Below are 71,733 nucleotides of genomic sequence, written 5' to 3'. Positions count from 1 at the left end.
TCTAATGGAAAAAGCATGATCTTAATGGGTTCAGATCACTCCCACTCTTATCCAGTGTGTTTGTGTACAGGATTCCAACTCGATGCGTCTGAGCCAACTCAGTGTTTGAATTTTAACATAATTACATGTTAACATCAAAAAGACCCTCATGGTCAACAAACTTCACCCGCAGAGAACAGACTTCTTCTATATGCTGTTAGTAGATGTAAGCTTCCACACGTAAAGTCATGATTTTTGGAAAAATAACTGCAATACAAATGCTTTAAAAAAGCACCGACACATCAAGCAAGGTTGAAAGATCCAGTTCGGTGAGTTGATGATTACAAACGCCTAACTGTCATTCACACTGCACATGCTCGAACTTCATTCCTTTGTACATTTTGACTTATAAAAATAATTTAACTGGGAAATTAGCTATACACAGACCCAAACTAACCACTACGATGGACTAGCTGTTTGCCTCCACCCTGAATTGGATAAGAGAAGGAAACGGATGAATGGATGGAGACCAAAACTGACAGCTGGGATGGGGTCCAGCATATTTAAACTGAAACCTCATGGTACTCAATTAAAAGAACTTCATCCTCAGAGACTTGCACAGGCAGGTAATCAAACACAGGTTAATCTAAATGGATTTCTACTTAACTAACTTCTTCTCTATTTAAAATCCTGTCTTATCTCATGCGGTACATCACATCTACCAAAAACCGTCTATTTGTAGAGGTTTTATATATATAGTGCTTCAGCTGGTGGGTGGTAAGAAATCAAGTGCTGACAGCTGTGTAGTCAACCAAGACTTAGTGCTTTTCTAGGAATCTGAGCCTTTTATTAGATTGGTGGAAAAAAACAACCACATTTCCCGTTAAGATGTCCTCATATTTCTTTGTCAACACCAGCCTGTCCGGTGCAAATGTGAGAGCGGACGTCCGGTGGGTCGGTCAGGCTATGGTCATCCAGGAGCTCGGTTACTTGCGGGAAGGCTTCTGTAATGCTCTTCTTATGCAATAGGAGTGCATGAAATAGTTTAGTATGAGAAAGTGTAAAAGCTGCAGCTGTGCAAACAAGAATTCAAGCAGCCTGCAGCAGGTGGGGTGTGAGTCTTTTTCACTACCTGAATTTCTTTGCACTGCTGACTCTGTCATTCTGCAGACTTTAGCTGCAGATTTAATCTTACATGGGATCAAGAAGACTTCCTCCTGCCATGATATGAGAACAGGCTGATGGTTGTCTGAATGGTAAATCTCCAGGTGCTCTATGCTTTCATGTGAAGCTGATGGACTTTGCATTTCTTTCCACTTGGATGTGATTATTGAAATAAGAACGAAGAAAGGGAAAATCTTCAGCGTCTCTTTATTAAACAGGATCCGTGCAGGTGCAAGAAAAAAGTCAAGAACAACCAGCCGAGGCTTTTGCCAAGTGCTTGTTGCCAGAATAACTGTGGCCACCACAGTGCAAATTTCTCCTTTAATCATTTCCATGCATCTTGCAGGGATTGAGAAAATTGCTGTCATGAGTGGTACGCAGACACACGCTGTTCGCCGCAACGTTAAAGTAAACACAAGTGAAGCTCGGCCTCTTTTTGTTTACCTTGCTTTCCCAGTCGCCAAACAAATGCGCCAAATTGGTCTAAATCAAAACATTGTGAAAGTGCAAATGGTTTTTGAATGCAGCCGTCTTGTCTAACTTAAGAAGTAATCCTATTTGACACATGGGACAGTGAGTAATGTATAGCATCTCCGTGTCCTCTAATTCCCCAAGCCACACAATCATTTCTTTTCCCCTCTTTCTCTTTCTGCCTCTCATTTGTGCAGCCTAGCATTTCCACCAGCCATGCTCATTAATTAGCTTTCCCTTATGGGAAACAGATGAGTTTAAATAAATTAGAATCATGCCTTGAATTGTTTTAATGCCTCGACTCAAGCTCCCAAGCTGCAGTTTTAAAGCATGCTCTCGCCAGTTCAACCCAAAGGCCAAAACTCCCAGGGATTTGAAAATGGTAGGAGAGCTGAGGGAAAAGTTACAGAACCACACATGCTTAAAGGTCCTGAGTTATTGTTCTCCACCACCACCTCCACCACCAGATTTTTCTTTTTCCCAGGCGTAGAAATGTGTTTTGAAAGCCAGACGGGCTGATTCATCAGACACCGGAGCCTATATTTACAATAATCAGCGCCTTTATCTCAGGCACTCCCTCATAACCGTTTCTGCTTTCAAGATTAAGCTCGGGGCAGTTTGCCATATCTTACCTTACAGCAGCTCTCACCGTGGAGTCAAGCCATTCAAACATTTTGTGTTTTCTTTTCTTAATTTCTCTACTTTGGGGATAAATTAAACTTTCCATCCTGATAAAACTTCTAGCTGTGGCTGTAGCAGGTGACCCTGAACTATCTCTCAGTTGCGCTGCAATAGGCTCCAACTGCTCCGGGACTTGTGATGCACTGAGAGCTCTCCACTCACCTCTTTTCACTCCAAATGTGTTTATATACCACTGCAGCATGTCATTACATTTTTGTCTTCTCTCTCCATTAGTGTGGGTTTTATCCAGTCTCCCTGTGTGCACTCTTTTTTCTCTTACTCTTCACCCTCAACCAGTCGTGGCACATGGCTGGCCTTCCCTGAGCCTGGTTCTTTGGAGGTTTCTGCCTGTTAAAAAATATTTTTTCTTTCCCACTGCTTTAAACTGCTTGCTCACAGAGTGTTGCTTGATTGGTGGGGTTACCTCCAGAAAACGGTAGGGTCTTTCCCTTACAATAAAGCGCCTTGAAGCTACTGTTGTTGTGATGTGATGCTGTGTAAATAAATCAGAATTTTCCTGATTAGCATCAGAGAGCACAGTGACTGAAATCGCCAAGGCTTTCCTGCTTTAACCAACTACCAGACCTTCGGTCCCCATGCGGCTAAATCCTTTCTATCAGTTACATCTATAGGATTTGTCATGCATGGCTGACTGAACTGTGGTCCTAACCTGAAGCAAAACAACTGCAGCTTTAATCCTGCCAAAACAAGTCTCTCCCAAAGTCACACTGCGTGTCCGTTCATTTCCTTAGAGTCTGATTACACAGGAGTGATGTGGCGCACCCTGTGATTTTTTTTCCCTTCCTGACAAATCCAAAGGCACAGGCATAAACTCTGTGTGACATCTGATTAGGACAACTTCCCAATCACCTCTAAAGAATTCATCTACTTACACGTTCCCTTCATAGCTGGCTGAATGGAAGCAGGCGCAAGTGAACCTCCAAACCACTGCTGTGTGTTTTGAACTCACCTCATTAAATCCATGCACTCACTCCTCTTTTACCCACCTTACTTTGGAAACAGGTGACAAATCTATTACCCCATTACTTCTATATTACCCCACTGGTTTTTATTTGTAACTCACTTAATTTCTTAATTTCTTTCCCTTTGGCTGCTCACAGCGTAACTAATAGCCGGTGTTTTGCTTCTTTACACTGTCGCTTACTCTCCATTTGGATTTTTGCAGGGAGAAAAATGTCTTTCTATTTCACCAGAGAGGAGCTTGGTCGACTGAGTTTTTCCTCTGCAAGTCATTACAAGTTTTCTTCATCTAATGAGACAGATAATTTCTTGGATCACACTGAAATGTGGATAACTCTGTCTTATTGGCCACTTTGGCTTCATACGTTTGGCGTTTTTTCAGTACCACAAACTATGGGTATTAGCTTTAACTGCATAAGCCATTGACATTTGACTTGGTTTATAAAGCGCCACAGAAGTTCCTTTGCTTCTCTGTTCTGCGTGAATCGGCAGGATCTCAACAAAAAGATCCTCCACATGCTTCTCATTGAGGTAAATAAACAAAAAAGTGTATATTTAAGCCAATCCTGTTATATGTTAATGAATGTGACATTTAAAGCACGAAATCAATTTTTTAAAGCAAACCGAAAATTTAAGGATGTACTAACCAGTTTTTTATATTATTATATTCATTAGTTCTGTTCATACTAATAAGCCCACGGGGATTTTGTGACCCAGCACTGCATTTTTCAGCTACTGCACCCTTTCACAGTTCTTTTTTATTTTGCATTTCATTTTTTAACCATTGTCAATAGCTGGATTGTGATAAAGTGGCGCACACATCATGCCCAGCAGAAAACAAAAAATACAAAACCACGAGCTGCGCAGAGTTAATAAATAGCTGTTGAACAAAATGAAGGTTTTTATTGTAAAAGCAGAGTGAAAGTTGATCAGGTGGCCAGAAATATGAGTGTCACTGAATGCAAATCTTGTACTAGGTCTGCTGAAATTAACAAAATACATAATATATGCCAACACAAACCATATGACAGTGCTTTTTGCTAGCTTCTTACATGTCCCCAGGAGGTAAAACCAAAATAATCTCTGTATGATATGATGAAAGTAAATGTACTGCATGGTGGAAACTGTGAAGGCTAAACAGAACCCGAAAGAACCCGAATAGACAGAAATGTTTTTCTGATGAAAATATTTACTCTGATTTCTAATTTTTTCTAGTTAATAATTGGAGCTTTATTATTATGGCTTAGCTATTAACTATTAGTATTAATAATATGTATGTACAAAACAAACAATATAACTATATACAATACTGTCCAAAAGTTTTTCTTTAAATTTTGCTTTCAGTGAGCCAGACCTTGGTGAAAAGAGGTCTTGGGCAATAGTTCTTGAGGCTTTCTGAAGGGCTTTGTTTAGATTAGCAGCTCTTCACTCTCTTTCAGTCCAGCCCTTGTGGCTGACCATTTTTTTGTTTGTTTGTTTATTTATGTGTCTGTGTCTGCATCTGGACATGCAAATACCCACATAGTGTATTTATTAAAATACATGTCAAATAATAAGATAATAATAATAAGATAGGAGAGAACATAAAACATATACAGTGCGTACACATTGTATCAGTGAATCAGAATGCATGTGCAACTGCTAGTTATTCAGAGACTGCTTTATGTTGTAATATATTTGTTATTATATTATTTTAGCCAAATATTGTTAACTATTGGGCTAAAATTGTGTAAGTCAGAAATTGTAGATATTCAACCTACAGTGTTGGATTTGTTACTCAAAAATTAATGCATTACACAATACTTGCTACTTTTCTTAAATGAAATGCATTGCCTTACATAATTACTCTTTACAGAAGATATTTTGTTACACTACTTATTACTTTTGCATTACTTTGTAACATGACCTGTAATGCACTATTGCAATGGAGATTCTACTTTAGTAACATGAATAAGTAGAAAGGCGACAAGCCTAACTGCCTTTGTTGCCTGTTAAAGTTCAGGCTCTGGCTGCTGTGTTGGGGTCTGCATACACTTAATCTGGGTTCTTGGCTAACTCTGTGTTAGCATGCTGTCTGTGTGGATGGCTGCAAAAAGTTGATGTTATTTTAGCAGCATAATGCAGATGTTTCTGTCCTGGACACAGTTTGCACTTGACCATCTTTTTCTTTTGTGTAATAAAAATAAAAGTCGTGTCCAAATCTCCACTTCTCAAAGGTTGTACACCACTCCACTATTTTCCTCCTCCCTGCACACAAATTGAAATCAGCTGGTTGCAGAACAAGTGCATCAGAAGAAAGGCATGTTACCACTCATGTTACAGATAGCTTGTGACATAATTGTAAATGTAATGTAATTACTGAATTTAGTACAATAAACCATTATATTACTCTGTAAATGAAAAATGTAATGTGATTACAGTAATGCTTTGCTTTGAAATGTCTTACATCAACACTGTCAGCCTGTGAAACAACAGTCTTGCCTTATGACTAGCTGTGTACCCCCCAAAAAAGAAGAAACAAAATTCGGAGTACAATACAACTGAAATATGTATAATCAAATGTTTATTTATTCAAATAATCAGTCATTAAGAAAAATGTAATTGGTATAAACTGAATGTAGTGTACCAACGAAATTTTATTTGATTAACTGTAAGATTTTAAGGGTAATTAAATGAGTTAATTAGTCAATATATTGGGTAGTTTTTTTTTTCATTGCATATGAATCAGTTCAGGCTATATTAAATATATGTTTGACTTTAGAAAAGAGAATTGAAGGAATTCTACTACACTCTTTGTGTAGGTGGAAGCTGGTATCTCCTTACAGGTTTCTCCTTCACTGTATTGCGTATTTCTTTCTTCCCTTTGTGTGGACAGAGCACATTCCTGTTGCCTTTTACTCCCTGCTGATAAGGAGGTGAAGAACTTTAACGGCTTAACTTGGCATTTCACAAAGGAGGAACAGGCACTTTCATTTGTTAGCTTTCCACTAAAGTAGCAAAGGAAGTGCTTTTTCATTCTTATTGTCCACTGACTATTTTGCACATAATGTAAAGTGATGCAAAGTCATGTTCTAAAAGTCATTAAGAACCTGGAAATTCATTTTTTTAAATCAGGAGTGCAGCAATCGGAAAAATGCATGCAACAAATTCCCAGCTCATTAAGATATTTTTAAATTAGTAAAGGAAATGTGTTATTGGAGAAACATGATGAGGTGCACAATTGGAGGAGCAATCCCTCCTGCATGATTCCACCTCCTCCTCGACCACCTAAACATCTCACAGCCTGTTAGCAGCCCTGCACCCCACACTAAACAAATATACAACCCAGTCAGGCCCTGTTTTGTTTCCTCTACCTCCCCTGCAATGTCCACCAGCCAATGCACCAATGCCCTTGACTTTGTACTCGGTGTCTACAATGCTAATTCTCTGAGCTTAGAACAATAAACACTGCAGTGATGGACCCAGCCCAGAAGAGGCCACACTTCCTGTCTGCCCAGGGCTACTCTCCAGGAGAAAGACCAGAGGACTGACAGGAAGGGGTCAGGGAGACAGAAAGAGGAGGGAGATGAGGCATGAAAATGTGGAGCAAGATTGTGTTCATGTGAGAGAAAACAAAAAAGGAGGTTTAGAGTGTAGCCGTGTAGAAGAATGTGATGCATGGCTTTGCTAGTGATCACTTTCTTAAATGTAATGTGATTACACACATTAACCAAATCTGCTTGAAGCTACGATAAACAAATTGTTCTTTTCATCTTTTTTGGAACCACTAATCTTCCTGAAACAATAACACTTTGTCAGAAACAGAATGCAGGTCGATTCCAGCATTTATTATTATAATTCAAACAATGGCAGCAGACTTGGCTGTTGCTGCATTTGTGTCTGTCAAAGGAAAGAATGATATAACATTTAGAAAACTATGTATATTCTAATTTTCTAGAAGATCCTTTTTTTTGTTTTTCTGGCTGTGCAAATCCAAAGAGAGCTCAAGCATGTGGGGTGCATGCTGATTGGTTCTCTCCATTTTCTCTGTGTCTTTGAGACATCTGGCTGCAAGCATCTTTAGGATTCCATCAATACCACAGCAAGGGGGAAAACCCCACAGCTGAAAAAAGCAGGCTCAGCAGTCTGAATCGTGGCCAGCTCAAATAGACTCCAACAACCTTTCAGTCATCTCGCAGAGCTCTCTGTGAGCTGCAGATCTTTGCCAAGAGTCAGAAAGCCAGGTGAATGTGGAGTGAGGTGCAAAGAGGGAGCTCTTTTCTGACCAAATATAAACCATGGGAGATCACTGATGTGCAGGAGAGGTAAGGTCTGTGCGTGATTGTCTTTGAATGACAGCGTACATCCTGCTGTTGTGCTTTTTCCTAGGCAATTAGCTGTAATCAGCCCCTCTGAGCTCCCTGGGTGTTCTACAATACTTTCACACGCTGGCACCGGATATCTCTCATCACCACATCCCACACACGCACTCACATCGAGTCCTACCTAGAAGCTAAAGTAATAAGATGAACCTTCGACCCTCTGTAAAAGTAGAGAATGTACAAGAACATGGTTATTTGTGCACGCGTTTGTGTGTGCGTGTGCAGTGGTTGTTTGTAGCCAGGTCTCTGTGGGCCTCTCAAGCCCGTGGCTCTCGCTCTGTTCAAACTTCACCATGTGTTGCACACATGTTCCCATTAGGCCTGTAAAGCAGTCTTTGTGTCTCTGAGCAGCATCCTTGACAGCAGTTAACTGTATTTCCCCCTTTGTGACAAACACTGACCTTGTCCACCTCTCCATCTGACTGAAAGCACCTTAACAACCCCCTCCCCGCATTGGTGCAAAATGGGTGCATATACTCCAGTGGGAACCTAAAATTCACTCTGTGGGAGAATTTCCCCAGCAATGAAAACTTCGGACACAGGCATTAAGACATTAAAACACAAAGAACAGAGGTTATCCCTCTACCTTTCCTGCCTCTACTGTGACTGATCCTTGTTACCAAGGGGGATTATGGGATAGTCCAGCGAGTTCACTATGCCATTTCCTATCCACACAGTGTGTGGGCCGGGTTGGCCTGCGGAGACACCGCCAGGCAGGCAGACGCGACTGCTGCTTTGGGCAACAGCTGTCGAACAAAATGGAGATGAAAAATTCCACCTCCCCATTCCCATAAACAGGACTAAGATGTGATTTACATATTGTGAGACAAGAAAAAAATTATACACCTTACTGAAGGGCAAGTGTGTTTCAGATACATGTGTGCATGCTTGCACAATACTTAACTACAATTAGCATGCCTAAAGAACCCACAAAGGGTGCATCTGGGAGCTTGAAATGCCCACATTACAGATGATTATATTCTTCAGCATTCAACCGCAAGTTTTTATTGACAATAATTGGAAAATGTTCCCCATCCACAGGAAGGTCAAAGCTCAGATTTGGAGCTGAGAGAGATTTATTGCTTTCTCGAGGACACTTCAGCGGCACGGGTGCCTACTGACACAAAACTCACCCTGTAATGTAGTGACAGCTGCTACAATGTTGCATTAAAGTGCAACTGACTGTATTGGTTACTGTTGGTCAGCGGTTGTCCTCCAACACCCTCTTAAACTTGAGCTGCTTGTCTCCCGTCTGCAGCCTCTCTTCAAATAGCAGTCCAGCTGACTCATCCTAAACCCCTCTCACACATGCTTACGCACAGATAGTGAATCCCACAGATAGAAATATATCCACATACAAGTGCTACACACACACACACACACACACACACACGCACACACACACACACACACACACACACACAGACTCTACTTACCCCTGGTGAAAGTAGAGCTCAGCACATTTTTGCGGGGCATGTTGACACCCTGGCAGGATCTATGAGGAGGTTCTGGCATCACCAGCATTTTGTTATTCCAACGTTTTTGCTCTTGTGAATACTAACTTCTCCATCTCAGAGCCACAGACAAAATAAGAAATCAGCCAAGTATTTCAGTCGCACCACATGACATTAGTGGATTTTGGAACTGCTAGTGAAAGGACGTATATTATTACTTTTCCGGCTCAGTCAAGTTTATTACCCAATGTATTCTTTATATTTATGCCTAAAGTCTCGCTGTGGTACAGATCTCTGCAGTGCAGACTGTGTATGGCAAATTTCCAGCGAGGACTGACTGAAATACCCTGTAAGTCACAAAGACAAGCAAATTCACTCTCACAGTGCATTCACACATGCTAAATGCAGTTAAAGGTAAATGGCCTGTATTTATATAGCGCCTTACTAGTCCCTAAGGACCCCAAAGCGCTTTACATATCCAGTCATCCACCCATTCACGCACACATTCACACACTGGTGATGGCAGCTACATTGTAGCCACAGCCACCCTGGGGCGCACTGACAGAGGCGAGGCTGCCGGACACTGGCGCCACCGGGCCCTCTGACCACCACCAGTAGGCAACGGGTGAAGTGTCTTGCCCAAGGACACAACGACTGAGACTGTCCAAGCCGGGGCTCGAACCGGCAACCTTCTGATTACAAGGCGAACTCCCAACTCTTGAGCCACGATCGCCCCCCAAAGGTAATCGAGTATCAACTTATAGCTCATGTAGCCAAGATAGTGTGGACAGCAAGCATTATTCTTTTGACAGCTATGCAGAATATAGCAGATAAGCAACCTTGGACATTTATCTGCTCATACATGTGCCAAAATATGATAATATACAGATGTTTTCACTCAGATGTTAACATCTGAATGTTAGCATCCAGGCTACTGGAAGCTTGTTGAAAAACCAAAAATCAAAACACATAATTATTTTTCCATTTTAATAATATTGTTGCACCAAGAAAGTGATTAGCTATTAGTTGAAAACTTGACATGACATAGGACCTGAGAGATGCACCCAGACCTTCAGCTGATCCGTCTACTGTTCACTGGGGCCTCATCAGAAATGGTCTCAGTGGAAGGTTATCTGTCAAGAAGCTGTTCTTAATGAAGGAAAACAGGAAGAAAACGCTGAGGTACGCCAAATTACACAAGAACTGTACTGAAAGTCAGTGCCAACAGTGAAGCGATGAACCCAAATTAGACATTTTTTTGTTCAGACTGTCAAAATGTGCAGAGGAAGTCAAGAGAGGGGTGCAAAATTGAGTGTCTACAGCCTTCTTGCGGTGAAGGCTCTCACAGAAACCGTCTGGAAAGTTTCATTTTTCAACATGACAATGATCTCAATGCAGTAAAGAATACCTGGATAGAAAATCCCACAGTGGAACACAGTCAATCATGGATGGGCCTCAACATCACTGAAGCAGTGTGGGATCATCTTGACAGGGAAAAAATCAAAAGAAAATATCCAAAGATGAGCCTTGAAAGTCCTTAAAGAAGCCTGGAGAAGTATTCCTAAAGACTACTTAGCTCGTAAATTTCAGGCTGTGTTGAAGAATAAAGGTGTTCATAGCAAATATTAACCTCTTTTCGCTTTATACACTGTATTTTATATGTTTGCATGTTTCCATAAATAATAATAATGGATTGCATTTATATAGCACTTTTCGAGACCCTCAAAGCGCTTTACAATTCCACTATTCATTCACATCACCAGTAGGCGGTAGGTGAAGTGTCTTGCCCAAGGACACAACGACCAAGACAGACAGAGCTGGGAATCGAACCGGCAACCTTCCGGTTACAAGATGAGCTTTCCCATCCCCCTGAAGCACAGTCACCCGTAAATCTATTTCCCATTTTCTTAACAAAATACAAAGAAATGATGGGTTGCTCAAAACATACTTATACCTACAGTATACTCTGAGTATTGTTTTTTACCACTTTCTTGATTACTGACAATATGAATGAATAAATAAATGGTAAATTTTCAATTTAAGAGTCTCTGCCATGATATTTATCTTTTGAATATTGAAATTCAGTCCAACATTGTAAACAAACTTCCTTACAGCGAGTATCCCCCCCACTGTGTTTCACTATATTCCCATCCCACGATGGACCTGACTAATTAGTGGCAGCATGTTTCGACCAAGGTCTATAAATAGTCTTTCCTGTGCCTCGGGCCTCCTTTTAGTCAGGCTCCGATGGTCGTGTCAGAATGTCTTTACCAATATGGGGCACAGAACGGCTAATGTCAAACACGTGTGGAGAGGGAAAGGCTTTACAGAGAGAGGGAAAAAAATGCTTCATCTTTTAAGTGATAATTACTTGAGTCCTATTCTGCTTTTCTTGGCATTACCCTTTGATCTCACGCAAGTCAGCTTGCAAGACAAGCATAAAATTACAAGAGAGTGTAATGATGTTAAAAACCCTATACTTTACTGTTATGTGTCTAATTAGGATCTCTCTCTCCTTCCCTTCTTGCTGCTTTTTTTAAAACGTACTCTCAATCTCCTCTCCTCTCTTCTTTGATGTTTTTCTTGACACTCTAGGTTTATCTCCTACTTGCTTGCTTTGTGTTTGTGTGTGCAGCACGCATGCCTCTCGACACATTCGCTGCTGACTATGGCCTGACTGAGATGCCAGTGGAACAGGGTGCGTCTCCCAGAGCCAACTGCACATACTTCTGAAGTCAAGATTTGCAAGAGTCTTTCAGACAGCCCCCTCACTTGTAAACAGAACTAGGGTCTGTAGGAAGGAACTGAACTCCACTTAGAGCTATTAACAGCATTCAGTAGAATACAGTGTGTATCCGCCGCATGAATATCTGAACTGTTAGACTGCAGGTTGGACGTGTGTCTTCATTACAAGTAGTATCACAAAAGCTAAACATCCCTGTGCAAAATAAATTATACGTCTATATATATCAGCCTCTCCATGAAGTTTATACTGTGTCTTTATTGAGTTCATGTGGAAATATACTGAATTCAAATCAGAGGGCTTTGGAGGTATTCGTCGGAGCAGTGCTAGGGCTCTCTGGCACCTCCTCCCCCGTCCTCCCTACCTCTTCTCATCTCCTGACCACTTCCTCATGGCTTTGAAGCCGGGCGGCCTTCTCTCCTGCTGCCAGACAGGACACCCCACATCCTGTGAGAGACAGGAAGGAGCTCTGCTCATACTGCAGCCCCAGACACAAAATCTGTGCTCCAGAAACCTTCAGAAAAACCTTTGCTACTGTGTTACTTCTCACACTGTTCTTGTCAGACTGAAGCAAATACACAGAAATGTAGATTAAACAAATTAAAATCAGTCCTCAAAGATGCATCTCAAATCTGCAAGGATCTCAACAGCTGTTACTAATTTCCCTGAGCTTCTTTTGGATAGGCTCACCCGTGTTTCAGTGAAGACAATCCAGAACCTCCATCTGCTGGAGAGCTAGTGGTGGTGGTTTTGGTCGCTGCACTGACGAGCCGCATGCAGATCAAGAATTTGGGTGCCAGTGCAGAGTTTTCTTTAGCTCATACAAATGCGCAGTCAGGATCTGTGAAGCTGGGATCAAGAGTCCGTGCACATCAAAATGTGCTAATGTCCAGTGGCAGCGCTCCATCTCAGCCACTGGACACGTTCTCAGAACTTGCCTCATGAAATGCAACATCTGCTGTTGTTTTGAGCTGAAGTTTTAGTTGAAGGGGACTATTTTTAAAATGCAAACGTATTTGAATTTTGCTAATAAAATCATATCATGCACCCTCACATTCTGCGAACACCCAGAACTGATGGGAAACTTTACCTGCTTTATTACATGCCTGCAGTTTAAGGTCAAAGTGAGTCAACCTAAAGACCTACAGCCCCACCAAACTTTGTGTGAGCCCAGCTGTCATTTGTGTTTCAGACAGGCATGGCAGCTTGAGAGAATATTGCTTTTTCAAGTAATGAAAACAGGCGCACACCCAAAATCCTTGGTCTAATTCCAGAAAAGAGAAGAGATGATCTTGAATAAAAAGCTCCTGAGCTATAACAGAACTGACTGTTCCTTGTAGTGGCAGCCTAACCTCTGCCAGGAGCAACCGGCTTTGCTGCCCTGTCAGCTTCCAGGTGTGGGAACCCCCTCTCTGCCAGAGAGCCATCGAATGCATGACTGTAATTCAGAGCATTAAGATGCAGTAGAGTTCTTGTAGAGGGAACTGGCAGGGGGACAGATTCACACACTGCTCCCAGCATGAAAGAGCCAAGGAGAAGATGGCTTTGAGGTGGGCTGATGCTTCAGTGAAGACAGCCTGATGGGCTGGACTTCCTAACAGATTCCACTTCACTCAGACAGCAATACAGTCGGCCAACTAATTAGATGATCTATTTGCATACGTATATTTTATTGCGTTTTTACTTGTCACTTTGCCATGTCTGCCAGTATCACCCATGTCAGACTTGTTGGTTCTTCCAGAAATGACACTGTGTGACTGGATTTGTGGTGTAAGTCTCATAAAGCCTACCCATGAACCCTAAAATTGTCTCACTGAGACACAGCGAGACATGGATAAAGTTCCAGAAAATGGAAAAAAGGATGGCAAATATATTTTAACAAAAGCAAACAATACTTTCAAGGTCTGTGAATTGAGGGAAATGTAAAACTAGACCTGGGCGTACCTTTGTTAGAAACTCACCATGTATTTATGTAGCGCCAGAGGCTGAGTGTGTTTGCCAGCAGTGACAGGAGACACCTAGTGGCCTGTTTGGATTTAATACAAAGCCCATATTAACCATAGAAACACATCACAGCTGAAAACACATCTTCGTCATCTGAGAGTCAAATAAAGTTCTCTTCTCTTCTCTTCTCTTCTCTTCTCTTCTCTTCTCTTCTCTTCTCTTCTCTTCTCTTCTCTTCTCTTCTCTTCTCTTCTCTTCTCTTCTCTTCTCTTCTCTTCTCTTCTCTTCTCTTCAACGTTTTTAGATGTCTTAATATCCGTTAACCCCAACAGCAAAGAGACTTTGCAGGGGAGCATTGAAGAATAACAGCCAGAGTATGGGACACACAGGGGTACATTTGCCCGATGAGTCTCCAGCATTTAATGTGCTTTAATTGGCTCAGGAGTTAATGTTACCCAACCCCAGAGTTCAAGTTTTATAATAACATTACTGCCAGACTATGCACCCCACTCACCTCGCAGATCCCATCATGCTGATGGCTGCCATGCTGATTATATTTGTCAAACCTTGCTCTAGCTGGGTTTTTTTAATCTGTAAAATGGTTTGTAAAGGTGATGGTGGGTCATCAGCAGAGCTGCAGGTGTTAATTATAACAACGGTAGTTCTGTAGGACACTTACAGTGCAGATTTATAGCTTCTGTGCATGTGTGCAAATTTATACATGTGCACACCAGCAGAACAGTAACTTCAGAAATCTTGAAGTAATTATAAATTTAGGAGCTCGAGCAGAATTTAGGGCCATTAAAACTAAGTACGACTTCTTCCCAGTGACAGAGGGCTGTTTGTTGCTGGGCCTCAACGTCTCTCCACTCAGGACAGAGGCAGTAGTGCCAGTGTGCCAAATGCTGGAAGTGGGTCAGTGCACAGTCACACAGTGGCTGCAACGCATACATCATGCGTGCACCTGTACAAACATACAGCGAGAGGGAAAGCAGAGGAGAGTCCACATTCAATTCAAGACACATTTTAAGGACATTTTTAAGCACAAGGCTACACGTTTAGCTACACAAAATGATGAACTTATAAAATAGTATACCAAATATGACAGCTGTATGAGTAAAGCCTCTATATTTGTAATTTTGCACTGGTGAACTTGGTAAAGTCTGCAGTAACCGCCCTGTTTGTCAGACAGAAGAAGGATCCTGCCTGCATCAAAGCCAAGACCGCAGTGGTAGTATATTTTATTGCCTTATTTGCATTTATGTTCTCAGCTATAGCTCTTTATAGTTCAGAGACTATAGCTGTATGTGATGGGGCCCATGTCTCTTTGTCTCTTTGTCTTCATATATATATATATATATATATATATACATATAGATAGATAGATAGATAGATAGATAGATAGATAGATAGATAGATAGATAGATAGATAGATAGATAGATAGATAGATAGATAGATAGATAGATAGGGAGCAGGATGCTATTTTATGTCTGGTTAGAATAAAAGACTCAAAGCAGGAGTCTTCATCAACTGGTTAAAAAAGCATGCAGTCATTTCACTTTTATCAAAAGAAAACAAAGAAAAAACAGGATAATTATGATGATGAAAGACGTCTTTCTAAAGAGCAACAAGATATAACTTGCTTTGAAGAAAATATTTGTGTTGCTTCTTTGTGAGACTATGCTTAAGCACAGCAGTTGCCTCGAGCTAAACAGTAACATCCACACGCTTCCTGACTGAACAATTATAATTTACTTTTATAATATTTGCTATTAGCTAACAATGATGAATCCTAGAGGAATTTTACTTAATTGTTCATTTTAAAGGCACCATAAAACACTATGGGAATGCCTCAGCACACATATGGATTACTGGCAAATTGTATATAAATGATAAAAAAAATAAAGGTAATAATTTGTAGCACAATGTTCTTGTTTACTTGCCTGTGCTAGTAAACAAGCTTGTATACTTTGCTCAGTCCTCAAGCCATTGTTAAAAGGAAATGGATGTGCCCATGAAATCAACCTTCACTGCAGATTTCAGTGGAACTGGAGTCAAGCAGAATTTACCCTGCTTTCTGAGACAATATCCAACTGTGGCCACATGATAGCAGCAATTAAAATGACGCAATGAAAGATGCTAATGGCACAAAATACTGTTGAGATGGAAAGAGAGGTTTCACTCTGGGATTAATTGAGTTTTAGATTTCTATTTTCAGATTTCACTGGGCAAGCAGTATTTGCTGTGCTTGCCCCGATGGAAGACAACTGTTTAGAGCACATAAAAACTGTTTTTCTCTCCATACCTAATCCCCCATTCATGACAGCTATACCAAGGTTAATATTTTTAATATAATTTACCTGTTAAAATATTATATACGCTTAAGTTAAGTGTGTAGCTGCTTTACTGGTAAGTAAATGCTGACACAGCTGTTGCAGTCTGTCCCTGTCTGCTTAGTTTCACCTTTACAGGACTGACCATGTTTGTTTTGTTGACTTTTGGTTCTTTTGATTTGATTCATTTGAAAAAAAAAACCAGCACTTTGTCATGTCTCTGTGTAGGCAGGCAGGAAGAGAGGACCCAAAATGCAGGACTCACGGAAGCGGAAGAAACTCAAAATACACAGCTTTATTGCTGGGATGAAGCAGAACAGGAAAAACACTAACTAAACTGGGAGTACAGAATAACTAGACAGGTTGGCAGGCTGGCAACCAGAACACACAGAGGAAGTGCGAGTACAACACAACACTGACACGAAGAAACACTGGGCTTAAATACACTGAGGAAGTCATCAAGGAATTAGAGACAGAAGGGGAACACAGCTGGGAGGAATAAGACCTAATGAGACAGGGGGAACAAAGCTAGAAACACTGACATAAGACAGGAACATGAACCTTCAGAGTAAAACAGGAAACAAGACACACTTAACTAGGACACGGACTCAACAGAGTGAGACAGACAAGACGCTGAACTAAACCGGCAATAATAACCAAATACAACCCGAACCTTAATCATAATGCAGAAACATACCAGAATAACCGAAACACAGATTCATAATAAAAATCAACAAAGCACCAGAGAAGCATAAAGAACAATCCATCATTCAAAAATAAACCAAAACATAAGGAATTCAAAATGCTGGGTCGATCCGACCCAGGTCCGTGACACACTTGGTCTATGGTCTATGGATTCACCTTTAAACCACCGATAATGTAAAAGAACTCCACTTGAGGCTTCAAAACAGGAGTGTCCCTATGCATCGTTTTTGTCTTGAAATCTATGTCCATCTTTTTTATACAGTCTGTGGTATTAATGTCATTAGTTCAGCATGTGTTTTATTTAAAAGAAATACAAAAAGAACTGTGGAAATTAAATTCCTGAACAGATGATTGTACTTGAGGCAGTTATAGAGTCATATTCTGGAAACTGTGAATGTCCATCCAAAAAAATTGTACCAGTCTGTTTTTTAGATGTGAAGTTGTGCCACTGGATAAATCAAACATTTTGGCTTGCTTGTGGTGCAAGACTAATGCTTGTTTATTAAATGTCACAAGTAAGTATAGATGATAGACACTCCAGGACAGTGCCTGATGAATTCCAGACCGCTGAGGGAACTATAACAAATGGTTCAGACCAGTGGGTGTCACAGACAAGTCTGCTGGTCTGGAAAGTATCATACCAGGGGAATGGTCATATTCATACCTGGGGTCAATCAGCAGAAACCCTGGTGTTACAAGAGTAGATGTAAACAGCTGATGTGTGGCATGTACAAGTTTTAAGTTCAGAAAATCTCAGTTTGGGCCTCATTTTTCTTTTGGCAAAAGAATTATGGCTTTTTTTTTATTTATTTTTTTTTACCCGTATTTAAAACGTGGGAGGAAACTAAGTCACTCACTGGTAAGTGTAGCATTGTATGCCAGCATCTTGACTGGCACTAGTTTGTTAGGATTTTAAAACCTTTACCTTAGTAAAAGTAAATGTTTTTACATGTTTACTCACACTGTCTGATTCTTTGTGATCTCAGATATGAAAAGGTGGGTTCCCCACTATTTCTCCCCCATGTCTGTCTTTTTCTTACCGCATGGGCTGTCCTCTATGACCGCAAGTAAACACCCTCTTCAAAGTTTTGCTCTTTTAATGCACAGTATGAATAAATTGCTCCAAGCCCATAAACTTTAACAGCTGTTTTGTTGCTCATTGCAGTTTCCTGCGTTGCTCATGCCCCGAGTGGAAAAACTCCCTGACAGCTTGCCTGTTATGAATCTGCTTGTTCTCATAAAACATTTCTTTAATTCTGTGGGATTTTTTTAAGTGCTTGGGCCTGTGGGCCGGTCTCAACATCTCTTCTCACTGAGAGAAAGTTGTAAAAAAAAGCTCCCGTAAAGAGGTTAATTAAAAGTCTTAAAACTGCTGGTTAATTAGGGAGCTTTAATTTAAAAATACAGGTCATTATGTTGCATCAACAAAGGATAAATGAGATGCAACTATAAATATTGTAAATAAATCAAATGTAACTTATTTTTCTTGCTAATGCTGGAGAGATCAAATTTTTCCTGCACATACAAAACATTATAGGTATGATTTTCTTTGCACTGTCTGTTTTGTACTCGCCTTTAAAGGCTTACAGCTCTTTATTAGTAGTTCACTGATTACACAGAAAACATCTCAGTCGGGGCTAGTTCACCTGACCAAACAGCTCCTGATTAAAGAAGCTTGTTCTGGATGGTAGCTTTCTCTTCCACGACTTAAGGGTGAAAGGTAAATATCCAAGTGCACCTGAAACACTCCAGAGCAGACACCCTTCGGTACAATTTGCCAATAAATAGACCTATTTATAGGTCTAAATACACTCTGCCAGCTGCGAACACAAATCATACAATCAACCTCAAATGCAAAGTTTATATATCTCAATATATTATCCCTTTGGAACATTTTTATGTTGTTTATCACAAGTGATGAAACTACTGTGCAGTGTTGAAATATTGTAGTTGGCAGCCACAGCCCTTCAATTTCAGCGCTGTAATGAGCGAGTTTACCTGCCGTAATAGGCAGCTTTGTATCTGCACAGCTACAGCAGATGTGTCCTCTCCGTCTCTGCTGGTTTAGGGGAGACAGAGTTACTGTGGGAAAGGGAGAAGCTTGTTTGAAGCAGGCAAATCTGCTGGGTCTTTTAAATAACATCCAGTAACACATCCAGAGAGAAAACTGAAACTTTAAGTAGATTATTGAATGTATTATGGATAATAGATCATCTGAATTTTTCAGATATTACAGCTGTTACTCATAAAGAAAAACATCTGGAATGAAAAGCTCATAATTCTTTTTATTTAGTTAAATCATGACTTTCAGTGACCGTAAACTTCAATCAAATGGATGAGTCAGACGTGATCAAATGTTGTAATGTACATATTCCACTGAATGGGGAATGGGAACGTTCCCAAATCTGTGGATTCAATGAAGTCTTTTTTAAAAGATTTAACATTCCCATTATGGAGCAACATGGGCTACACGGTGGTGCAGTGGTTAGCGCTGTTGCCTCACATTAAGAAGTACCAAGGTTTGAATCCACCAACCATGTACAGTGTGCGTGCTTTTTGCTTGCGTGGGATCTCTCAGGTGATCCCAAAAGTCCAAAGACATGCACGGGGTTATGGTAATTGGTAATTCTAAGTTGGCTATGACTGAGAATGATTGTCTGTCTCTCTGTGTTAGCCCTGCAGTAGACTGGCAATCTGTCCAGGGTGTAACCTGCGAAAGCTGTGAAAGTCTCTGGCGACTCTGAAAAGGAAAAGTGGAAGAAAGTGGATTGGGTGGTACGGCTATGTATGTTGTGTGCACACACATAATGTGACAGAGTAGCGGGCAGATGTCACCAGCATGTTGTCCTGTTTAAAAACACAGCAAACAGACTTAAGCAGAGGCAACTTGCCATGAACAGAATTACCTGATTTGCCCTGTTTGCATATTAAAACTTGTTCCCACTGCTGCAAGCATAGCTGTGGCTATTTATGTACTGCACCTGTAAGCCATCACTTATCATTCACGTCATTAGATGCCACAATAATGTGCACGTCCATGTATATATCAAAAGATGTGAAACTTTTCAATTAAACTTGAAGAACATTTGCTTTTAATGAAGTTTAACTGATTTATTAAAAATGTGCTAATTATCACTGGCTATATATAACTGAGACTGAGAAACCAAAAGCAGTACATGCTCATATCAAAGCAAAATTTAATGCAATAAAGTGCACCCTGATTTATTACCTTTTCGACACGGGAACATCACATTGCATTATGTTTGAAGCTTTTCCTCCATTTCTTGAGTTATTAGGATTGTGCCCTATCAAATACATGACTACTTGCCTGAAAAGGCGGGACTGCATGAAAATAAGATATTTTGATCAGAACAAATCATCTGAGATCAAATACATACACCTGGAAGGATAACTGAGATTTCAGTTGTGTTGTATGGAAATTGGAGGAGAAAGCGCTCCAGCAGCTCAGCTAGACTCTCTAACTGTCAGGTTATGACTTGTGAGTTGCACATGTGTGAATGACTCCAGCCTCTGCTTTGTGCCAAGCTAAATGCATCTGTGGCTTCAGTTTATGGCTTAATGCACAGATACAAGAGTGGTATAGATCTGCTAAATTTCAGTGGCAGAGTGTATGTGTTTTCTTTCCACAATGTGAAAATATTCCTTTACCTGTAATTACCTCTACAGGCTGTAAATACAGCTACCACCAAGTCTAACTTGAGTGGCATGGTAAAGCTCCGTGAGGCTAGCCCCTATATTGTGGTTGTGTAGTTTACACCTCCCCAGTCACATCGCTGCCAGACTGCGTGATTTCTGTTTATTTATGTATGAAAAATGCAGAAATATATGTGGGCTGAATTAGAGAGGTCTTGCAGACCCACTATGAGCCCACTGGCTGGAGAACCAACTGGGCCTCAGAAACCTCCATTACACCACAGTTTTATTTTTAGCAAGTATTCTTCAACTCAACAAAGAAGACATTCAGGTTAATCCAAAAGCAAATATTTCTCCGAGAGCTATAGAAATAAACCATGTCACATACTGACATCCGTGCTACTGTACAGTCTTGCACTGGTGTGTGTGTTTCATCAGTTTAAAAGAAAAAAAGAACCTCTTCACGCGGGCTTTTGGTCCTTAGATTTAGAAAAGATAAGTGCGGCCTCTTTATAAAGAGTCCTCTGAAATAAAAACAAGGATCCTGCTCATTGAGTTTGAGCTTCAATAACATCAGAGCATTCCTCAGTGGCATCAGAAAATATTTGGAGACTATGGGAGAAGGAGAGAAACCCTAGACATAAACATGTGGGGCAGGGAGGGCTAACCGGCACAGGAGGACAACCTGCCAACAGGAGTTGTGGCTTTCAGGAATGTGCACAAACACTCCGCCTCGCTTTGGTTTTCAGTATCATCCAATTCTTCCCGTTTTCTCAATGCATTTGTCTCACCTGCAGCTTGCAGACATTCGACAGAAGAAACTAATATTTCTGAGTTGAAAAATGTTGCATGCAAATATTTAGTGCTAAGATGTTTGCATGAAAAGGTCAGCATTTGGAGAAATACATGCTTCGGGTTTCTTTTTAAGACTTAAAGTAACCAGCTGTTGGACAGTTTAGTTTGTCCTAGTATAGCTTAGTCTGGATCAGTCAGAAGCACCTTTCAAGTTCACAAATTTTCAATAGACACAGAAACAAAAAAGAAAGTAATTTAAGTGAAATGATACTTTTGTTTGTGCCCGTCAGTTAATCTCTGAGCTGAAAAACGCTCTTACACTCGACTCTCTTTATTCAGTCTTTAAAGTATTTTAAATTAACCAAATTTGAATAAACTTGGAACAGTCTAAAAACAAAAAGACAACAAATTTCCCCTGAGGTCAGACCATGCTATGCTCAGAGACACAGCAAAAAACCCAATAGCCACATCTCAGACGCTACAGGCCCCAGGTAGCATGTTAAAGTTCAGGACAAATACAACTAGAAAAAGACTGAACAAGTGTGGCTCGTTCAGAAGTGCTGCCCAGAGAAAGTCTCTTCTCTCCGAAAGGAACGTGGCAGCACAGCTTAGATTTGAAAAATTGCATCTGAACAAATATCAAGACTTCTGGAACTGTGTTCGGACAGATGAGAGCAAAGTGGAGATGTTTAGAGAAAATCAAACACGGAATATCAGCACAAACATCTCAAACCCGCTGTCAAGCATGGTGGTGGAGAGGGGTTGATTTGGGCTTGTTTTGCAGCCACAGGATATTGACACCAGATCACTTTTATTTATATAGCACCAAATCACAGCAACAGCTGCCTCAAGGCTCTTTATATTGTAAGGTAAGGGTGCTACAATAATACAGACAAAACAGAGAAAACCCCACCAATCATTTGACCCCCTATGATTAAGTGCTTTGGTGAGAGTGGGCAGGAAAAACCTATTTGTACTCTCTTCCTACAGAATTTGGACCAACAACAGAAACTCAAGTTAACTCTTTATAGTTTCACCATACTCTTAAGACTCATATTGATAATAATTTATTGTTAATAAATATATTATTAAAAACAGTAAATGTTTAAAATTTGTTCTCCAAACCTCTAACCTTGCACTGTTGGTAATTGCCTCTCCTGGGGCAGGAGCTGGGTTGGCAGCATGTTGTTGCTCCTGCCTTGTTCACTTCACCTTGACGGCCTACCAGCTGCTCAGCCGGCACTGAGTTGACAGCGCAACCTTCAGTTTTGTTTACACAAACCCCCACTTCCAATTTCTCCCTGCATCACGTTTGTGCAGTTTATTTCATGCGTGTCACCCATGTCAGTGTAATTTCCTTCAGCACACGCCACACCAGTAGACCTCTGGTCACAGATGGTCACAGTTCCACACCTCTGTGGAGTGATTTGTACGGTTTAGTCCACAGTTGCTTCACACCACATAACAGATCCTGTTGTGCTTGCACCATGTGCTAAGTCAACCTTACTGAAGTTTTTCTTTCCAATACAGATCTGCAGCAATGTCACCCTGGCATATTCATGTTTTGGTATTTAGAGAGGCAAGTCAGAACACTGAGCCATCTGATGGTGCTGTTATCGAAGCCAGGAGACACTGCCAAGCATTTGATTCATTAAGAGTGCTCTTCCTCCAAGAAAAACAAAACATAACAGTTAACGGAGTGATTTATGTTAAGGTGCGTTTATCAGGAATATTGCTCCAGGAAAAATCGAATGGAATTCTAAAATTATTGTCCGTGTATAGCAGTTGCTTGCGTCATCAGATTTAAAATCACAGCCAATTTTTTAAAGACTTATTTAAATGCTTTCAAACGGGTTAAAGGCGTTTATTTGTTAAGCCAAAGAGATGCTCTATTCATTTGTTTGTCTGAGCGTTCCTGACATGTTGTCACTTATGGTAATGAGTCTGCGTGAGTGGCACATAAAGACTCTTTTCATTGCACTCTCTGGGGCACTGGAGCAGGGCAGTCACAGAGTTTGAAGGCAGAGCTGTGCCCCTGCCTGAATGAAAATACAGAATGGAAAGAATTTCCTGAAATGAAACTCAATCACTTTTGCCACTAAACAGCAGACTATGCACTGGGGGAATCATCTGCAAAGTCTTGGATTGGAGGGGCTTATTAAAAGCAATTCTGTAGAATAGTGGAGGCACAATCAGAATTATACAGGGCAGCTCTGTTCAGTAGATAGTTTACTTACATGCAATGCAAAATTAAATTTTTCCCCCCAGTTTATATTGACTTAGACCTTGAAATTTTTCATTGTTGAGTTCAAGTGCACTGATAGCCACGGATGACAGCGACGTTCGTAAAGACGGTGGTGGCAGTGGAGGCTGTAATCCGTGGCTTTCCTGTGCTTACTAGTCTCACAGAGGCCAGCTGTTGTTGAGTTTCCATCCAAGCAGCTGGGCTAGGGTGTTCTGTGGTCTCCTTCAGCCCTCTTTGAAAGAGGATAGTCAAGTTTAGTCCCTCTGTGAATCCCTGAGAATACACCCACTGCAGCCTCACTGAGGAGAGATGTCCTTGTTGCAAGTATGTAAAAACAGGCCTGCAGAAAGGGACTCTGGGAGACTCGTGGGGATGTTGGCAGCAGGTGAATGCAGGACCAGTATGAAGGGAAATATCTGGCAAGTGGACTGGAACATCTTGACCCAACGTGGGAACTCAGGATGTCGTCAATATTGGTGAAATGTGTCTGACTCAAATGGTGGGAAGAAATAAAAGACGCTGGTTCAAAAGCAAATATTCTTAGTTCAGAAGGGTTACTCAGACGTGGTGAAGCAGCTGTCCTGTTGGGAGAGGCACAGGGATAGGCAAAGCTTTTCATTTACCCCCACAGAGGAAGTGGACAACTTTAGGAAGGGCCTTGACAGTGCGTTGATTGGGCCTTTTCGTCAATCCGACTGATCTAGCGTTCCTTGATCTGAGAAGGCCTGGGTAAATGGTTTCCTCGTATTTTGCCTGGCCACACAGATGGTGGAAAATAGCTCTGTAGTGGGTTTTGCTTGGCTAAGCAGCTCTGTTTTATTTGGAGTCCTGCACTAAAGGATGAGTAGCCCAGCTTGACTGGAGAGAGCCCAAGGCCTTTTGAGATCACACAGGCACTAAAATCCATATGTGAGATGTATAAACAGCAGACAGTGTTTATTTACAGCATTTGATCTTTCAGCATGTGTCTCATGCTTAGCGCCACACTCTGGAAAGAGGAGTTGACATATCTAGGCTTTGTAATGTAAAGAAACACATGCAGAAACCATAAGCTGGGGCAAGGTTTAAAGACATCACTGCCATTTTAGTCATTTTACTTCCCCAGAATATAATTGATCACTCTCTTCTTATTTTACTGTAAATTTTGAGGTTATAGGATGTAAGCACGTCAAGCAGCCAGGTTCTGGCCAACATCAGGGTCCGTGGAGATTAAAGGAATGTTTGACAATTTGGCAAATGTGCTCATTTGCTCACTATCACACATGAATGTCAGGTTAATAATGTTACAACTAGCAGCTGCTTTGCCTCACTTGGTACAATGCAAGGAGAGGTAGTCAGACTAACCTGTTAAACTAACTAACCTTTTTTTTTATGGAGGTCTTTACTGGATTAGACAAGCAACATTTGTAAATAATTAACATTAGAGGTGTGGTTAGGTGGATTTTGTTTGAATAGAGCTAGACTAACTGTCTTTTTGCATTTCAAACCTTTATGCTACGAGTCCACAGCATCTAGCAATTGCATGAACTGTGCACTGCCTCAAGCAAGGCACCTGTTCCTTATTTGGTTAAAGTTGAGCGCTAGGCTATTTTATGCAGTGGTTACCAGAGTAACATGTCTGTGAAGGTTCTCAGTCATCCAGGTCATCGTAAGGAGCTTGGACTTCCTTAAGTTGCTTGAAGACGTTTCACCTCTCATCCAAGAAGCTTCTTCAGTTTTAAGGGTCAAATGGTGGAGAGTCCCAGATCTAAACCCAGTGGGAGTTTCCCCCCAAAGAGGGACAAAGGACCCCCTGATGATCCTCTACCTAATCACATGAGCCAAGGTGAGAAAACGGGTGTGGGTCACAATCAGGCAGGGTTTCGAGTGAGCTCATTGTGAAACCCGGCCCCACCCTATCATGTGATTTCCTGAGGTCAGATGGCCCAGGATGTGAGTGGGTGTTTAGGCGTCTGGGAAGGGATCTCAAAACTGGATTATAGATGGCAGACAGTTGGTGTCGTAAACCACCGCCTCTGTTCAAAGATGGTCGCTCACAGTGGACATAAATGGCTTCTTTCACTCCTCTTTCAAACCAGGTGGAGTCCAGACGCTTTTCTTTCCAAGCTCCTTAGATTACCAGAGTGACATAAAATTTAGAAAACGTTTAAAATTGTTTAGTGTTGATCTAAAAGGAAAACAAATTCAGCAACTGGATGTCCTAATTATTGCCTTAGATGTTTTTAGAAAAACTTTTGGGCACTGTTGTGGTTGAAGCTGGTGTATCACAGCAAGAAGGTCCTGGGTTTTATAATCCAGTCTGGGGCCTTCCTGTGTAGAGTATGTATGTTCTACCTCTATCTTTGTGAGTTTCCTCCAACAGGCTCAAAACATGCGAATGGTTGTGTCGCTGTGTTAACCCTGTGACAGACTGGTGACCTGTCCCGGGTGTAGCCCTCCACCCCTCCCAAGACCCTAAACTGGATAAGTGGAAGAAGATGAATGGACATTTCCTAGATTGTATTTTTGTAATGTATAACAAAGGTTGCAAATCAGCCATTATGTTGGTGCTGCTAAGTTTTCGCCATTGTCTATTCTGAAGCGCTTTAACAGCTGACTTATCAAGTGTCCAGGGAACTGAGAAAATACAAACAGGGCATTGGAAAGGTAATGATAGATAACACCAGGAAAAATATGGCACTAAGTTTAAAGAAAAATGGAACAAAAATACAGACAAAAGTTGAACATAATTCCCTTCAAAAAGAACCAGAAGAGAATAAAGAAACAGAAACTCAAACCAAGACTCAGGGAGCATGAGAGTGATTTTACTGATATAATTAAAGCTCCTGATATGTATGGCACATGTAGGTGTGTTTTGTTTCATGAAAACTGTTGGAAAAGTGGAGGATGACAAAGACAGAGTCGGTCAACAAAATTACAAAACTATTGCCTGAGCTTGGCTTAAGTTGTCCTCTCTCAGTGCCATTTCTTTCTCTTAATTTTGAATTGAATTAACAGTTAAAGTAGCAGACCTTGTAGGTGCTAAAATATGTCACTAGAAGAAGGAGTGGATATTCATTGGTGAGACAGTGGGCCAGTGAAATACATTTTATCCATTTTTATGGATTTAACGCTTTGTTCTGGTCGGCATATTTCACATTAATTATGCTTTCGTTTTGCAGTCATTCCTTTTATGTCAGCTGTCTGAGGAAAGTTGTTTTCAAAACCACGTATACGCACCTGAATTTGGGTGCGAAGAAAAGGAACAAAGTCTTTTCTTCCCCAGCTGATCTTAGTGGACCTCTAGAAATTTTAGCAAGGGAGCAAATAAGTGCACTTTCCAACATGTGAAATCACTCTTTGAGGTGTTGGGGATGTGTTTAGTTGAGTCCTGGTAAAGATTTGGATGTTTGCATATAAACGTCCAGTGAGAGCTCCTTTGGCGTACCCCAGCAGTGGTTTGAGGATGGATAGAAGTGGGCACATGAAATGAAGAAGTCAGCACAATTCTCATCCTTATTGTGACTAAAGACCAGGATAAAAAGTTTCTATTGAAAACAGGAAAAACCTACAGCCAGTCTCCTATGTCTGTGGAAAAACAGAATCTCTGAGCTCTATCTTGGAGCAGTGATTATGGTGGTACAGTGAATGGCTGAGGTGGTCGAAATAGGAGCTTGGGGGATTTTTTTTTTACATGCTCTGAATACAGGAAACACATGTGTGCTTCTGCTTCTCTTTTGGTTGTTGACTCAAACTGCGATAATCTGAGCAGTGTGTACCCACCACAAACAAAGGGTTTGCACATAACCTCACCACAAAAGTTAGCCTATAGACTGCTTATATTTTTTTCTAAATAGCTACTTCTTATGTGACAAAGCAAATAAATTCTATGTTTGATAAAACTTTATTTAAGTACTCTAATTTTTGTTGTTGTTGTTTTTATTTTATAACACAGTGCAGCATTCTGAAGCTTTCATTGTAGCTAATGGATATTCAGGCCATGATTTCCATTTCTAGATTCCAATCACCGAGGTGTAACATATAGGATCCATACATTTATATGGTCGATATGAATGTTTGTCGAGAGAGTTATTATCAGTAAGAAAAGATGGAAAACTTGTGAAGATGCAGTGAATATCCAAAATGTATGTCCTTCTTCATATTTTCCAAAGTAAATGGTAAATGGTTTTTATAAAACTTTTCTACTCTACGTGTGCACTCAAAACACTTCACACAACATGCGTAATTCACCCATTCATACAAGCACAAAGCTGTCCAGTGGGCTCAAATGGAGTCTTTGTTGGATCAGTTTTGACTTCTGGGCCTGATGTTTGACACCCCTGAATAAAATGAAGGCTAAAAAAGAACTACATTATCGTTAGATGATTTCTAATGGTAATGCAGTCCCTTCATGCGTCATCTGTTTGTTAATCTGCACTCGGCCAAAGTCTACCCGAATATGAATGCTTTACGAACAAACTATGAATATAAACCAGAAAGTTTCTGGGGCCTAAATTTTATCTGCAAAACCACAGACTCTTCAGAAGCTACCGATTCTGTGATTTCACAGAAAATCACTGCATAACTGTGAACTGCAGATAAAAAAGAAGTTTATTCTAACTTTGGAATACAGTACATTGTTACATACAAATGAATGTATTTAAATACATTTCAGTGCTTCATACAACTGATTCTGCTGTTTATTATTACAAAATATGACCATAAAGTGGCTTTATAAACAATAAACTTCCTTAACTTTAAATACTCCTATATTGTGTATTAATTTAACTGTTAAAAAAACATCAAAACTCCCGGGGGACATTTTCCATAACTGCATCCCTCTGATTTGCCCTCGCAATCTCATTAGTTCATTTTAGTCACATCTGTATCTTATCACACTGTCTCGTACTAGAGTGTGTGTGTGTGTGTGTGTGTGTGTGTGTGTGTGTGTGTGTGTGTGTGTGTGTGTGTGTGTGTGAGTGGGAGGAGTAAACCATGCATGGCCCATGTTTTTCCTGCTGAAGTTGGCACTGTGAGTTACAGCCACTTCAAAGTCTGGTGTAAGGGTCTATTAACCATTGGTAATTGAAGTATCACTTTAAATGGCACTGAGTATGCTGCTCTCTCTGGACTATAAAAGGAAAAAAAAAGTTGCATAGAAAACATAGTTTTATGAAGTCCAGCCTCATTACTAGAATGAAGGCGGTGACATTTTGGCAGTGGCTGTGTAATGATTCTATAGCAGGGCTTTCCATGAGGGTCCTATGTAACATGCTGGCTGTAATTTCCTCTCTGTGTTCACCTGTGTTTTGTCAGCTAGTAAATTTGTCATGAACAAATTGGACGGTTAAACTTGTCAGAGAAGCTGATTGCTGTTGAAATAACCTTTACTTTAAGTGCTCATTTCACATATTCTGCCACTTTATTTTCAAATGGCCTCATATAAAGTCCAGATGCTACCAGCGCTTTCACACTGTACATTCTGTATGAGCAGGAAAACCTCTGGGTCCATTTACTATGACCGAGTGATAAAAAAAAACAAAATACAGTGCAAATATCTTTAAATGACTGAATAGATGAGTAAAACACAGTGATCTGCCCCATAAAAAGGCCTGCACCACTGCTTTTGTAAGGCTACATATATCTGTATGCAGACTAGTTTTTGACTATAAGCGTGGTTGCGTTTTACGTTCAGATGCTGTTATCTCAAGCGTTAAATGTAGCATTATAAAAGTGCAGTTGGCACATTTGGAAGCATTTACATAAATCACACTTTCATGACTGTCTTCTTTTAAGCAGGCAAAAAAAAAAAAGAAAGAAAAAGAAAAAAAAGGGTCCTGGAAAATCAAATTAGGTTTTCAGAGGTTTGCGTTTTGCTTTGCCAACCTCAATATAATAACTGTAAAACTATTACAAACTGAGAAGTGTTGGTGTTGGCAGCTTGTCAGAGCAGGGGCAGTAAAACAGTGCCATTTGAGACAGGTTGACATTTCATTTGTATTTCTCTGATGAGAAGCGGCGCTATCTGTTAATAATCCAGAGGCATTACCAACAACACACGTGTAAGAATGAGGAATGGTATCATTTCTTTGTCCGCTGTATAAAAAATAACATAAGTGTGATTGGTGCTAAGAAGTTCATTGCTTTTCCATCAGTATGCCATTTTGGGCCTGGGTACCTTCCAGTACTGTCTGTGCACCATGACTTGGAAATATTACTGTGTTCGAAAGAATGCATTTCCTAGGTTTTGTCATTAAAAAACAAAACAAAACAGATGATCAATAAAAAAGAACCCGGCATTAAATTGCAGCTGATGATTGTTAAAGGAAAAGCCACTGTGGACGCCTCAGGTGGGAGAGATGCCTTGGTCAGTGGATCCCCCGCAGGCAAAGGCCAAAAAGAAAAACAGCAGTTATAATTGCAGGAGTCCCGAGTCAATCCTGCATGTTTTATTTGGTTAGTTTCTCTCAACGAGCTTCTTTAACTACCAGTTATAATGTATGGAGGCCTCAGGCAATGTGCAAGTAAAACAAATCACACAGAAGGTATAGGGGTCTCTGTTGGGGAATTATTTTTCACATTACTTTTGCTGTTGCGAGGATAACTTTGCTTCTTTTAAATTGGTTACTTTCTGTGGGAAGCTGGGAAGCGTGCCAAACTCACTAAAAATAAAGAAATGAGAAGAATTTAATCCCTATCGCAAACACGCCAAAGCCAGGGAGAGATTAAAGGCCGCTTCCGAAAAAATAACATTCCTGGAGGCTGGACAATAATTTCAGTTATACCACGCGATATTTTGTTTTTGTACATGCGAGACTCATTCTCAGGTCGGGAATGAAAATTGTTGCTTTTGTTTTGTATCATTTCATTCAGTAGCTGTGTCACTGAGGAATTTCTCCAGCCAGAAATAATTTAAAGTGATATTTGGGGTCACTAATGAAAAGGCTACTGTTTCCCCACTACACCCTGGGCAAAGTTAAGTCAAACTTGCTGATATCACGTGGGATTAGACAAGGTTCATTTATTCCTCTGGAAAATTATATTTTAACGAATGAAACAAAATACATTAAATTTCATTTTATTTCATTTATTTCACACTTGGTACAACAGTTTCCACAGTTAGTTCTTTCAGACAAACCAACCACACTTTCTATCGATATAGCACTGTAAATAAACATACATAGCATACCATTGAAATGCAGTTAGGTTGATGGAAATTCTGCCAGTTCTGCCAATATAATATAGACTTGCTGACCACTTTATTAGGTACGCCTTACCAGTACTGGGCTGGATTTTTAGCTTCAGCACTGCTTCCATAGATTCAACAAGTTGCTGCCTGTATTCTCCGTTTCCTGTTCTTAGCTGACAGGAGTAGCACCAGGTGTGATCTTCTGCTGCTGATGATTCACGGTTCAACAGATTGTGCATTCAGAGATGCTCTTCTGCAAACGAGTGTTTTTTTTGTGTTACTGCAGTTTGAAGCAGTCCGACCATTCTGGAAACAAGGCATTTTCACCTGGAGACTTGCTACTTACTGAATATTTTCTGTTTTTAGTACCATTCTCTGCAAACCCTAGAGACAATTGAGTGGGAAAATCCCAGTAGTTCAGCACTTTCTGAAACACTCAGCCTTCTGGCACCAGCAACCATACCACAATCAAAGTCACTTAAATGATTTTTCTTCCACATTCTATTCGCTTTTGCATATTTAGAGTTGCTGACATGTGATTGGCTGATTAGACATTTGCATTAACAAGCAGCCAAACAACTGTACCTAATAAAGTGGCTAGTGAGAGTAGAAACATCAGTCAAAGTGGGTGTCATGAACTGGCTCAAAGTTCAGACAATAGAAGGGGTTTGGTGGAATCTGCACAGTGGGTTAGACCTTTCAAAGAAAGAAAATAAACCCAAATCATGCCTGCCTGCTGGGGAGACGAGAGAATGTTAGCTACCAAGCCTTTTGAAATAATTAGCCAACTGGCAATAGATATGCTTTCTCTAAAGAGCCGCCTCACACCCTGCATGCCTTTTAGAGAAAAACAGAAAGGAAAGACAAGACCAGACAGACTGGGCAGTGTTATCATGCAAGTGATGATTTAATACATTCATCATTTCAGAAGCAAAGAAACACAGGCGAGGCTACGTCTGTGTGGTATTCACTAACGAAGCAGCACCAAAGTTTGGACACGGCAGCAGATGCTGTTATTTACAGTCCACCTGATAGAGTTCTTTGTTTCCTTAGTGAGTGAATATTAACCTCCCCACCAATCTCATTGCCTACATAGTGACCTAAATATGTATTCAATTAAGAAATAGGGGTGCGATCCTGGCTCAAGAGTTGGGTGTTCGTCTTGTAATCGGAAGGTTGCCGGTTCGAGCCCCGGCTCAGACAGTCTCGGTCGTTGTGTCCTTGGGCAAGACACTTCACCTACTGCCTACTGGTGATGGCCAGAGGGGCCGATGGCGTGATATGGTAGCCTTGCCTCTGTCAGTCTGCCCCAGGGCAGCTGTGGCTACGACTGTAGCTTGCCTTCACCAGTGTATGAATGTGAGAGTGAATGAATAGTGGTATTGTAAAGCGCTTTGAGGGGTCCCGAAAAGCACTGTATGCAATCCATTATTATTATTATAAAAAATAGCTCATGAAAATCCCACACTGCAGCAGCTTGTAGGGTTGTTGTCTTGCTGAACCTGCATTCATCTCTCCCTCAACCCTGACTAGACTCCCAGTTCCTGCTGTTGAAAAACATCATGGCATGATGCTGCCACCAACATGCTTCACTGTATGGATTGCATTGGCCAGATGATAGTGCTGCCTCCAAATTTCCTCCAAATATGATTGGCACTCAGGCCAAAGAGTTCAATCTTTGTTTAATCAGACCGGAGAAATTTGGTGACCATGGTCTGAGAGTGTTTTGGGTGTCTTCTGGCAAACTCCTGGCAGGCTGTCATGTGCCTTTAACTGAGGAGGAGCTTCAGTCTGGCTACTTGACCACACAGACCTGATTGGTGGAGTGCTGCAGAACTAGATGTCCTTCTGGAAGATTTTCCTCTTTCCACAGATGCTGGAATAATGTCAAAATGACCACTGGGTTCTTGTTCACCTCCCTGACTAAGGTCCTTCTACCCTGATCACTCAGATTGGCCGGGCAGCCAAGCTCTAGGAAGAGTCCTAGTGGTTCCAAACTTCTTCCACTTACAGATAATGGAGGCTACTGTGCTGACTGGGGCCTTTTCTGTATCATTCCCCAAATATGTGCCTTGATATACTCAGATGTCTGTAGACAACTGCTTGGACTTCATGGCTTGTTTTGCCCTCTGACATGCGCTGTCAACTATGGGACCATAGATAGATAGGTGTGTGCCTTTCCAAATCATGTCTAATTAACTGAATTTACCACAATCAAGTTTTACAAACATCTGAGAGATGATCAGAAACTGGAATGCACATGATCTCAATTTTGAGGATAAAAAGAGATTATTATTTAACTGTTATTTAATACATTTTATAGAATTATCAATACTTTTTTATGTTTGTTTCATTGTATTCATTGACAAAATTTCTGACAGACAAAGCTACATGAAGCACTGACTTTGACTTTGATAATCATTATATCAGATCTGATATTGATGGCTCTCTCCTAATTTGAGCAGATATTTGTTAATTTACCTTTATTCTGTTTTTATTTGTTAATGTGATGAACTGGGTAGTGGTCATTTTGTCTCTACCTCGTCTCCTTTCTGTCATGTCCGCCTGGAGGTTGCGAGGCCAGTTGTGTGTCCGAACAAAATCCACCATGGCGTCAGCAAATGTAACACTGGAAAATCAGTTGCAGAGTGCACAGAAAAACCTGCTCTTCCTCCAGCAGGACCACGCCAACACGCTGAAGGGGCTGCATGCAGAGATCCGCAGATTACAGCAGCAGTGCACAGGTGAGAAGGGCCACAAGTAGGACTTCACGCTGCTGCGGAAGACCAACACATTTAATCTCAACTGGCTCTCTCCTAATTTGAACAGATATTTGTTAATTTACCTTTATTCTGTTTTTATTTGTTAATGTGATGAACTGGTTAGTGATCATTTTAATTGTTGATTAGAGAATGTGACTCTGTTAGTGCAGCGAAAACGAGAAAGAGAGAGTGGAATGTCAAAACATGTGATAAGTGGAAGGAAAAAAACTGTTGCTGTTGTTTTACCGCCTACACAGTAATTGAGGGGCAATACTGCCCCCTGCTGCCCCTCAGCTGAACTGTCCAACAGCTTTCGTTCATTTTTATTTTTTCACGCAGTCCAGGCGCTTTGACATAACAAAACATCAAACCTAGCGCCTGAATAAACTATCATAAGCATCAAGAAGTTATGACACGTCACACTTGACATAACAACTACTTACTTCGACTCTATCACTAGATAGCATGTACGCCTCACCCCTTAACAAGTGACAGTTTCTGTTGCTATGGTGATGACGCTCTCCCCGTAAACGGTGGCACGTCCGTAAGAGCTGCTACTTCCACATTTAATGACGTTTAAAGGTTAGTAGACTCTATTCTACTTTTACGTGAGCTGCTTAGTTTCAGCTTACGTAAATTTAAGCTGTGATTCTAACCTTTAACTTTAATGTAATTGGTCAAAAGTCACTGGTCTGGAACATTTTAGGGTTGTATCGCTTAACGTTCGGGTTTCCCATGATGCACCGCTTTATTTTGTCTAGTAGCTCGGGGAGATGATAGGAAACTGACACAGCCACCCCTCTCTTTAACCCAGCGGAGGCGAACCCCTGACAGCAGCATCCCTGACATGCCCCACAAGGCGGACTGCGCTTAGCCGGTGTGGCTAGTCGGTTTATCCACATTTCCCGATATTTTAGAAGATATTCGACGGCCGCGTATTTTTAGCTGTAAGGTAAGCTCTCCGCCATATAACGTTAAGGTACTGTTGTAGCCTTGTTAGCAGTTAAGCTAGGCTAGCATCAATGAAAGCCTCATAGCTTACGTAGTTACCCCGTTTTATTCGAAGGAGGCTATCGGCACATTAAAATATATGTTTCGTTATATGAAGCTGAAGCTAATTTTTGTGTGCTTCAGTTTTATTTGGGATTAATCTAAACACACTCAATAAAACTACATTTTAACTTTTAAATTGTTTTGTCTATTCCACGTCAGAAAAAGCCTTAATGTCGTTAATAATGGCATGGCACCTGCTAATGTGTGCGCATTGCTGCAGGACTTTCATCGAAAGTACGGATAAGCCCTGTTGGATGTATTCAGTGTATCCCGAATTTACCTGACCACCTCCACAAAGCTAAATAAAACCCCATCTTCATGCTAGGATTAGTCGGTTGCTTTGTGCGTGCAGCAGGCTGTTTTTGGGTGATTGTAAAGTGTGGTTTGGTGTGACCCAGCAGAGAAAAAAAATGTACTGTTTGCTGGACACTGGTCAGCTCCTCCCTGGACCACAGTCGCACATAGCATTGGTTTGCAAGGACAGCCTTTGTAATGACCCCTTGAAACGCAGCAATGGCATCCAACAGCACGCGGAGTCAAAAAGACCACAGAAAGTGGGGTGTTTTGAAGCCTTTCACTTCCACCGCTCGCCAGGCCTGATTTACGACTTTCTCTTATTCGTCGGTACAGATAAAGAAGGTCAAGTCGAGAATTAAGTCTCTGGATGAAGATGAACGTTAAAACAATGATCCTCTGCCAGCTACCGCTAGGACCAGCGGAGGCTTCATTTAGGGGTGCTGTCCGCAATGCAGGTGCTGAAATTGAAAAAGTGTGGTGGAGCGCAGTCTAATAACACGTAGCGTTATCTGTCCTGTTGCAGTTGCAGGCGTTGTTTGTAGTTAGACCACTTAAGCTTTAGCTGCCTCTGTTTTCCTTTTAATGCTTTTGTTGATGACATAAACATGACTCTCTGTGAGGACGTGATTATTGTGGAGAGTAACCTAGACTGCATCTTTCCATAAAATACAAGCAACAGATTTAGAGAAGATTCTGGAAGGGAAGCTTCTGTTTACAGTGTGGAATCCAAGGTTGAAGGATGCACGTTTGCGTGCAGTTTCAGCGTCATTACAGGGCGTGACAGCGAAGGAGTTGTGGCTGAGGATAGTAGCTATTTTCTAATGTTTCTTTCGTTCTGCTGCTGCAGTTCATTGATTATTTATATTCTCTGTGTGGGGAAATACTGGTTGCTACATTAGGAAAAGAGAGTCAAGTAAACACGCTCAAATGGCAAGGATTTACATCTTAGAGGAACTGTCTTTCTTTAACTCACTGAGCATCCATACACTTTTTGAATCACCTCCATGCTATGGCATAAGCCATATTACTAAAGTTGGCTGAGGTCACGTCTTTGCAAGCGGAAAGCTATCAAAGCTATTCTAGGAAGGAGATGGGATGAGAGATATGCTTGCAGCGCAGGGTTTACCGGAAGGACCACACATTACTCATCAATAATAGATTATCTCCTCAGCCTTTGTGACACACCCCCAGCTGTATGTGCCAGGCTGTGTTTTGGTTATCACATGTTTTCATGGCAAAAACACACAGGCGCGTGAGAGCTAAAACTAGGGAGCATGTTAGGTCAGGTGCATGGGATGTATTATTCATATAAATTAGATTATGTAAGAGTGGGAAGCTCAGAGATGTTTTATTGAAACACACTTATGATTGCAGTCAGAGGCTGCCTCTGTATACAGGAGGGGATTTTAGCGGAGATCAGTGTTCTCTGAAGCCTCAGCACAGTTTAACAGAGGGTGGAGATATTGAGACTCGCCTCTGGAGACAAGGATGTTCAGTGAAGAGAGTGTGGAAGAAGGTGGGGCAAGCCACACCCAGTGTCACTCACTGTGACATCTGTTAATGTGTTCAGCTTTGATTTAGTGTTATGACTGATGGTGTTATGGACACTTAATGAGAGGATTGTGTTATAGAGACATATGTTATGCTGTTTCACTGTTGGGGTCTGTTAGATATTCTGAATTTGAAAGACTCTCTCACAGAGGAAAAATATTTCCACTGCGTCGCCTTATCAAATTACAAGATAATATGTAAATTGGATTAGTACGTATTAGATTAGTGTTACCTTTCAGATGCCTTTTTTAAGGCCAGCAGGGCCCACTCTGGATTATAAATCTATAGCCTAATTTCAGTGATTGGTCGTTAAGTACAGCAAGCCATTACTGTTGCCTGGCCTTTCTCTGCTATAGTCTCATTCTAGCATTGACCCAGGCAATAATGATATCCGACACAGCTACCGTGCATAACAAACAACAAACAGAGTTGACATTTTTGCCTTTGGATGATCAGTTTAAATGTAAAATGCCCTTCTTTGTAAATGGGGTTAATGGTATCATCCCGTATGTAGATTGGCTGGTTTGCTTAGAAAGCAAAGTTAGACCGTATCCTAAATCTCACGTTTACAGCCAAATGGTTGAGAATTGATGTGATCACTTTTTTATGGTCCTCTTCTCTGTCTCTCTCTTTTTTTACTCTCTCTGTCTCTACCTCGTCTCCTTTCTGTCATGTCCGCCTGGAGGTTGCGAGGCCAGTTGTGTGTCCGAACAAAATCCACCATGGCGTCAGCAAATGTAACACTGGAAAATCAGTTGCAGAGTGCACAGAAAAACCTGCTCTTCCTCCAGCAGGACCACGCCAACACGCTGAAGGGGCTGCATGCAGAGATCCGCAGATTACAGCAGCAGTGCACAGGTGAGAAGGGCCACAAGTAGGGCTTCACGCTGCTGCGGAAGACCAACACATTTAATCTCAACTGTGGTAGGGAATGCTCATGAATTTAAAACAGAGTCTTTTGCTGAACCTAAGCTTATACCTGGAACTAAAGGTCAGCAAGATGATGCGTTTCCAGTGCTAAATATGTCTGAAAAAATATGGCGACTTACTGGCAGTAATAGATACACGCAGCAGACATAAATATGGTCGCCCAGGAAAAGGAGAAAACAGCATGATCTGCCCCTGACTTCCTGTATCCAGGGCTAACCTGTTTACTAAAGCTGATGATGAGCTCTCACTAATCTTATTAAATGAACACTGCCATATGGAAAGCACAGACATGTTTTCCCCAAACTTGCTTTGCTGTTAATTAGTATGTGAGGAGCATGCTGTTAGATAGCTGCCCTGTTCTAGCCTCATGTAGCGCAGGCATTGTGAATAACCCTCTTCTTTTTCTTTCATAGACCTGACGTATGAGCTCACTATCAGAAGCTCCGATCCCTCAGGTAAGCATCATTTGTAGTACACAAGCACCAGTTATACCACTGGCATTCAGCGTTGTTGTCATGAGTTAGAGATGCCATTAATTTGTTGTGGAAAGGTGATTACTGCTAATGCTTTACACGCTGTTTTGCCCAGTGTGAGCCCTTTGGTCTAGCCCTTTTCTTTTTAGACCAGTCAGTCTTATTAGTTCAATCTTCTGACATGACACTGGTATTCTGACAAGAGAAGCTAAAAAAAACTGTTTCAAATTATACTCACTTCCCCCAGGTAAAAAGCTTTTTTATTTTTTTATTCTTTGTCTTTTGGGTTTTATAATGATATATTACATTTTCTGTAACTCCTTCAAACTGTGCAGCACAAAACCCCCACAGCAGTAAAGGCTGTAAATCAGTGTTTTTTCCTTTGAAATAGAGGTCTGTGTCAGTGGACAGGCCTGGGAGCACAGCACTCTCCCTGTTCCCACCCAAGAAGTATTGCAGTGTGGGCCTCCCTGCTGTTTATTGCAGCTCCCATTGCTCATTGCCACCTGCCCCTCCCCCATAAAACCAGGGCCATGACATGGAGTGACATCACTGGTCTGAATCACATGCTGCTCCACAGCACAACCTCAAAGGCACCTGATAGGCAGAATACAATTTAATTTATGTACAAACTATCGATGGCCACACTGATGTGTGCAAGTGAGTATGTCACCAGGAGCACATTACGTTGTTGGTGTCCTTAAAGGCCCAGCCTCAATCAGTATTGTCAAGGCCTCCAGTCAGAGGCACTATCATGTTAGTGGGGGACATCTCAGAGATTGGAGTGCAGGAAATGAGATTATGTGTCACAGCACTAATGCACACACTTCTAAATGCTCCCTTTAGCAGGGCCCAGCTGTTCTAGCTGTAGCAAACATGTACCAGCCCCCCCTTCAGAAAGTGAAAAAAATTCAATTCAATTTCAATTCAATTTTATTTATATAGCGCCAAATCACAACAAAAGTCGCCTCAAGGCGCTTCATAGATACAGAGAAAAGCCCAACAATCATATGACCCCCTATGAGCAAGCACTTTGGCGACAGTGGGAAGGAAAAACTCCCTTTTAACAGGAAGAAACCTCCGGCAGAACCAGGCTCAGGGAGGGGCAGCCATCTGCTGCGACCGGTTGGGGTGAGAGAAGGAAGACAGGATAAAAGACATGCTGTGGAAGAGAGACAGAGATTAATAACAGATATGATTCAATACAGAGAGGTCTATTAACACATAGTGAGTGAGAAAGGTGACTGGAAAGGAAAAACTCAATGCATCATGGGAATCCCCCGGCAGCCTACATCTATTGCAGCATAACTAAGGGAGGATTCAGGGTCACCTGGTCCAGCCCTAACTATATGCTTTAGCAAAAAGGAAAGTTTTAAGCCTAATCTTAAAAGTAGAGATAGTGTCTGTCTCCTGAATCCAAACTGGAAGCTGGTTCCACAGAAGAGGGGCCTGAAAACTGAAGGCTCTGCCTCCCATTCTACTTTTAAATACTCTAGGAACAACAAGTAGGCCTGCAGAGCGGGAGCAAAGTGCTCTAATAGGGTGATATGGTACTACAAGGTCATTAAGATAAGATGGGGCCTGATTATTTAAGACCTTGTATGTGAGGAGCAGGATTTTGAATTCAATTCTGGATTTAACAGGAAGCCAATGAAGGGAAGCCAAAACAGGAGAAATATGCTCTCTCTTTCTAGTCCCTGTCAGTACTCTTGCTGCAGCATTTTGGATTAACTGAAGGCTTTTCAGTGAGTTTTTTGGACATCCTGATAATAATGAATTGCAGTAGTCCAGCCTGGAAGTAATAAATGCATGAACTAGTTTTTCAGCGTCACTCTGAGACAGGATATTTCTAATTTTAGAGATGTTGCGCAAATGGAAGAACGCAGTCTTACATATTTGTTTAATATGTGCGTTGAAGGACATATCCTGGTCAAAAATGACTCCAAGGTTCCTCACAGTGTTACTGGAGGCCAAGGTAATGCCATCCAGAGTAAGAATCTGGTTAGATACCATATTTCTAAGCTTTTCAGCGCCGAGTACAATGACCTCAGTTTTATCTGAGTTAAGAAGCAGAAAGTTAGTGGCCATCCAAGTCTTTATGTCTTTAAGACATTCCTGCAGTTTAACTAATTGGTGTGTGTTATCTGGCTTCATGGACAGATAGAGCTGGGTGTCATCTGCATAGCAGTGAAAATGTATGCTATGTCTTCTAATGATGCTGCCTAGGGGAAGCATGTATAATGTAAACAGAATTGGTCCTAGCACTGAACCCTGTGGAACTCCATAATTAACCTCAGTGTGTGAAGAGGACTCTCCATTTACATGCACAAATTGGAGTCTATTAGATAGATATGATACAAACCACTGCAGTGCAATACCTGTAATACCTACAGCATGTTCTAATCGCTCTAACAGGATATTATGGTCAACAGTATCGAATGCTGCACTAAGGTCAAGAAGGACAAGCACAGAGATGAGTCCACTGTCAGAGGCCATAAGAAGATCATTTGTAACCTTCACTAAAGCTGTTTCTGTGCTGTGATGAACTCTGAAACCTGACTGAAACTCTTCAAATAAACCATTCCTCTGCAGATGATCCGTTAGCTGTTTGACAACTACTCTTTCAAGGATTTTTGATATGAAAGGAAGGTTGGAGATTGGCCTATAATTAGCTAAGACTGCTGGGTCTAGAGATGGCTTTTTGAGTAAAGGTTTAACTGCAGCCACCTTGAAGGCCTGTGGTACATAGCCGATTATTAGAGATAGGTTGATCATATATAAGATCGAAGAATTAATCAATGGCAGGACTTCTTTGAGCAGTTTTGTAGGAATGGGGTCTAAAAGACACGTTGATGGTTTGGAGGAAGTAATTATTGAAGTTAACTCAGAAAGATCGATTGGAGAAAAAGAGTCTAACTTAACATCAATGGTACTAAGAGTAGCTGTAGATAATATTACATCTGTGGGATGATTATTGGTAATTTTTTCTCTAATGATAAAAATTTTATTTGTGAAGAAGTTCATGAAGTCATCACTAGTTAATGTTAAAGGGATGGTTGGCTCAAAAGAGCTCTGACTTTTTGTCAGCCTGGCTACAGTGCTGAAGAGAAACCTGGGGTTGTTCTTATTTTCTTCAATCAGTGATGAGTAGTAAGCTGTTCTGGCTTTGCGGAGGGCTTTCTTATAAAGCAACAAACTATTTCTCCAGGCTAAATGATGATCCTCTAAATTTGTGACACGCCATTTCCTCTCCAGATTACGAGTCATCTGCTTTAGGGTACGTGTTTGAGAATTATACCACGGGGTCAGGTACTTCTGATTAGAGACCTTAGTTTTCACTGGAGCTACAGTATCCAGAGTCGTACGTAGTGAGGAGGTGAAATTATTAACAAGATAATCGACCTCTGTTGGGGTAGCGTTCAGATAGCTGCTCTGCTCTGTGTTGGTACAGGGCATTGACGATGATAACAGTGGCTGGATTATATTCTTAAACTTAGTTACAGCGCTTTCAGAAAGACATCTACTTTGATAAAGTCCACTCTCCACTGCTGCATAATCAATTATTGTAAATGTAAATGTTATCAGGAAATGATCAGACAGGAGAGGGTTTTCAGGAAACACTGTTAAATGTTCAGTTTCTATGCCATATGTTAAAACAAGATCTAGAGTGTGATTAAAGTGGTGGGTGGGTTCTTTTACATTTTGAGAGAAACCAATTGAGTCTAACAACAGATTAAATGCCATGTTGAGGCTGTCATTTTTAGCATCAACATGGATGTTAAAATCACCCACAATAATTATTTTATCTGAGCTCAGAACTAAATTAGATATAAAGTCTGAGAAATCAGACAGAAACTCTGTGTAAGGCCCAGGTGGACGATAGATGATAACAAGTAAGACTGGTTTCTGAGTTTCACAGCTGGGGTGGACAATGTTAAGCATCAGGCTTTCAAATGAATTAAAAGTCTGTCTTGGTCTTTCATTAATTAATAGACTGGTGTGAAAAATTGCTGCTACACCGCCCCCTCGACCTGTGCTTCGAGATTTCTGGTAGTTAGAATGACTCGGGGGTGTTGATTCATTTAAACTAACATAATCATCCTGCTGCAACCAGGTTTCTGTAAGGCAGAGTAAATCAATTTGTTGATCAATTATTAAGTCATGTACTAACAGAGACTTGGAGGAGAGAGACCTAATATTTAATAATCCACATTTCACTGTTTTACTCTTTGGTTCAGATGTGGATACTGTATTGTTCTTTCTTTGTAAATGTTTAAGTTGTTTGTTGCTGGTTTTTAGTTTGTTTTTTGTCTTTTTGGAAGCAGACACAGTCTCTATGGAGATGGGTTTTTGGGGGGGTAGCAGGAGGAGAGAAGCTGCAGAGAGGCGTGTAAGACTGCAACTCTGCTTCCTGGTCCCAACTCTGGATAGTCATGTTTTGAGGGGTTTAATAAATTTGTCGATATTTCTAGAAATGAGAGCTGCTCCATCCAAAGTGGGATGGATGCCATCTCTCCTAACAAGACCAGGTTTCCTCCAGAAGGTTTTCCAATTATCTATGAAGCCCACATCATTTCTGGGACACCACTCAGACAGCCAGCAATTTAAGGAGAACATGCGGCTAAACATGTCACTCCTGGTCTGATTGGGGAGGGGACCAGAGAAAACTAGAGAAAAATGATATAATCATTGCTGTAACCACCCTTGTATTTGATTAGACTGAATGAAGGAATTGCAAAGGATTGAGGATTTCTACTGAATAAAATATACACAAATGTGCTTCATTCCATATTTTTTGCACATATACAAACATAGCTATACATTGATTGTACCTGGGTGGGGCAAGGCTGGGTGGGGGCAGCAGTGATGGAGATCACATGGGAGTACTCTAGCTGTCTACCAGAGATGTAATGTGAGACAGGAGCTCTCTGCCCACTGCAGATGAGTCTCTGTAGGATCATACCATCTCTGTCAGCCTATAGTCAGCGTCTGCACTTAATGCACTAATGATTAGTCTGGTGGTCTTTGTGCTTACATACACACACACACACACACACACACACACACACACACACATATACATATATATATATATATATATATATATATATATATATATATATATATATATATATATATATATATATATATATATATATATATATATATATATATTCTTTATAAATATATTCTTTAAAATTAATTTTAGTTATTTTTGTTCAAATGATTGTCGGTATGTACGGAGGTATTCAGGATAGAGAGACAACAGAAATTGTCTACAGCCGTAAAACACAGTGGGGGCTCTGTCATGGTTTGGGGCTGCATTTCAGCAAGTGGAGTTCGGTATCTCATCAAAATTGATGCAATTATGAAAGCAGAAAAGTAGAATACCATTGCAGCACCATGTGGAGTAACAACGTACTAGCAACAGCTTTGTTTTCTTTATTTGTCAGATCCCAAACAATGCTAATGCAGCCAAAGCATAGTTGGATAGAAAAACACAGAATGGATTGGCCTCATTAGAGCTCAGACCTCAACATTATTAAGACTGCTTAAAGAAAATTTCAAGAAAGTTTGTCTAAGAGAGTTCAGGCTGTGTTGAAGAATAAAGGTGGTCATATCAAATATTGACTTTCATGTTAGAATTGTCAAACTATTTTTCCTTTTATTCTGTATTTACATGTATGTTTGCATCTTTCAGTAATTGCTGCACTATTTCCTATTTTCCTGTCAACATATAAAGGAATGTTGGGTGGCTTGAGACTTTTGCACAGTACTCCATGTAAGAGCTGTTGGGTTTTTTCTGTGTGTGCAGACAGCAGCGAGGCCCGATGCAGAGAGCTGCAAAGGAGGTGTGAGGAGCTAGAGGCCCAGTTGAAGAAGAAAGAGGAGGAGAACACAGAGCTTCTCAGGGACCTGGAGCAAAAGAACGCCATGATTTCTGTCCTGGAAAACACCATCAAAGAGAGAGAAAAAAAGTACCTGGAGGAGCTTAAGATGAAGAGCCATAAACTGGCTGTTTTGTCTGGGGAGTTAGAGCAGAGAGCCAGTACCATTGCTTACCTTACCTCACAACTACACGCCACTAAGAAAAAGCTGTTAGCCAGCAGTTCCTCTGAGGCCAGCCCTAACGCCAGTCCTGTCACCTCGTACAAGCCCACGCCTCCACCGGCCAAGGACAGGCAGCCTGAAACCCCACGTCGCCGCATGAAGAAGAGCCTCTCCCAGCCTCTACATCCAGAGTTGACAGAGGTGTATCGCCTTGGAGCGGACGGTAGACGGATGGTGCTGCGGGAGACAGTGGATGCCATGCCTGACCCAACACCCTTCTTGCAGGCAGGCAGAGAGTCTCCTGAACCACAGGTAGTTCGTGAGCGGCCTGCTGTCATCCCTCCCATTGCCTCTGAGCGCTCACATGCTCCTCCACTGGGCGCTACGGCAAGTCCGCGACACAGCCCCGCACGGGACCGTCAGTACAGGGCTCACGTGGGCGTGGCACACCGCATTCCACATGGCACTCCTCCCCTGGCTCCGCCACAGGCGGACGTGGAGACTCTGGCAGTGGACCAGGTCAACGAGGAGAAGGTTGTGCGGAAGCGCTCGGGAGCCGACAGGACAGTTTAACACTGCACTGTATACCTGCACCTTAAATGCACATCTACTGTATACACACCACACTGCAAGAACAAGAAGCAGCCTGAACCACTTTGTAGCCTGCTTTTTACGCAACACTGCAATATTAAAAAAGAAATTATGAAAGTATATTATGATTTGGTGATGGTATTCCATTAGGACTTTTGTTTTTTTCATATACAGTAGAAATGGACTACTATAAAGCATGCCAAATGTTTATTTACTGTACACCCCAGTGAGTCCTTGTACTATCACACATTGACTTTTTGCTTAGGCTTTCACTTCATTCTGTCTTACATGGTGCACACAACAAATTCTTAGCCAAATATCTGAATCAGTGCCTGCTGAACCAGTTTTACCATACACGAGCTGCGTAATGTAGTCATGGCTAATAGTTATATTTACATATCTCTGTCTGCTTCATCTTCTCTGGACATATCAACAAACTGTATAACAAGCTGTGTGCAGCTGCTTAGGATAGAGCTGAAATAATTAAACTATTACTCCCTGAATGTCTTTCATCTGCTTGTGATATCAGTATAATAACAGCCCTGTAGGTATGAGCTGCGTAATATGCAATTAGACGATTGGCGGTTGCGAAGGTGAAAACTGGACTCTCATCTTTTCCTTTGCTGACTGGGAGAAACAGCAATAGGCGTGAGAGAGAGAGCGAAAGCGAGTGCGTGTTTCTGAGAGACAGTGTAAGCCACTGTGACAACTAAATTTTAGTTTCAACATTTATCCATTGATGTTGCAATGCAAGGGCATTTTTTTCAAAAACACTGCTGTAATAGGATTTTTGTGATATTATTAATTGTACTTTATAAAAGTTGTACATTTGTAATGAATTCCTTTTTTTTTTATTTATTATTGATTGTAGGACTCAATAGAAAGTACAACAACACCTCAGATATTCACTGTAGTTATACCACCAATGTGACGGTAATTAAAATCACTAAATAATCTGCTTTTCACTGTAAGGTCACTTGTCCTTGAACTATACAAAACAGTACAATAAACAATAAATGATTTTTTTCAAAGGGTTGCTGGGTTTCTGTTAGTGGCTGATGGGCCACACTGAAAGTGTTCTCCATGATCCAAACTGTGGCTGTTTTGCACACCTGTCTACACCAGCAGCCATGCAGTCACATGATTATAACTCACAATACCATTGTTATGCCAGACCCACTTACAGAGTCTGTTGTTCTTAGATTTAAACAAAAATAAAAACTGAATCACATCAGGAAAAAATATGCCTTTTTATACTTACCTGTGTATGTACTTCTACCAGACAACCACTAGGTGTCCCAATTTTTAAAAGAAAATGTCACTGAAGGTATATTAGTCACTGTATGAAAACAAAGACTGCGTTACATGTAAACAGTACCTTAAAAACATAAGTCATAGACCAAAAAACATTTTTAAAACATATAAAAACATATTTTACTTCAATTATTTGGTTGTAAGAACCAGTTCTTAGGGCAAAAATGTTACTTTAAGATTAAATGTCTACTTAGTCTTACGTGTCTCAAGTTTTGCTGTAACATGAATATATCCATTGAGCCTGTGGTAGTGTGAAAATGTGCAGGATATTTCTTCACACACTTGGGCCTGTTAGCACTAGCTGAGCATCCTTTAAGTGCCACAGCCTATCCTTAGTATTGTTGCTGACCAGGTCCACAGTGTACCTATAGTCTGATGGCTGCCTCCAGCAGGTTCACTGTACTCAAAGGAGGTCCTGTTAAAGTGGCTGACGAGTGGATACTGTGTGACAGAAGTTTTGGAAAAGCTAGTCATTTCCTAAATATTTACAGTACAACTATATTTAGGGTCACATTTGATGCAAGAAGTACATTTCCTAGTGGGCCTTCCTGTGCCTGTGTGGGCTTCCCTACCCAGTCCAGAGTGCTTTTGTGGTCAATTCTAATAGAAAAATGCTTTATAAATGTCTGCCCAATTCAAATTACACTGACCCACAAGTCTGTTTATTCCAGAGGTGGCTCCAAACAACTACTAAGTAAATGTCTCCTTTGCACAGCCTAAGCACAGGGACCGACGCACGAGCACCACAGATGAGTGATTAAAATAAATTTTATTTTTGATATGGCATATTTGGTTAAACTCACTTAAGGTAGGCTTTTCTCAGTCTTTACAGGTACTCTGTATTGAGACTAAATGCAGTTTTTATAAATCATTTGGCATAACATTCTCTTTACTTTTAGGTTCATATTTACAATCCAAAAGGCCACTTAATGCACTTTACAGGACTGCTATTGATGGACATTTACACACAATAATAAACACACAATAAACAACAAATACAGTTTGTTTTCTTACTCTTCTCAAAAATAGCATAAAATTATGTCCTAGTGGTGACATACCAAAGAGCCTGTTTTAAGGGGTTAAAACATTCACTCCTGACTTGAGAGCATTTGAAAGCGCTCAAGTTAAAAAGTGCGCAGAGGGGAAAATATATTTTTTTAAAGTCCTTTTTGGCATGCCCCCACAATAAGGAAATCTTTTTTTTTTTTCAACGACAAATGACAGAAAGTGCTTTGTTGTCAAAATGGTATTGGCTTCACAATCCCTCAAATCACTACTGAGTATTATTTTAACTTGTACGAATTTGCTTTAATTTCTAAGAGCTTCACTTTGTCTTGATATGCGATGAAGACTTTCAGGCTTGCCACGTCTTGCCTGCTCCGTCACTGTGCAGGATCTAATATCTTGGCTGGCAATGTCAATTTCTTCTGTTGAAAGCCTGGACAGAGAAATGACTGTGTGTTATTTTGAAAGACTTACAACAGCGCTGGACAGAGAACAAAACTCAAAGTGCAAACCTGAATCTGTAAGAGTCAACTGATTCAATTCTTCCTCCAGCTCTTCGGTGCTAATATTCAAGGGGCGTTGAGGTACGTCGGGCAGAGAACTGAGGATGGACTCAGCAGAGGGCTGCAGATTGGTTGCTGGGACTGTGGGTAAACCTGAGACGGAATCTGGCTTTGAATCATTCAACAAAGATTTCAGTTCTTCCTCCAGCTCGTCCATGTCTTCATCTACAGAACAAAAACACAAAAAGACATGATTAACTTAGAGCTCTATTAAAATCAGATATAAAGCATCTTGTAGATACAGCTCAAACAGAATGACTTACCTGCAATAGTCACACCGCTGGATATAGTCTGGTTCACCTCATCTTGAGTGTCACATAACTGTTTACAGAGAGGATACATGAAGATTGTTAAATGCTGGGGTTAACTAAAGTGGATCTATTATGCATTCTCCTTATGTTTTTGTCATTCATATATTGTTAGAGTGATGCATTCTCATATTAAATATGACTAAAGTTTCAAGTTATGAGGTCAGTCATCATGTAAATTTTAAGAAAAAGTATAAAATAACCACTTAAGACTTTAGTCCAACAATAATTGAAGTAACTTAACCATGCTGTCATATAATAACACTGAAAAGTATTTTCTACCTGGGTTGTTGTATTTTGTATTCTGTTTTTGCACCATGTGATCACATCAGTAATTTCTATCCACCCTTTGCTTATCTTGTCATACGGAGTGCAGTCAGCACGTGCTCGGGGAGCGCTTGGTGGAGTAATTTGTTTACATTTGAGTTGCACATCCCCAGTTGCTATCATCTCCTCCACCATGGCCTGTTCGTACTCAGTGATGTTTTTTGTACAGTGAAAACACATTTACTTGTTGTTTTCATATTTAGCAGGAATTGTGCTTTGTTGGAGTTTTTTTTTGAAGCAGTTCCCTTTTTAGGTGCTTTGTTATGCTGCTTTAGAGATGGTGGTGACTGCCAAAGTGGAGCCAGTGAGAACTGATAATGTTATCAGAGTTGCTAAATTCTTATCAATTCCCATCCCTAAGTATATCTAATATCAGCACTGATACCACTACTTTTAACCTATTAAAGGCAGCTTATGTAGGGGAGAGCTGTGTGTCATCATCAGTTTGCAAATTCTGAACACATCATAATGAGTCCCACTTAAAAACAATAAAACATGCAATTAAGTTGAACATAAAAAGAAGTTGTGTACCTCCTGGATTTGATCCACAAGGCTCTCAGCGCGCTCCACAGTCACATCTTTGAGAGAGAGCCTCAGGGCAGCCACTCCAGCCTGATATGCTTGCATAACCTAAAGACATGACAACAACAAGCTTGGTTATAAACAGCTGTACAATAAGGCTGTGGCAGCTCCTGTTAGTGTTGCCCTTACCATCTTATCACTCTGTGACTGGGCTATTCGATCCAGGATTTCCCTGATGGACTCCAGCTTGGCAAATAAGTTGTCTGCTCTCTTTTCTACCCTCTTGCGGCCTCTCAAACACCTCAGTGCCTTTTTGGATTGACAGCAAACATAAATAGGTGTTGTGACTGCCATCATATATTTGGTTGCAAGTGCTTAAATTACTTTTTTTTGTTTTTTAAACAGTCAATATTACTAATAACCTGTGATTTCTTCCCTTCTCGCAGCAGAATCCTTGCTTCCTCTTTGCACCTGCAATTAGATCACGTAAAGCAATTTTAGCAACAATCTGTCTTTCTGAATCACTGTTCCTAAAAAAAAATTTTTTTTTTAAAGAAATCTGATGACATAAAGTAGCACACAAACCGAATCAATCGTTTATTATAAAATGTGAGTTACTTGTCAGCCTCGAGGCCCAATTTCTCAACCCGCTCTCCAAGCAGTTTCTCACTGCGCTGCAGCTGATAGATGCCTATGTCCACGTCACTAACCGCAGACACGCGGTCCTGTCCAGATAGACAAAACTTAACAATCTGGAAGAGAAAACACAGAGAGATTCCTTACATAAAGATGTCGCTGAAAATGTCAAATGTGCAGATTGTTAATGGTGGGCAGACTTACCTTCTCGCCTTCGTGCAACGAAACCATGACTTGCTTGTCCCTCTGCAGCTGCAGGAGCGCCATGCATAGGGTGCTCTCATCAGCACAGATGTTAGCGGAGAGGGTGCAGAGATCTTGAAATGACACAATGGAGCAGCTTGAAAATTCACTTCTGCGGTAGACCCTGAGTAATTCTGCTGCTTTCTCCTGGGGAACAAAAAGAGAATTTTGTATTTTAATGGCTGCCAAATACTGGAGAAATGGAAAGAGAAATCCCTCATCCTAGCTGCAATTCAAAATATGCAAGATGCATTTAATTTGGCTCACTAATATGCAGCATCAGGGCTTGACATCTACTGCAATATAAAACTTAAAGTGCATTATGGGAGATCAAGATAGGAAATGCGCACAGTAATAACTTAGAGAAGTTATTGACAGTATAACTAAAAATGTAAAAATCTCAGTGGCTTGAATGTATGGATGTCAGCTGCTATGAATATGTGAACTTTAATGAGAACAACAAACCTTTACTAGTTCAATAATGACAAAAGACTCCTCCAAATGCACCCGGCTGCTACCCAAAAGAGCCGAGAAGGTCCACTTTAGAGGCTTTACTAGCAGCAGACCCACACCCCAGGACAACCAGCCACAGTCCACATTAGCAGCAAACTCCGACTCCCTCTGGATCTTCCCGCATCTGTCCGCCGAAAAAGAAAAATACAGACAATCTAAGTAGACTGGCCCAGACTGGCAGGCTTAGTGAGGGGGGACAGAGATTCACTTACGTGGCCATGGACTGGATGACAGTAGCCAAGCCAAGCGGTGACTTTTCTTTTCTCTTGAAGATTTTGTTCAGTTCCTGCAGATTGACACAGACGGTGCGGCGGTCCTTGCAGCTCTTCACGATCAGAGCCGTCCAGAAGTCCATCTTACTGTCCCAGTCCGTAGTGTTGACGTCTCGGTTCTCCTTGAAGTCGGAGAACATAAAATTCATCCGCTCATCGTCGTCCCACTCGAGGGGGAGCGTAATTTCAGCGGAGTTCGACATTTGTAACACACAAAGCTAAAGTTTCAGTAAACCTGCTAGCTTGCTGTTGTTGCCAAGCGGACAGCTGAGGCAGCTAGCTTAAAACCGAAGCAGCGTTTGGTTAGCTAGCAACATCCACCAGGAGCCCTTTAAAAAAGAGCCAGAATATCACCGCTTAACGTTTAATAACATGTAAGTCCAAATATCGCCTGCTGGGTAAATCCTACCACTCACATGCCACCTGCCACAGCAAACCGAGCTGCTTAACCATTAAAAAAATATCTCGCTAACGCGAGCTATTGTTTCACATTCCAACAACAACAATGTGTGGTAACATGAGTTCACAATTCTCAGCCGTACGGAGAGGCGGCAGCAGTCGTTCCACTGCGTAAAAACGTCAAGTCGACCCACAGGGACACCCCGAACAACAAAGCAAGCGCCCCTTCAACTTGCTCGTGAATGCGGTTGCGCCGCTTATGAGCACACGAGAGGTACGCAACGTCTCTTAATGGAGTCTATGGACATTACCCATCATGGACCAGATTTCACAGTGTAAATGAAGGTGTGTCCCAACGCATAACCACATAAAATACAAGACACAAGACTATTTGGAGCCCATATTTAATTAATTATAGGATTTAATTATACAGCCATCCCAGTCATGTGCAGATGTACACAGCAAGAATTAATACAGTTTGTGACTGTTCAAAGCATAGACTGCGACAGGATCTTGACCTTGTCTTATAATTCAGTGATTTTGTTATAGTTCCATAGAGAGTGTCGGATAGTTGGGAAACGTGAAAGGATGGAGTTTAAATACCTGGGATCTACCATCCAAAGCAACAGACAATGCACAAGAGAGGTAAAGAAGAGAGTGAAGGCAGGGTGGAGCGGGTGGAGGTGTGAGAGGCAGTTAGTTTGGAGACAAGAAATGACAGAAAGACAGGAGGGCAAGCTGTCAGAATTAGAAATGAACACGTGGAGACAGAGTTAGACAGGCGACGCTGGTTGGGACATGTGCAGAGTAGAGATAGTGGGTATACTGGACAAAGATGTTGAAGATGGAGCTGCCGGCCAGGAGGAAGGTTCAGACCGCAGAGAAGATTCACAGAGGTAGTGAAAGAGGAAAAAAACAGAGGGTTGGTGTGACAGAGGGGAATCCTAGGGATGGGATGAAATGGAGGCAGATGAGCTGCTTTTGTGACGGGAGCAGCCAAAAGAAGTAGAAAGAGAGACGGTATAGTATTGCTCCCACAAATCCCAAAGTTTTGTACATGACCTCCAACTCAGCCATTATTTAAATCCCAATGTCATGAAAAACAGGGAAATCTGCAGCATAACAAAATCAATGAATGTCTGTGTAAACTCATCTTATAAACATCTTAAGAAAATCGAACTGCCCAATGCTCAAGTAGGTCTACGTAGTTTCTGTGTTTAGTTTGTTTCTCATGCGTCCTCAGATCTGCTCTGACCCTTTGTTAGAAATGCAGATTCAAAAACAGATCCATGAATATCTCATTTGTAAAGATAAAGATAGTCAAGGATTGATGTTATTGCATTGTTTTATAGAGATATACAATGTCATGCAAGTAGCTACTCAGATCAGCTAGCCAAGATGTTGGAAGTTAGAAAACTGATGAAGATTTACTGTCAATTGTACAATTACCAGTGAATGATCCAGTAGATGCACATGCATCTCATTGTCACATTAGTACGATATACAACGTAATCCAAAAACAACATTACCTGGACACTTGTGTTATTAAGTCAAAGAACATGTTATTCTTTCAGATATCAAGGGATAGTGCATAAAAATAGTTTAAATACTCATTTAATTAATTGCCTCGCTTAAAACATCAGAGGAAACAGCAGACTTTTATTTCCATGGCAAAAACAGTCTTTTACTCATTTGGCACGTTTGACACATATCCAGGAACACCTCTTGTTGCTCTCTCGTGTCTACTTGGCACTGAGATCCACCACCAGGTGCTGGTAGGCTAGGGTGTTGCCTTTGAAGCTGGCGGCAAGCAGGATATCCTTGTTGTCCACAGACACCAAATTGAACCCCCTTGGGGCTCTCATGTTGAGCTCTTGGAAGGGCTGAAAGCGCTGAGTGAGGTCATCCCACAGGTATACCCTGGAGAAGGAGAAATCGCTTCCAAGAATGAGGTACTGGCGAAGGCCCACGATGAAAGGATACACTGCCATTGAGCCCCTGGAGGGGAGAGTCTGGATTTCCACAAAACGCTGCCCTTCCCAGCGGAGGATCTTGGAGTCACCGATGAAGCGTGTTAGACAGAGGTAAAGAACTTTCCTCACCCAGAAGTGCTTAACCATCTGTACATCGGCCAGCTCTGTGATCTGCGAGTGGAAAGCAAACTGTTTTTGGCTTCGGTTCCACTGGTAAACCACCGGTGGTTGAGAGGCGCTGGAGAGGATGAGATGAGGCTTTCCCCCAACGTCAAGGAACTCGACGTGGGTGTCTCGATGCCAGGGATGGAGGGACTGGTGGGAATAGAAACCGTTGCTGTACCACCGATAAATGCTAGTGGAGCCCGCCTTGGAGCTGTCTGCTACCACAAAGTACCATTCGCCGTCCAGCTGGAAGGTCTCCACAAAGTTGGGCTTCCTTACCCGACTGGTGTCAATGTCTTGGATCTTTACAAAGCGCTGTGGGTCCTCTTCCCACCTGTGTTAGCAGAAATGCTGTCAGTGCATTCCCAAAACTTTAAACAATTAGATCAAAAAGTTAGATGAGTGGTTCACTGACTCTTTTATCACATCTTTGATAAAGGTAAGAGCAGCAGGTCAGCTTAGCCTTGCAGAAAAGCTGCAAAGCATCAGTAATTTTAGGCTATGAGGTGAAAATATTTTGATAAAACCTTGTGTGACTGGTTGCTTCATCTGGCAGCAGATCACTGCTTTCACACTGTGATCTGAGGAGTCTGTTTTACATTATAAAGGTAAAAATACACCTGCCAAGCAGTATTTATTTTCAAACAAACTGCAGCTTGTACTGCTGAACACTCACTGTAACTGACAGCTTACTGCTAACACGACTGCTTCTTGCCACAAGCCACTAACCGCAGCCCTAGCTAGGGGGCAGTGTGGCTATTGAGAGGTGGGTCAGCTGTTTGCTCCTCTTGCGGACTGCAGAGTCTAATGAATGGAGCTTGAGCTACTCCATTTGCACTCTGAACTTGGTCAAGCTTCATCCTTGTACCTACCTCTCAGAAATCTTTTTCACTAGTGTGACGGCTTTCTGCCAGAAAGGCTTTGCAAAGACAGGAGAGGTAGTACATAAAGAGACAAACGTGCCCACATTAGAATGACATTATAGTGGATAAATGGCAAACGTGGGTTTGAATTCCACAGTAAACCTAAATTTAGTGTTGATTTTTTTTTTCAAAGGATCTGTGTTTCAGTTTTCAGACACAGTTTAAGAACCAAAAGTACTTGGATAAGTTTAGACAACAAAACTATTGGTTATGGTTAAGAAAGAATCATTGTTTGGGCTAAAACAGACCCTTTCACACTCTTATCCAAGTGTCAGAAAAACCTGGCATAAAGTTCTAAAGACAATATTGACCTGTGTGTGTGGATCTGTGGCGTTCCTGCACTATTTAAAGCTCCATTGATTCTCCCTGTTTCCCTGTATTTACTCAAGCTTCAAATTTACCCAGCAGATATTAGAGTGGAGTTACTCTCTCAAAATAAAGGGAAATAAAGCACTATGTACTTAGCTGCTCATATTTAATATACTGGAGACATTTTACAGGTCCCTAGTGGTATGTGAGAAATAACTAACAAATCTTACTTGTATATGTGAGATCCACCGAAAAGTTGAGCCACGACCATGTAAAGTGTGTTGTTAATCACCACGGGTTTGCAGTACACGGCGGAACGAGCTTCAAGAGAGACAAAGTCAAAAAACATCAGGACCCGTTCCTTAACACAGCGCTGTACACACTCATATGCCTTCATCCTCAGCAACTTACAGGTAATGTTGTGAAACCTCCTGAAAACCATTTCCACGTGATCCCATATATATAGGGTGCAGAACCCCGAATCAGGCTGAGCAAAGGCCACAAACTGATCTCCATTGAACTCATAGGACTCAACTGACACAGAGTGGAAAGGGAAGGTTTCGTACACGGCAAAATCTGTAGGAGGAGAAACCAGAGGCAGCGTCATGGCCAGAGACATAAGAGAAGTCTAAGTAGTCAGTCAGGAGTTCAGTCTTAGTAGTCTAATAAAAGATTAAGGTTAAACCTGCACTGATGCAGTTGAAGTCTCGTGGTGTAAGGTCGCGGATTCTGCGTCCCTGGAATTCAAAGGGGCTGGCGCAGTATATGGCAGGAACAGAAGTGTTGGTCTTCTCCATCCAGTCTACAAGCCACTTGATTTTACAGTCACAGCGGAAAGAGTTCCCACGCAGGTCTCTAAGTAGCAGGTGGGGATCAGGGAAAATATGTGAAGTTCAGTCTTGAAAGCTCAAACTTAAATCTTTCAGCAAAGAGTGCAAATCAAACAGTTCATTTTTTAAAAACGTGTGTGTTTCAAACAAGAACCGAAATAGAAACAAAGCTCATGCTCCAGTCAGACAGCTCTGTGGACCATTTGGCTGGAGTGTGGCGCTCCACTGAGGCCTCGGGGGAATCTGAGCAAACCACTGTTCATAGTGACAGACTGTAGGCTCAAAGCACTCGAGATGTTGAGGCGGATTTCAGTGTGGGCGCACTTACAGATCTGTGAGGATGTCTAGATGTTTGAAGAGATCTCTGGGCAGCTGCTGCAGGTTGTTGTTTGAGAGAGAGCTGAAAAAACAGAGTTGTCATCGTGTCGTGATGTGTAGTAAGCAGTTGGCTGCGTTAGTTGCATATATTCATAGATTATTAGGTCGGTCGTGTTGCTAAGTAACAGGTTCTTTATTGGAAAGCGTTACCAGAAAAGTACTCACAGATGAGTCAGAGATTTGAGTCCTCTGAAGGTATGCTTCGAGAGAGCCTGGATGTCGTTGTTCTCAATGAACCTGAGGAAGGAACAAATTATTCATATGTTACACGGTGATGTTAAACTCTGAAATTCAGCCATTCGCATTGGTCGGAGGCTGTAGCAGCAGCAGGGTTTTCAGGGATTAGTCAATTTTTTTCAAGGGCTGACTTTTTCTTTTGTTTTGTATTTTTTGTATTGGATGCAATCTTATTGAATGGTCCTTGTATTAACTGCAAGGAATTGAAACACTAAATGTTAAAAACTATATTTCCGTCTTAGCTTTATCTGATTAAAATCCACAGTCTTACAGAGAGCTCTGTGTTCAGCATCATTTGATCCTGTTCTGTCTTTGTCTATTGATATCCGAGGACATGCTGTACATCATGTGCAGACTCTCTGGCTGGATATGATATTATTACTTTATTAGAATTCACAGCAGGTAGCGATGGTACTGGCAGTGATGCAGGCCAGCAGCCTGAGGCATAGCCATCATGGAAAGCTGCACACCCCAGAGCATCAGCTAACGACTCTCTAAAGCTCATCGATTCACAGATGGCATATTCATCTTGATCACGCTGCAGAAGCAAAACACTTGCTGTCGCGGGCAAATTTATTTTCTGGTTTACTTTTGGCATTCTTTCCCATACTGCGGAATTCTGTGCAGATTACTGTTATGCACTTCACTGAGAAATAAGATGGCCTCTATGAAGGACCGTTACTGACTAAATGAATATACTTGTGATTGAATTAGTTAATTATTGTATAACATTGAAACTGCTTCTGTATTTATTTAGCTATATATTTTTTTCCATTGACTTTTATCCATCAAATTATTATCTAAAAGTAATTTGTTTACGTAGCTACTTATGTACTATTTTCACATTGCCTTTTTATTTCCCCAAAACTGTTAATAAAACGTATTTCTGTGTTTTATTTTTACACTTTTGCTTTGCTATGTAAAGAGAAAAATGAATTCTTTAATCAAAGTGTGAAAATAAATATGGAAATGAATGCAAATATAAAGAAATATAGACACAAACTGAAACAAACCTGCTAATGTCTCCTACATTTTATATTGGGTTTTTAAAATTATTTATTTATTTGTTATTTTTGCAGTTGTGGTCCTCCATATACATATAGACTTCCTTTAATGAATCCCTGACAGCTCCAATGAAAAAATTATTTTTAAACATAATGCAACAGTAGCACAGTAAGATTCAGTTTATTAGTTTGGAAAATATGTTATTTCTATTTCAAAAATACAGCGCTGTGCAAAACTCCTCATTTATTTATGTTTTACCAAGAAATGGGAGGGGCAGCGATTTATTGAAATGGGTAAACATAAAAGAAATATGGAAATGGAGTATATAAGGAAAACACAATATATATTTATAAAATCAATATTTGGTATGAGAATAGTTCTCCAAGCTTCTTTAAAGACATTCAAAGTTCTTCTTTGGATGTTTGCTGCCTTTTGTTCTGATCTCTGTCACCATGATCCCACGCCGCTTCAATAAGGTTGAGGTTCAGTGGAGGACAATCCATGACCGATACTGTTGCAGTATCTTTTACCTGTCCAGGTATGCTTTCACTGCATTGGAAGTGTCATATTTTGAACTTAATTCTTTTCTGAACTGTCTGCTATGACTGGAAACACACAGTGTTATGACTGACACAGGGACCAGTCAGGAAAGTAGAATATAGAAAGGTTTGTGAGAAAAAGGAGGTCTGAGAGATTTTGGGATACCAAGTGACTGTGAGCTTTGAAAGTAATGAGCAAAATATTGTTTTTGCTTAGTTCAATGGCAATCCATTAAATTTAGACTGATCTGTTCTGCAGAGTTGTGTACCATTTGGAGCTGATGAATGAGTTTTTTAGGTAGACCGACGAGAATGGGATTAAAAATAATCCAAAGAAAAAGGCGTAGTCTGGAAATGTTACACAGGTGGAAGAAGGCTGACAGTTAATAATCACTGAGGTGGGCAGCACACGAGAGAGTATTGTCCAAGGTGAATCCAAGACTTTTGACACTTGTACAAGTGTGGACCCAACAACTATCTATAGAGACAACAAAAGGGTAGATTTTTGAAAGCAATTACTTTGAGCCAATAAGGATAACTTCACTTTTATTGCCATTTAGTTTGACCTGATTGATTGCCATCCAAGTGGTGATGGCCTATAGGCAGGTGGTGGGGATAAAAGGGGGAACATAGGTGTTGGGTTTTTGGAAACATAAAGTTGTGTTTCATCAGCATAGAAATAAAACTGTATTCCAAAATGAGAAACAATTTTTAAGAGAGAAAGGAGATAAATTATTAGTATTATAAATTATGAGTCCCAGCATCTCTGAGGGACACCATGTGTGAATGAGGCTGATAGAGAGCCTTGAACAAACTGTTTCCTGTTTGAAAAGTAGGATGTGAACCATTGTAGTCCTGTGTCCTGGATTCCAATGCTGGCAGTCATTCTAACAGAGGATGGAGAATTATATCAAAATTGGGACTGAATGTCAAGGAGGATGAGGATGATGAGAAGCATGGGATCTGATCCAAAAAGGAGGTCACCAGTGATTTTAACAAGAGCTGTTTGAGGTTATTGAATATAAGGTTATTCCATTTGTCTCATCCAAGCTGAGTAATTTGTTGATTATCTGTAAGTATCTGTAAGTATTGAGCCAATCTACATGCACAGGCAATTCAATTTTCTTGGACAGCCATTTGAGTCATCCCACAGGTTTAGGCTGACAGAGCTCAGAGGTGTATCATGAAGAAGACTCTGACAGTGCGTGTTTTAAATAGATCCAGCGAGTTGAATGCACAGGTTAAACTGTAATCATAGTTATTTACCAAAGCAGCAGCAGAAATAAAGGGTGAGGAAATAAATAAACTGGTGAGTGTGGTGAGATTAATGCTTTTGAGGGGGAAGTGTCATGTTTCTGTTGAGATTTTTTAGAGGCAAAATATTGTCACAGAGGGTAAGCTTTGATCTGAGATGGGAAACTCCACAGCATTAAAATGAAAAGGTGTGACCCCAGAACGGCAGACTAAATCGAGCGTATAGCCCTTAATGTGGGCAGGAAGATGAACACATTTTCAAACAGATCTAACAAAGATTGAAGCTATCCAGGGTGAAAATAAAATCTTGTCCAGAAGCATCAGTAGCTTTATTAAAATTAATATTAAAATTAAAATTATATTTGTGAGTAACTACATAAAGGTCAGCAAAATTGTTTAGTGAGTTTAGTAATAAAACATTAAACAAAGAAAACAAAATATTTCAGGTCCAAGGACTGAACTGAAAATGAGAGAAAAAGCAGCCAATGTCCAAAAAAAACCAAAAAAAAAAAAACAAAGGACTTTGAGAAAGCCTGGAGAACTATTGATCAAAACCACTTTACGAAATCACAAGAAAATCTGGAAGCAAAATATACAGAAATGAGGGGTGACTGGAGATTTTTGCTCTGTACTATACAAACTCTTGTTTTAAAACAAAAACCAAAGATACTATTTTTGTTATCAGTGCATATAAGACAGTAAACTGAAATATGATACTACAATGAATTTCATTGCCTTAAAGACTAAATGAATAAAATAAAAGTAATTTGCAAATGAGGAAAGTGAGACACTCACAGGTACTGCAGGTGAGCCAGACCAGCAAAAGCATCATCAGTTATAGAAGTGAAGGTGTTGGAATTCAAGAGTCTGCGCAAAGAAGGAAAAGTTAAATCACCTTATTGTTAGAGTTCTACATGTCCAACAACAGAAGACACAAAGCAGCTGGTTGCCATTTAAAGTGTCTAAAAAAAACAACCAAAAAAGCCAATGTCCTGCAATCCTAAAACGATTTGTCACAATTTCAGTGTGTAAATCTCAATGCAAGGCAAACGTTTTCAACAATAACACATTAGGACTATAAGTAGACGCACAAATGCAGATGTGCACATGAGCGCCTTACTTATGATTGCATCTGAGGACATAAAGGCCCTTTTGTTTAGAAGAGCACAAGTGAAGGGAGTCAGTCATTGGCAATGACACTGATACAGAGCCACTTAACCCTTATTACTTGCGCTGTCACCACTGTTTTCAATAACCATTCATTTCTAGTACAGTGGCTCAAGTCCTTTCATTGTCCCTGCTAAACAAAAGATGCCCGCGTGCTGTATGAAAGCGTACCTGTGTGACAAAGCGCCGTGACAGTGTGTGTGCATTTTATAAAGGGGGTAATAGCTGTATACTGGTTGCTTGAGAGCTTGTGAGTCAAAAGTTTGCAATGTTGTGCAGTTTTAAGGGTGTAGTGCGGTCAGGCAACTCACAGGAACTGCAGCAAGTGAAGGTGTGAGAAGGCTCCCTCAGGGATCGTAGTGAAGGCTGCGTTCACCATTGTCCTGTGTAGACAAACAACAGCAGATGTCATCAGATGTGTCACACGCCATGTTTGTATTTAAGGGTTGAAAACACCATATTCTTAATATTTACTGCACCATTTCTTTGTCATTTTATAAGCCCGTCATCTTTGCCTGTCATGTGCTTGCAGCTTGAATTGCAGTCGTGGATGCATCATTCGATAAACTAGGCCAACACAACTTTACTTTTTTCTCTTACTAAATGAAGGCACCACCACCAGCCCGTGCTCTTCAATTCCCTTGACCCAACAGTCAAACACCAGTGATGGGGGTTAACATCATCAGTGCCTTGTAACCTTTTCGGTGAAACATAACCTTGCCCCAGTCAAGCTTTCACTCCTCATTATTTGTGCTCCATTTACCGAGCAGCTCTCTGTGCCCTCTTCAAGATTAAATCTCTCAGAGGAGAAGCAGGTCTCCTGCAGGGAGAGAGGGGAGCTATTGTTAGTATTCCTCCCTGGAGCTTGATAGGATTTTTACTGCCGTGCTCCCTCAACTAAGTTTACCATGCCTTCGCCGTAAAGGGACATTATTGTCACTGTTACATAATACTGCCAATGCAGAGGCGCGCTGCATTGTGAAAACATCAGCAGGAGACGCACCTTTGTTCACTTTAAAGTAACTAAAAGGCAAGCGAGGGGTTTTTCATGCATCATTACATAACGCAGGGTGACATCAGTGATGTAGCCGTCGGTGCCAGCCTGCAGACTGCCGAGATTTCACACAGGTTAAGATAAAGATGCTTCTGCTGAGCGAGAGGGAAACATATAAACAAAGAACTCACAGAGAGATGATTCCAGGGGGGAAACTCTTGGGGATAGCCTTGGTATCCACACAGAAGGCACTGTCTTTGGTGCAGGAACAGGTTGCAGGGCAGCGGGGTATCTTTGGGGCTCTCCTGCTGTCTGACTGCCCCGGCAGGCAGAGAAACAGACACAGAACCAACAAGCAGGCTAGCCTCACCCATCTTGGTCCGATTTCGAGCATCGTTGGTCGGGAGGAAAGGGGAGCTGTGAGTGAGCTTCTTCTTAAAGTTTTAGATCAGTAGCAAGTGGCGTGTTTGAGAGGCGGTGGTCAGCCTGCCTACAACACAAGCGCACGAAAGACAGAGAAAGAGAGAGAGAGAGAGATAAGATGGGATGTGGGTGAGAGAGGAAAGGAAGGTAGAAAGGAGGGAGAATAAGGGTAATCCTGTGTATCCTCGGTGGGCGTGGGTGCTCTGCAGCCTCCCTGGATCTGTGCAGTCTTTTTCTGTGTCCCTGTCAGGAGCTGCTGCCAGGATGCACACTGCAGGAATGATGAGCGAGGCTCCTTTCTCTCCACCAGGACCTGTTTGCAGTGCCGCTGACAGTGAATTATTTACTATTACGCATGCAGAAAACCTCTAAAACAGCGGCAGCAGCAGGGAGAGATGAGAGGGTCTTGTAGGAGACGTCTCATCAGGTGCAGAATCCTGTCAAGCTTCTGCAGTCAGGAGAGCAGACAAGGAGGCATCAAAGACACAGGCAATATGTGCGTGCATGACTTCATGTGTCAGTGGTTGTATGTGTGGGAGGGTGTTTTTATTCTGTCAGCTTCTAAACAGCAGCCAGTGCTGAGATTTCTCTTATTTTGAAGGTATTAAAATAAACATGACTCAAAAAGAAGGAAGAGAAAAGTGAGAAGGAGAATATGAATGCTACCCAATATACAGAAGTGTATTATTATGTTATGAAATAATCTGAAATGAGTTTCTCAATCTCGGCAGTCAAATGTGTAAGTAAACAGGAAAAAGTGTAATCAGTAACAACAATGGCTGAAAAACAAACCCTTGTTTTTTGTGTGTTATTGCTACAGATTGTTTATATGGTGATACACGTTGCTTTAATATATTCAAATATATAATGCAGGTAATGGGGATCAGAATAAACAAATGTGCAATATGAAACTGTTGGACACTTCTTAGACTCATCAATTACAAATATAAGAAAAGTGTACTATTTCTTTGTGTTGACACAACTAAAACCACTGTCTACACAGCAATTACCCTAAAAGTAAGTTCCATCACCTAATTTTTTAGGTGAGCTTTAGATTTTCAAAAAAGTGTTTTCAATTAAATAATAAATTGAAATCTTAATTGCTTAAATGTTGTAAAACACATACTTACTACTGCTAAATGCAATAAAATGCACAATGGGAGCTATAAGAGCTTCTCTTTGTGCCTTTCTACAAAAACAAATATTTTTTTCTCTGGAATATTTTCATTTTGTTTATCAAAAGAAGTAGCAGCAGGATTATGAAGATAATCATCTAATATCTGATAAACATCAGATTGCCAGTGTGAATTAGACGTAATCCCTGTCAAACTCAGTACTGCCTCCAGACACCAGGTGGTGCTGTTGTCAATAAAATGTGCAGCATGTTTAGGGCTGTCAGCTGCACTGTGGCCAAGTAGCTGGTGGCAGGGGCTGCAACCTCAGTGCCAGGCATTACCAGCTTTCCTGCACAACGACTCTGTTGTCACTAGTGCAGAGACCCTGCGACGTGCTGTCTGTCCAGGTCTCAGCACATTATTTCCAACCCAGACGCACAGCATGTGGTTTTAATCATCTGATTCAAAGAAGCAGCTCTTTGTACTTTTTTTTTTTTTAAAGTAGAGGGTAACTCTTAACAGACACATGTAACCAAAAGTGTGATTTTGCTTTTGTTTTTTCAGTCCCATATTCTCTTCTGATTTACTGTATGAAACACAATCAAACCCATTACTTGATGTCCAAAAGCAGAAAATACCAAAAAATGTCTGAATGGGGCATATATTTGTTTTGCCTTGGGACAGTCTGATTCATATCTGTGAGCAGCTTCTAAAGAGTGTAGTGTTTTTGAAAAAAAAAATCTTCAAACCCGTGAAGCTGCAGCAACAGCTTTCCAGAAGCAGTTACAAAGTTGGGTGGTGTCTCTTTTGTGCCTGATCCAGTTTAGGAATGCCATTTCCTGTACAGTAGCTATTTTTATTGTTTATTTTCTTTTGTACTCCGTGTGGCATGTTTGCACTTGTCTCGTTTTTTTTGTGCTAACTGTATTTGTAGATTTATGCAAGTTATGCCAAGTCAGGAGCAGTTAAGTCCTTGCAGAGCTCCACCCAATCCAAAACCTCCGGTGGGAACCAGCATAATTGCATGGCATAAAGAAGGGAGCATGAAACAGCAGCTGGAAACCCTAACGTGGCCCATGCGGAGGAATCTGAAATGCTGCTGAGCTTAATCCACAAAATTCTCCCCATACAAGTGTACTTAGTAAATCATAGGTCTCAGTTTTAAATACTGTTTTGGAAAAATGTGCTGTGTGAATTCAGTCGATCATGACATCAGAGCATGCATGATTTCAGTGTCTTAAACAATGAACCCTTAAAAAAAATTAAACACTGAATTGCTTTGTTTGCCAAGACATAGATGAGAAGTCTTCCAGTCAGCTTTGGTCATGATGTGAGTGTACCCGCAGCAGGCTTTTAGTTCGGCTTAGAACAAAGTATCACTCAGTTTTAGACGTGCATCAAAGTGGCACCAAGCTTACAATCTACAGTAATGTACAAAAAAAATGTCGCCCCTCATTTCTTTATATTTTGCTGTGAGAAGTGATGTTGAGCAATAGTTCTCCAGGTGTACTGCAAAGTTGATCTTTGGATATTGGCTGCTTTTTCACTCATCGTCAGTCCAGTCCTTGTATCTGACCCTTTCTCAAAGGAATCTTTTTTGCTTGTCAAGCCACTTAACACTGACCTGTGGATCAATCAAGCATTTAAAAAAGGCACCTAAATCAAGGGATTGGCAAAGAAGCAAATTTAAATTGTATCTTTAGCCACTTTGTTATTAGCAGACTAAATTATTTATTCCAAATTCTTTAGTTTATTCCATGAAAAAAAATGCCAAAGATAACACAGTCTGACAGCTTTAAAATATTATTTTCTTATCAACAAGATTACTCACAAGGACATATTAGCCAGAAATGTGGCTCGGGTTTTTAGGGCGGAGTGCAGTGTGTTTTTAAAACATTCAAATTGTCAGCAGTATTTACAGAGGAGGTCAGGGGAGAGGTACAGCAGTGTCTACAGCCATATGTAAAACACAGTGGAGGCTCTGTCATAGTTTGTGCAGTCAGATTTTGATTAACCATGTAGTACCAATAAGTGTCAGATTGGCAGTGGTTTCATCCTTCAGGATGCTAATCATCCCAAACATACTGCTAATGCAGGAAACGCATACATATAGAAAAATACACACACGTATTATTGAAGCAGTGTGGCTGTGTTGAAGAATAACCGTGGTCATACCTAATATTGACTTTCAAGCTTAGTAGAACTTTGCAAACTCTGTTTTTTCACATATATACTGTATACATACATGGAAATCCGTGTATGTTTGCATGTTTCAGTAAACTGCCGCACCTACTTCCTATTTCCCTAGCAAAATATAAAGAAACAAGGGGTGGGTCAAGAGTGTTACACAGCACTGTGAATCTCAACAAGAAGCAAATAATACTACAGCTTTTGTGTGTGTGTCATCATTTGTTTAATATCGCATCTCTACCCATTTTTAGCCCTCCTTTTGGTCTCTACCTATTCCAGAGGAATATATGCCTGTCTGCTTGTTTCTGGCTGTGATTAAAGCAGTTCAAATGAAGCTGTGCATAACATTTGTGGCCTATATAGCAAACACTGAGCAAAAACTGTCTATAAAGCACTATTAAACAGAAAAAAGTTGCACACTGTCGCATCATTTTCACTTTTAATTATTCATAGTTTTGTTTTGATTAGTTAGTTATAGCCAGCAGAAATAAATAATTTGATATTTTTTCTCATAAGACGAGTAGAACATGAATAATCCAAGGCTTATTCTGTAACTGCATTAACAGCCCAGAGGATAAACTTCGAGGACTGTGCTTCTACAGGCAGTGCATCCTTAGCACATCTCTCAGTCAGGAATTATATGGAATTAACAGCTGTGCCTTTTGAACTGCTTTGTTTCATATCAGCCCTTCGGGCAATCAAGGAAAGTTCAGCCAAGTTACCACTCACTCTGAGAGCTCAACATTAGGGGGAACACTTGCTGAGTTTGGCAAAAATTAGTCATCGAACATTACAAGTGTTCTCGTCTGCCAAACTCTCACCATCCCATTATATCCTCTGCTGTCTGGCACGAAGGTGTTCTAAAATCCAGACTTTTCACCTCTTCTCCCCAAAGCCCTGCCTTACCGGGAATCAACCCTATTTGGACAACTGGAACTTTACATCACAACTCTGTTGAACAGCGTTCCCGTTCTCCTCCGTTTCAAACCCACATCCCATTCTGATTATGTGCCAAGCAGCCTGAAAAGACCTCTCTGTCACTCTGTTTCAATTTCTGTTTGGTTTTCATGGTTTGGCATGGTGACTGTTCAGGAAACAGCAAAGAGGAAAAAAAACAGAGTAGGAGGAGAGGTGAAATTTGCTTCACCTCAGTTCTTTTCAGGGAAAATCAGAGCCGCTCCAGGCAGCGGATTCACAAAACTGTCAAGGCTTCAGTCAAACGTGCGCACACGCAGACACGGCGCGGCGTGTGCACTTCCTCTGGAATTCTTTACACGAGTTGATTAACAGAGATAGACAAGGGCACAAATAAACAGGGGATTCTGAGGCATTAAATCATTAGCTTCATCTTCAGGTGTCTCCATTAGGCCGTCGGCGGATTCATGCCAGTAACTGAGTTGGCCGAATTTGAGGACAAGCTAGGCCTGGTGAGTCAGGAGCCATTGATGCATTCACACGTGACCAAAAATTCAATAAAAATTCAATAAGTTAGTAAGTGTCTGTCACAACAGGCCACTTCCGATCATGAATATATCACGTTTGAACCTGTCGCAGAGTCGCAAACATGCCAGTAAAACTGATAATCATTTTATATAAGACAATAAAGCTAGAGCTCTCAGTCAGGTGTTACTACTCCAACTAAGCCAGTAAAATGGAAAGCAAGGGGCAGAGCACAAGCAGGCTGGATACTTTCAAGGTTTCCTCCCAAACTGTGCCAAGAAAACAACCATTCCAAATTGCTCTAATTCCTTGCCCTGCTATCTCCAAGTGAGGCACAGTCGCTGGAAGGTATGTCAGCCCATCTCATCCTAGGCTCAATTCAATTAAAGAGAGTACAAAGACATATGGCTCGGGGGCAAGCGATATGATTAGAGTCTTCTGTACGAGGACGCCGCAGCTTTGATTCATACCCTCTTTCATTTGGTCACTCACAGTGTGTGTGTGTGTGTGTGTGTTGGGGGGGGGGGTGTATTTGGTGCTGAAACAACAAAGCTCTCTCAGGTGGACCCGTAAAAGGCTTGCTGAGCTAACCTCCTACAATCAGCTCGTCATGTTGTCATTGTCTTCTCACTGGAAACCGGCTGCAGACAAGAAAATGCTACATATTTTTCAGTTCATCATCAGTCTGACATATTGAGACCTTGAGCATCAGGAACATCCTCTTAAACTCAAGACTGTGCTACTGTCTTGGTTTCCATTCGTCACAATGCAGAGGAGCAACTGTACCCCGTATTCCCCCCCCCGCCCGCCCTTCGAGCGGAGCTGCCATAAAAGACAAGCGATACGCCTCTTGGGACAGGGATGTGTCGGAGGAATGCGTGTGCAGGTATCCTGCCGCCTGTGGGGACTGTGGAGGAAGGCCCAGCACGCCAGTTGATCTCGCTTGATAAAGGCCCTGACAGGCCCAGATTATATGTCTCAGCCTGGAGGAGGTGTCTGTGTCTCATTCCTGTGCTGAAGAAAGTCGATCTGGTGGGAAAGAGGCGGGACCATGCCTGTAGGCGTCAGTTTTTCTATGGACGCCAACACACACACACACCTTGTCAGGCAGGCACCACTGCCACTACCCCCTCTCCACCCCTCTGCAAGCTTAACACCAAACAAACACACTCACCCATCTCATTTACCTGACCACACCTGTGCCTCAAGACGCCATGAATATTCTTTGGACAAATCATGACAGACATACAAAAGACTGTATTTTGTTTGTTAGTTTTCAGTTTTTTTAATGCAGGCTTTATTTGGTAAAGTGTACACTATGACTAAAGTCACTACGCATCATAGTGACTTTAACGCTTACACTTGAAAAACTACTAATAATGCTTCCCAGCTTTCTGTCACATAGTGCAGGCATACCCGGTACTTACAACATTCTCTCTCCTTACCTTTAAAACCCTGCGCTCATCCACTTGTTGCCATTAGTCTTGTTGTGATCCTCTGCACCTACATTTAAGTACCAGTAACAACCGCCAAGGACTCAGTAAGTACCCGATCCATACATCAAAGTGATACTGTAAATCACCGGCATTATTATAAAGTGCTGTAGCCCACACACGGAGCACTTTATAACTGCTTTGAAAAATGGGCTAACAGGAGACTGGTTTTATTTTACAGCCTGTGTGCAGTTAAAAATAATATCAGGAAGCTGTTAAAAATAGATGAAATATATAGATATAGTAAAAACACTGTAGCAGATCCTAAATGAATACTGTCAGTGTTTTACATTTTTTGTTTAAATACAGTGTGTTGCTGTCATTTTACACATTTTTTACATTTTTTGTTTAAATACAGTGTGTTGCTGTCATTTTACATGCAGCAGTGTCTATTTTGGGTCATTTATGTAAACAATGCTGGTTCAAAAGGTCAGACTGGAAATTGCAGGAAAGTGCTGTTATAGGCGTATTTCTCCAGAGTTATCAGGACATTTAGATACTTAAAGAGCAGGAGGCAACAGACCTACAATCACCAGACACTTTATTAGGTACACCTTGCTAGTGCTGGGTTGGACTGCCTTTTGCCTCCAGAGCTGTCTTAATTCTTCATGGCAAAAATTCAACATTGAGCTGGAAACATTCCTCAGAGATTTCACACAGTTGCTGCAGGTTTGCTGGTTGCACATCCATGATGCAAATCTGCCTTTCCACCACATCCCAAAGGTGCTAGTATTTCAAATAGTCTTAATCTGGGTTTGAAAGGACGTTTCACAGTTTTAGGATACACATTCAATATTCTGATGCTCTGTTTGAGCTTCAGCAGGCTGTCTTGATGTGTTTGCATGCCTAAATGCACCGAAATGCTGTGTATGGCGAATTAGAGGACTGTGTTAACAAGGAGTTAAATGGGTGTACCTGTTCAGACTGTAAAATATCCACATATGATAAATACCAGCTATGAAATACATATCATCATTCTCACTGCACTTCATTTACATATAAAACATCTCTATGCTGTGTCTTTCTGTGTATATGGTACCATTTGTACATAGTACAAATCATTAGGCCATTTTATTGACATTTGAAAACTTTCCAGCATTTTTTTTTGTTCTAACTTATTTTTCTTATTATATTATTATTTTTATCATTTCCTTCTCTGTCCATCTATCAATCCATTCATCCATTTAGCCAACATTTAAGTATTTCAAGTGTAACAGTATTTAACTGACGCTATTAAAAAGCTCTGTCTCAATATTATCCCACAGTTTTCCTTCTTTTTTAGTACTAGTAGGAATGCTTAGTTACTAAATGAAAAGTCAAAACACAAAAACAGTCTTTAGACATTCTCCCTGTGTTTATTATACCAGATGAGAAATAGTTTTTTAATGATACCTTGCAGTACATAATTATAACTGTAATTACCACGTCAGAAACAGATACTTCCCCATGAACTTTTTTTTCCCTAATGTTTTTTATGATGTAGAGACAGAAAATAGTGAAACACGCAGTGAGTGACAGGGCGTGCCCTGGGCTCACCCCCGTCTGTCATGTCGGTCCCCGAGAGCGGCTGGGGCACCGGGGACCTGTCATAAAGACAAGTCTTCTCACAAACAGAGGCCCCGATCCTCCGTGGATACTGGAACATCAACAACCAAAGTGCACGGATGAGGACTCTGACTGTCATTTCTACTTGAGAAGGCCAGCAGAAGGCTTACGTGCTTTCACAATGTGTTGACAAAACATTTACATCAATATTAGATTTCTGATTCTGCAGAAAAAAGCAAACAACACCCGAAACCACAGCGGTCACATAAAGACCCAAAACAGCTGTACGCCATCTTCGCTATTGTTTCCAAGGGTGGGGAATCTGTCACAGCGAGCAAACAACAAGAAAATTTAAAATCCACGTCCATGTTGAAATCAACAATCTGTGGTGCTCTGGAGCTAAGGCTGTCTGCTGCGGTTACCCACACACTAAGTGCCTGAACTGTCTTAGCTCCTTTTTTTATGTGCTTGGCATAAGGAGGAATGTCAGGACAAGAGACACGTCTCCTTCACCTTGCGTATGGATGCTGGCCAGAATGATATTCATGAGTTCCAGTACTGTACTGCTCAACCCCTCTATCATATTTTTTTTTTTCCGTGTGCATTGACAGCTCCCATAAATAATCAGTTCATTTGTGAAGAACCTGATGTGTCACAGTCCCTTGTTTCCCGGAGGCTTAAGAAAGCAGAAACACACACATGCATCATCAGGGACATGACTACCAGGACCCTCTTACCCAACCCTGCAAAGCTGAGAAATGATCCGATCGACGTGGCATCTCCTCCTCCGCAAAGGTGGCGGAGAGGTGAAGGGCAGGTCATCTGTCTCTGCTGAAGGGACACACAGGGTGGAGATTAATGGCGATGATCAGACTCCCCCCCCCCCCGCTGATGATAATCCCGAGCTGGAATAAATCAAACCGTCTCTGGTAAATAAGAGCGCGGTGCAATTCATCTAACAGGCCACCAAGGGAATATGTGCAAAAGTCATCTTGCTTATATTACTGACTTTCAGAGAATGTATACAGTTTCAAGATGTGATGGCTATGTTCACAATGGCCCACACATTATTGTGTCTGTATGCTGTTAACTGAAGTATTCAGCTAAGTAAAAGAAATGTAATGTTCCAAAGAAGTTCTGAGCAGACAGACTCTGCAGTTTTTAAAAATGAATTTAATTTAAAGTTCACAGTTTCTAAAAGTTAGATTTACCTTATAAGGCTAATGGGTTAAGTCTTGTTTTAGTTTAGTAACTCGACTAACACATGGCTAATGGGTGGTAGTGCTAATACTTGGCATTGAAAACGTTCGTCAGAGATTTTGGTCTATATTGCCATGACATCATGACACAGTTGCAGCAGACTTGACTTGTGAATCTCCCGCTCACCATCTCAAAGGCTCTCTATTGGACTGAGATATGGTGACTGTGGAAGCCACGTGAGCACAAAAAACTCACTGTCACGTTCGAGAAACCAGTTTGAGATTATTTTGTGACAAGGTCCGTTATGGCATCAGCCATGAGAAGATGGGTACGCTGTCCTCATAAGTGGATGGTTATGGTCAGCAACAATACTCAGATAGGGCTGTGGTGTTTAAATGATGGTCATTTGGTACTAAGGGGCCCAAGGTGTGCCAAGAAAACACCTCACTTCACCACAACGACCAGCCTAAACCACTGATACATGGCAGGATGGATCCATGATTTCATATCATTTAGGGTCAATTCTGACCCTAACATCCCCATGTTGTAGTAGAAATCAAGATTTATTCTAGCAGCCAACATTTTTTGAATCTTCTATAGTACAATTTTGGTGAACCTGTGTGAAATGTAGCCGTAGCTGCCCGTTCTTACCAGACACCGTGTGGTCTTCTGCTGCTGTAGCCCACATGTTGTGCATTCAGAGATGCTCTTCTTCATACCTTGGCTGTATGTAGTGGTTATTTAAGCTACTGTTACCTTCCTATCACCTTGGAGCAGTCTGGCTATTCTCCTCTGACCTCATCAAAGCATTTTCTCCCAGAGTTTGGATATTTTCTCTTTTTCGGACCATCCTTTGTAAACCAGAGATTGAGAGGTTGTGCAGTAAAAACTGGCTAAGGTGATATAAGAGTCGCTTACATCACCTTTCTTCCTCATTCAAATGCTTTGTTTGAATTTTAGCAGGTTGTCTTTACCTACATGCCTAAATGCATTGAGTTGCTGTCACGTGATTGGCTAAACATTTGTGTTAATCAGTGACCGAGCAGGTATACCTAATGAGGAGGGCAGTTAGTGTAAATGAGTACTTAATCAGTTTTTGGAAGGACAGGACGTTTGCAGCACAAGGTCTTCAAAATAAGCAGCTGGTGTAACTGGAGGCATTTCATCAGGCTGTCCAGAATTGTGCAACAGTGTTGCTGGAGTTTTAACATACCAGTTCCAGCTGGGCAGTGCTTGGATGGTTTAAATTCCGGTATTCCAAAATCAGTTTGCATCCCCCCCCAATCAGTCCGCGAAGGCAAACACAGGATATAGCAAACCCCTTCTTCGCTCATCTCAGAAGCCATTTAATTAGATGTTAGCTGTTATGACTGGAGAATGTGACACTAGCAGTAAACATCTTCCCGTGCGTCATGAGCGCAAAATATGGACACGCACTAATAGCGATCGTAAATCACAGTCATCAGCTGAAGAGTTTAACTGTTGCTTTACCAGAGTATGGATGATTTACCAAAACTCTTCCTGTGCCATCTGTTAGAAGGTGATAATGCCCTTCACCTAATGGCACCCTTGCTCCTTACTCAGCACCATTAGAAGGTTATAAAGACAATCCTTGCACGTTCTTTATATTCTTAAATGCAGCTCTTCAGGATCACCTCAGCCACAGCACATGGATACAAGGACAGGTTTCCAGGAGTGAATGAAATTTGTCAGAAAAACAATGAGGTGTTTGAATCCTTGAAGTGGGCACAAGGATACCACCTTGTCACCAGTAAGATGGGGTGGTATCCTTGAAAGCCATCATAAATGGCAGCATTTCAGTTCAACTGTTAATAAGCCTCTGAATAAATATAGATTTTTAATCCATTACCAAATAAACTGCTCTACATTTTTGCAGTAGCACAGTATTGCCATGGAGGCTAACAGCAGTGACATGGGCTGTAAGAGCAGGCTTTTAAAAAGGCTCGAATGAGCCGTGCCGTGCTGCTGATTTTAGCCTGTTGCATGGAGACTGCAATCCAGGTGATGCATCAGCCAGTGGCAGGAAGCCAGAGGCAGACACGG

The 71,733-nt window shown here is 41.2% G+C and overlaps 3 protein-coding genes across 7 annotated transcripts; 1 reads left to right on the top strand and 2 right to left on the bottom strand.

Moving 5' to 3' along the window:
• The first annotated feature begins 33,926 nt into the window (after positions 1–33,926).
• Positions 33,927–44,507, top strand: ccdc92 (coiled-coil domain containing 92). Of its 5 annotated transcripts, none has more exons than XM_006803164.3 (5): positions 33,932–34,023; positions 34,206–34,393; positions 37,028–37,200; positions 37,686–37,727; positions 43,561–44,507. In XM_006803164.3, the coding sequence occupies exons 3-5, from the start codon at positions 37,065–37,067 to the stop codon at positions 44,367–44,369; spliced, it is 987 nt and encodes a 328-aa protein (XP_006803227.1). In that variant the 5' UTR covers positions 33,932–34,023; positions 34,206–34,393; positions 37,028–37,064; the 3' UTR covers positions 44,370–44,507. The 5 variants fall into 5 exon arrangements, with proteins under 5 accessions (XP_006803230.1, XP_006803227.1, XP_006803229.1 ...); XM_006803166.3 differs by having other exon boundaries at positions 33,937–34,023; positions 34,256–34,393; XM_006803165.3 differs by having other exon boundaries at positions 33,960–34,023; positions 34,203–34,393.
• Positions 44,508–46,451: 1,944 nt separating this feature from the next.
• On the bottom strand, positions 46,452–50,627 carry chmp7 (charged multivesicular body protein 7). Its single transcript, XM_006803168.3, has 10 exons — positions 50,031–50,627; positions 49,771–49,942; positions 49,267–49,452; positions 49,045–49,178; positions 48,849–48,897; positions 48,616–48,735; positions 48,436–48,534; positions 47,533–47,590; positions 47,219–47,434; positions 46,452–47,139 (listed from the first exon to the last, which is right to left on the bottom strand). The coding sequence occupies exons 1-10, from the start codon at positions 50,291–50,293 to the stop codon at positions 47,084–47,086; spliced, it is 1,353 nt and encodes a 450-aa protein (XP_006803231.2). The 5' UTR covers positions 50,294–50,627; the 3' UTR covers positions 46,452–47,083.
• Positions 50,628–50,877: 250 nt separating this feature from the next.
• On the bottom strand, positions 50,878–61,201 carry lgi3 (leucine-rich repeat LGI family, member 3). The gene is made up of 9 exons (XM_006803169.2): positions 60,455–61,201; positions 59,581–59,652; positions 58,898–58,969; positions 55,233–55,304; positions 55,018–55,089; positions 54,545–54,714; positions 54,271–54,435; positions 54,090–54,180; positions 50,878–52,961 (listed from the first exon to the last, which is right to left on the bottom strand). The coding sequence occupies exons 1-9, from the start codon at positions 60,655–60,657 to the stop codon at positions 52,232–52,234; spliced, it is 1,647 nt and encodes a 548-aa protein (XP_006803232.1). The 5' UTR covers positions 60,658–61,201; the 3' UTR covers positions 50,878–52,231.
• Positions 61,202–71,733: the final 10,532 nt, after the last annotated feature.

This window comes from Neolamprologus brichardi, chromosome 12 (genome assembly GCF_056152115.1).
Source record: "Neolamprologus brichardi isolate AB-2024 chromosome 12, ASM5615211v1, whole genome shotgun sequence".
In the NCBI taxonomy this organism is placed as follows: domain Eukaryota; kingdom Metazoa; phylum Chordata; class Actinopteri; order Cichliformes; family Cichlidae; genus Neolamprologus; species Neolamprologus brichardi.
This window is presented reverse-complemented; position numbering and strand designations above follow the sequence as displayed.

Excerpts from the sequence above, each read along its gene's own strand:
- ccdc92 (XM_087849007.1), top strand. The coding sequence starts at position 37,014 with ATGTCCGCCTGGAGGTTGCGAGGCCAGTTGTGTGTCCGAACAAAATCC. Across the intron at positions 37,201-37,685 it reads ATTACAGCAGCAGTGCACAG|ACCTGACGTATGAGCTCACT; the intron begins GTGAGAAGGGCC and ends TTTCTTTCATAG. Across the intron at positions 37,728-43,560 it reads CAGAAGCTCCGATCCCTCAG|ACAGCAGCGAGGCCCGATGC; the intron begins GTAAGCATCATT and ends CTGTGTGTGCAG.
- chmp7 (XM_006803168.3), bottom strand. The coding sequence starts at position 50,293 with ATGTCGAACTCCGCTGAAATTACGCTCCCCCTCGAGTGGGACGACGAT. Across the intron at positions 49,453-49,770 it reads TCATTATTGAACTAGTAAAG|GAGAAAGCAGCAGAATTACT; the intron begins GTTTGTTGTTCT and ends TTTGTTCCCCAG. Across the intron at positions 48,535-48,615 it reads AGTCACAGAGTGATAAGATG|GTTATGCAAGCATATCAGGC; the intron begins GTAAGGGCAACA and ends TCATGTCTTTAG.
- lgi3 (XM_006803169.2), bottom strand. The coding sequence starts at position 60,657 with ATGCTCGAAATCGGACCAAGATGGGTGAGGCTAGCCTGCTTGTTGGTT. Across the intron at positions 55,305-58,897 it reads CTGGCTCACCTGCAGTACCT|GTTCATTGAGAACAACGACA; the intron begins GTGAGTGTCTCA and ends TTCCTTCCTCAG. Across the intron at positions 54,436-54,544 it reads CTTCAACTGCATCAGTGCAG|ATTTTGCCGTGTACGAAACC; the intron begins GTTTAACCTTAA and ends CTCCTCCTACAG.